Source organism: Vespula pensylvanica, chromosome 1 (genome assembly GCF_014466175.1).
Source record: "Vespula pensylvanica isolate Volc-1 chromosome 1, ASM1446617v1, whole genome shotgun sequence".
NCBI lineage: Eukaryota > Metazoa > Arthropoda > Insecta > Hymenoptera > Vespidae > Vespula > Vespula pensylvanica.
The window spans coordinates 11,803,846-11,864,863 of NC_057685.1; the positions used below are offsets into that span (position 1 = coordinate 11,803,846).

Consider the following 61,018-nt stretch of genomic DNA (forward strand, 5'->3'; position numbering starts at 1 on the left):
TTATACGACAAGTGTGTTTTCATAGCAACGCCTTTATATTTCTTCACTGTCCTCTTCGTTCGTAATCTCGACCAACAAGTGGGGGAAGCAGGATATAATTTATTCAAGGTGAAACGCGATTTCGCCATTAACATATTTTACGTAAAAACTAAAAGGACGCATAGCAACAACGATACACCAATAACTATAACAATACAAGCCCAATGAAAAAGAAATAACAAAGAGGATAAATATCAATAAATAATATCACAAAATTACGATATATTGTTTACACATAATTGCTTCGAATGAATTTTTTCGCGCTAAATGATCAACACGGCTAACTTTCATGTACACATAAAGAAGATTTTATTGACCTTGAATCTCTTTATTTGGACATTGATATTCATACGCGTGTATTACAGAACTTGCAATCGTGCAACGAGTAAAGAGGCATATTTGTAGTTATTTATTTATTCATTTTTTTTTTTTCTTTATTGTCGAGTTAAAGATCGCAACGAACATCATCGTGACTTGCTGCGATATAAACACGCAAATATCTCATTCGCTCTTTTTCTCTTTGTCTCTTTTCTTTCTTGGTTTCTTTCATTTGCTTTTCTACTCTCCTTCTCTCTCTCTCTCTCTCTCTCTCTCTCTCTCTCTCTCTCTCTTTCTCTGTCTACTCTCTCTCTCTCTCCGCATAGTTTTCCCGCTCCCTTTCGAACAGCTCGTTGGCCAACTCGCGCGAAAATTCAACCGGTGTCGGAAGTGCAGGATGACGTGTCGGCGATACTCTGATCGTTGTTGCTCTCCGTCGATGAACTGTCGTTGCTCTTAATTCGCCTTTTACGCAGCTTCGCGAACTGAAACTCCTCGACTGGAACTGTACACGAAGAATAATTGATATCAACTTAGCTTTTGTATCTTTTCTTTTCAGAATTTGGGTTCGTCGTGGAGAAAAGGGTTGGGAAGGGACAAAAGGGTAAGGGCTCGTGGTTAATTTCGTACGCTCGGAAAAACGGGAAATGAAACGAGAGTGTTTTTTAGCAAAGTTGACGATAAAGGCTCCTTATATATTTCCTTTTCTATTATCACGTTTTCTCCTAAATTGTACTGCATTATACAACATTAATAATAAGTATGTTACAGTGGAAGTACATCCTTTTCTTTTACTGGCTATTCTTCTTTACAAATTATTCACATTTAACATGTATGTATTTACTTCGACCGTAACATGTACATTCAATAACGCTCAACAAGATCGCTCGTCGTCGATACAAGGTACCATCGTTTTTTTTCATTAGCATTAAAAAATAGTATGGATCGATTTAATGAACTTTACATCGAACGAACTTTGCTCGTGAATTCGTGTTCTTGGTTTCTTTTTTTTACTGTTTTTTTCTTTTTCTTTTTTTTTTTTTTTTTACAATGAGATAAAATTTTAATTGAACGCAGTTTTAAAATCTGTATAGCACCGACAGTAACAATTCCTAATTTCTCTTTATGAGTCTGCTAATATACTTTTGATCAAAGACTTTATAATAAGAAGATACATGCTAATTACATTGAATGACAGAATACTTTAGTGTTTTATAAGAATACCTGTCTAAATATACTCTTATTGTTATACATAATCATCTAAAATTTTCAACTATTTTCAAAAAGAGATAAAATACTAAGTAGGCAAGAGATTAAAGATTGATTTTCTTAATATTTATAAGTTTTATATAACACTGTAAGATAGATCACTCTGCATTTTCTGTCATTCACATTATCTTTAAACATTATCCTTATTAGAATAGAAAACTATTGATCTTTTTTTAATAAATATGTAATATCATAAGAGAACGATGTTGAATAATATACATTTCTGTAATTTGTGATAAGATAAAAAACTTAAAATTTAGAATTTTATATTTATATAGCATTACTTTATGTAAGATTCGATATAGAGTGTCAATGAGCTTTCAAATGTAAATTGTCATCTCTCTATAGCACGATGTCAAGCTTCCTAATAGCGATTTATAAAACATATAATAGATACTGTAAGCAATAAATAATTAACTACATTTGTTACTATCTTTCATGGATGATAATACAATAAGAAAAATTTTTAAGTCAATACTTTAGCATTACAGCTTTTGTACGTATTATAGGAAGCATCGCTACAAGCATGTAAACTACACAGCAAATACTTTGTTGAAAACATCATTAACACCATGAATCAGAAACATTTAATAAAAATTCATTACCAAATATGTATATATTGATGAATCGAACAATCATTCGGAGATAATGTAAATTCACTGTATAACTGTATAATTATTTCAAGTACAATTATGGTTACCATCTGAATCTGGATCTCTCTCTGTATCATTGACCGTAGCACTTGGCAGAGGAACTATTTCTGGTTCCAATGGTTTTACCGAACAATCGATATCCTCAACAATTACTTCTTCCGCCAAACTGCTTCTAACGGCCTCTGTGACATTTATTAAATGCTGATATTTACATTATCATATTTTTTACATTTACCTTACCATTAAATGCCTGTGGATATTGTTGACTTAGTTTATTCTTTACTATACGTATTCTTTTAAAAATGTAATCCAAGTCTTTTTTCATTTCAATCAAAAGAGCAGTATGCTTTTTAAATTCAGCTCCTGCCGACTTAAGCCTATTTATTGATAACTGATTGCAGTTAGTTAACATTTCATTTGTTTTTTCAAATCTTTGTAACCTAAAATATAAAGATGTCCAAGTTATTATATGACAAAATAATTACAAAAATAAATATTATAAAACATATATAAATGTAATATTCACATTTGTTTCTGAGCTCGTATCATAGATTCTACATCTTGCTGATCCACGATTCCTGCTAGTCCTTGTATGAACACCTCCGGTGCTGTATAATTTTGAAAGCATTCAAAACTTCCAGTATCTGATTCTGGTGTTCCCTGTGTAGTTGTCATGATTCTAATATCTCTCAATAATCGTTGTAATTATCTTTTCACAAATTTTCTCATCAAAAAATACAAGACTTGTTATTAAATTTGGCATTGAAAGTTCTTAACTCTAACCGCAATAATTACAAGATTTACACCACAATTGATTTTATATATTTTAAACATATCTCAAAATGCAGAATCTTTTAAAGCATAGCGATAACGTCGTCAAATTATTTTATCGATCTTTGACAATTCGAACTGACACTTCATCATTTCCGCCATTATCGAGTTATCCTCAACTAAGTATAGAATTCACATACACGTCATTTCAAATACCTGTGATGAAACTTTTATTATCTTAATAATATTGTTGCTCAAGAAGTATAAATATTTGTAGTAAATTATCGTTACGAAGGCCAGTGATATATGTAAACTTTCGAATTAACATAAAATTCGAAAATCTTTTCAAATCGTGGCGCCATAATAAAAGACAAAAGACAGTAAAAAAAAACAGTGTGGAAAATTTCGCTTGGTGTTGTTAATATAATATTTATTGCATTTTACAGCTATGTGATATCGATCACGTTGAACACGTCGAAGATCAAAGAAGATAATTTTTTCAATCGAACGATCGTTTCATGTAGTTGAAAATCAAAAATTACGATTAGTTTGTCAAGATAAAATAGACGCAAGAAGTGACGCGTTTGCAAGTAGGAGGGGGAGCATCAACAGCTGTTCGTTGTTCGATGTTTTCAAGACGGATGATAGCACGTGAGGCATTCAAATTTTCACAGTGACTGTTGTCTCTTGAAGCGAAGCCTTGTCCGCGTAATCTCTGTAAAAGAAGAAACTTTTGTGAGAGCACATTCTACGAACTTGCATTCGGAATGGCCCAGAATATAAATCCGTTTTATTCTTCTCAAAACACGCCGAGTAAAGCTACAGAAGAAAAACAGAACAAGCCGAAAGATAATCATGCAGTTAGTAAACGGTACGTCTTTCAATAATCCATCGTATTCTTACCTCAGCCTTCGTTATAAATATTATTGTTTTATATCTGTTATTTAAACTTTATTTGAGCTTTTTCTTGCTTGATGTTTAAAAATGGTGCGTTTTTTTGGAAAAATTAATTCGCTTATAGGAATATGTTATTGAACGACATAACCTTAGATTCTAATCAAAATAATATCTTATCGTTGGTATTTGTGTACGTGTATGTGTGTGCGCGCACGCGTGCCTGCGCGCCTGTGTGTGTACAAAATACAACTTACTATATTTATTCAAGTACAGTTCTGTCAAGAAGATTATTGTTAACTTAGGAAAATTGAAAGTATTAATTTGATTATATAGTTCGTCGATAAATTTCTATCATGAACTTTTAAACATTTCCTAAATTTTTATTAAGAAGTAGTATCTTATAGGCTACAAAAAGAGCTTATGGTCTTGATGATGAGTACAGAGAAAGGAGTATCTGCTTTTCCAGAGAGTGAAAACTTATTCAAATGGATTGGAACTATTACAGGACCTAAAGATACAGTGAGTTGATTCGAGGAAGATTTTATTTAGTAATTTATAAATTAACTTGTAGGTATGATTACATATTTTTGCACATCTTTGAAACATTCCAACTTGTGTTATATAGGTTTACGCTGGCCTTACATATAAATTAACCTTGGAATTTCCACATAGTTACCCATACAGTGCACCAATAGTACGATTTGCCACTCCTTGTTTTCATCCAAATGTAGATTCGGTTGGCAATATTTGTTTGGATATATTGAAAGATAAGTGGAGTGCTTTGTACGATGTTCGTACTATATTGTTATCTATACAGTCTCTACTTAGTGGTAAGTAATATCGATTATATTCGTGTGACACACAGAGTTGGATTTTTATTCTTTTTACTCATTTATGTATATAATTCATTTTTGATACGATAGAACCCAACAACGATAGTCCACTTAATCCTTTGGCAGCAGAACTGTGGAGCGACCAGACAAAATATAAAAAGCATCTAACAGAGGAGTATCACAGGGCTCTCAAACATAATCAAGATTCATGATAAGCCCATAATTATGATCATTCTGAACCTTTCATTACTATTATTCCTATCAGTGTTTTGATTATAACTAAGTAAAATGTTGAGCATTGTCTGCCTCGAAGACTCATTTACATTGACATGGAATCTTTAGATTCATCTTTCATTAGTGTAAAGTGTAATATGGGATCAACATTACATGCTTCGCTTTATTGCATTTGCCCTTACATAAATTGTTTTTGTTCTTACCATGACTTTAATTTTATAGAATCTCTGATGTCAAGATCAGGTAAGAGCATTAAAGGCATTTGCAATTATATCAGATTTTTTATGAAAAGTATTTATTTATTTTACATTTAGTAATATATGTTGAATTTCAACATCATTACACTTCTCATATGTGACTAGTGCATTTGATATATCTCCATTTCATTTATAGTCATTGTACAATTCCAAAATAAATATTTTAAAATGATTGTACTAATTGAAAAAAATTATTTGCCGTCAGAAATTAATTTATTTCGATTACAATTTATAACGGCGTTGTATAATTTTTCAGTTATGATGTAACTGATACTTCGACGTATGAACATTGTAACTATATAATAGTTTGACTGAGTGTTTCACTGTGAACATTTAGTAGGAAAAATCAGTTCTTAAATGAATCCTGTCCATGTAGATAAAAGATTAAAGCATGCGATAATTTCTCATTTGGATTTTTAAAAATATTTTATTAATGCTAAAATAGTTAATACATACATACATACATACATACATACATATATATACACATTATATATATATATACACGTATATTATGTTTTTATATTTATATATATGTGTATGTGTATATATACATGTGTATACACACACACACACATACATATATATACACGTAACAATATAAGGATTCAATGCGTTGCACTAAAACTTAATTTTTAATTATGTAATAGTTATATTTATTTTTTAATTTTGTAACTTATTAGAATGGAGAATTTGAAACAAATTATAAATGAAGTCAAACGTTCTTTAAATGAAAGGAAATCTTCAAAGATAATATAATTTAATCAGTAGGATCTATATCCTTTAATTAGTTCGCTCAAATATCACAGCCATTTATTTCACGCGATATATGTAAGTTAGTTCATAAAAAAAGTCATTATTGATTATTTTATTCAATGTATTTTATGGATTTAATTTCAAATAAATGATCGTTGCTATTATAATACACATATCGTTACATAGTAATATATACACGTGTGTGTGTGTGTTATACATATTATATATATACACACACATATATATATATATATATATATATATGCGTGTAAACATGGCGGCATTACGAGCGAGACTCCTTACTGTTGTGAATACATTTTCTTCTTTTACTCAGAAACAATCATTGAATCTTAAGAACCATGTATCAATAGTGCACGCAACGATGGGAAGAACTTATTCAGCGAAAACAAGTGAAGATATCGAGGTAAAAGAAAATTTAATTTTATTAATGAAATAACTATCAACTGCCATTACACTTGTATACATAGTTTTTTTTCTTCGCAGGAAAGGAAGGTCAATGTCGATGGGTCTAATATTAACTATGTCAGAGTTGGCATTGGCAATCATCCTGTTCTTTTATTACCTGGTGCCCTAGGTAATTAGAAAATTACAAATTTTTATTTACATATTAAAATTATCTAATTTTAATATAAGTAAATGATTGTACAAAAATTGAATTGTTACATAATCATTTATCATGTTATTTCATTCTTCATGTATATCGTCAAAGTAAACTATTGCGTGATCAAGCTTAGCGTTTGTTGGTAAAGAAGGAAACATTAATAACAAATATACATATGTACAGTACCGGAAAAATAAATTCGGATAAAAAAAAGAATCGGTTAGTTCGACTTAAATTTATTCATAATTATTTTCATTGGTCAATGATTGGTATATTTTCATTGATGAAAACAAATTTCAATTTTCGGTTCTGATGGAATTCAGTGGGTACGGCGATAAAAAGGTAAATGATATGATGTTCGTTATCAAATCCTAATAATGAAACGGAAGTGGGAATATCATGGTTTGACGATACTTTTCTGGTCAAAGTATTGGACTTTTGCGGCAAATTAAAGTTATTACGAAGAAAGAAGAGTATATTGAAATATTAGAAACAGACATGATACCATATGCAAAATAAGTTATGATCAATAACAGATATTTCAATATGATAATGATCCGAAGCACTCATTTCGTACCAAATTTCATGCAAAATTGTTTGAATTAAAACACCGTATATACTCTTAAATGGCTTTTGCAAAATCCGCGTTTAAAGGCGCTCGAGCATTTTTGATAACATTTAAAATGGAGTATTAGTGACGAAAAAATTTGAAATATTGCAGAATTATTTGAAATACTCCATCAAAGTAGCAGAACATTTTTACTGTTATAATACAGAACTTTTAGAAATCTATTCCTAAAAGAATGCAGGCAATTCTAGATTCCAAAGGATTTTTTAGCAAATGTTAAGGTATTTTATTGTTTTGTGTCGATAAATAATATCAACATACGTTTATTTTTATAATTTCTTTAATATTATAAGTTTTGTCCGAATACCTTTTTTTTGTCAATTATATTTTTATATACTTTTTTTATACACAAAAATATATGTATTACGTTAAAATTCATGAAGTCCATTAATATAAATGATTTGTTGCTCTTCCATGTGTAAATCAATCAATTATTTTAATATTAATACATTGAATTATTCATAAAAATTAAAAAAAAAAATCATTTATTCGAATATCTTCGTCCGATACTGTACATATTACTCTTTAAAAAAAGTAATTTGGAGTATTTGTTTACTGATTATTACTAATAATTTGTTTTATTTTTTAGGAACTGCCTGGACTGACTTTAAACCTCAACTGGAAAATCTTGATAAAAATAAATTGACTATAGTAGCATGGGATCCACCTGGATATGGAAAATCGAGACCACCGAACAGAATATATTCAGATGACTTTTTTCAACGTGATGCCGATTATGCTTTTAATTTAATGAAAATTCTAGGCTATAAGGAATTCTCTTTGATTGGATGGAGCGATGGTGGTATCACGTCTCTTATACTTGCTGCCAAAAATCCTGATAGCATTCGTAAGATGATCGTATTCGGTACGAATGCTTACATTATTCCCGAAGAACTCGAAATTTATAAAAGTAGGTATTTATTTGAAACTTTTGTATTTTTATATCATTAACATTATTATTTCAAATGACAAAGACACACATATATCCATATACTTATTTTTTATTCGATTTCAAGGCATTAGAAACATCGACACTTGGTCGGAGAAAATGAAACAACCATTGCTCAATATTTATGGGGAAGAGTATTTTAGAAATACTTGGTCCGATTGGGTAGATACCATGGAAAGAATATATAAAAAAAACAAAGGTGATCTGTGTAAAAATGATTTGGCTAAAATAAAGTGTCCTACTTTAATCATACATGGAGCTAAAGACGTAATTGTAAAACCAGAACATCCAGTTTATTTAAAAGATCATATAAAAAATTCCGAGTATGTGCATATCTTTTGTATTTAAATATATAATTAGTATACAAGTTGTATTAATATAAATATATATTTAAACTTGTTTAACAGGGTGACAATATTTGAGAAAGGAGCTCATAATTTACACTTAAGATATCAAGAGGAATTTAATACATTGGCTATGAAGTTCTTGACAGAAGATTAAAATGTTTCTCAACCTCGTTATTTTCTTAATAACGGTAAATTTTACAATATTTATACATATTCAATTATTTATTTAATTTTATGTATATATATTTATACATACACACACACACACACACACACAATTGTCCGATTTATACGTATACATGCGATTATTTCCCTAAGTATTAAAAATCTAAAAGAATATTTTAAACGAATGTTGTATGAAATATTAATATGATGATAATTATTTGATTTTGCGATGACCTTGGAAAACTCTATAAAAGTCTTTTTATATTTTTTATATTTTTATTTTTAAAGGGAAACTATAATTTTCTTATTACATATTCTTACTACTGAGGTTGAAACGTTTTCAAAATACTACTTATTTGTATCTTTTACACAAATCACTATCGAAATATTAAATTTCAAAGTTAATATATCTTACGTTATATATAGTTTTAGCGTTATCCAATGTACACCGAGAGTAGATTACTCAGTCGGTCTTTGTACGTACATAGCGGCATACCGACTTTGAGATCTAATATCTCAATATTGATTTGTATGAGACACAAAGTAGTAGTGTTTTGAAAATGTTAGCTATTCGATGTCATTTAAAAATTTAAACCTGATCTTTATAAAACTCTTTAATATCATCGCAAAGTTAAATAATTATCATCATGGTGTCTCCACTTGACACTATATAATATTCATTTGAAATATTTTTTGCATTTTTAATATTTAGAAAATGCATTTAAGTCGAACATGTATATATTAAAACGAAAAAAAAACATACTTAAATATAATTAACAAGAAAATAATATTGTACATACACTGATGGTCAAAAAAAGAACATTCTTGATAAGAAAAACAGCGAAACGTGAACGTACGTTTCTAGAAATGCAGGGTTTTTCAAAATATCAATAAATAGGTCATATCTTGTTTACAATTTAACCGAGTAGCTCAATCCGGAAAATTGACAGCAAGTCATCACGTCATTTTAATTATTCTTATCTGAAACTTATTATTGTTTTTAATATTTTATGAATTACATATAATATATTTTATACGTTCATTTCTATTATTATAATAGAAACGTATGTCACAAAGATCTAGAATCACAATATACATATCAAATTAAAATCTCCATAATATGATAATTTTGATAATGATAATCAAGAATCGAATATATTTACTTTATGTTACAGGAGACACGAAATCTTCGTCCTACGTAAAGAGAGTCGTTCAAAAACATTTATCTCATTTAAGAACGTAAAATCATAACCGGATCGTTAAACGTCATCGAGTAAGAAAGGCATAGAACTCGAAATCGTTTTTGGTTGTGGCTCACCGAAAGAGGCTTAACGTTTCCTTTGCCCACGCTGTATCGCGATTCTCCTTTCTCTGCTTGCGTTCTCGTGCCGGTTATCCCACGTACGTCCTCCGTGCCAGGTCATACGATCGACGTGCCCGATCGTGGCGAACCCACCAGCTAGAGTGGTGCCTTTTAAAAAACATAAATCAAGTGTCACGTATTGAATTTTCTCTTCTTCTATGGCACCTCTTTTATGCTTCAAGACGTTCGAACGAATAAGAGTTTCTAGCTTACCATCGATCAATACTTCATAATTAAGAATCTCTCTTAGCCTGTCAGCATTTTCTTTTTTTTTTTGAAGCTCTTAGATATTGTCTATATTTCATAATTGTCTAGTTTTACCAGAAATTATAGTCGTCTAACGTGAAAAGTCAAAGGGCATGTTGATTAGATCGTTTAATCGATCGTCTTAAACTACTTTCCATTTCGATTGTGAGACTAACTAGATTATTATTACGGTAACAAGCTGTCGTAAGTATTGTCGGGAAGTGTCGTTTATATAATGCCAAGGCTATGTAGTCATTTGATGAAGGTGATTTTTATAAAGGCGTTTTTGCCTACGAGCTTCATGAAGCATCATTTAATTATAATATAAAAAAAAAATTATGATATAAAAGAATGGTTATATACGATATATTTTTATACATTTCACATATATTCTTTTGTATTTTTATTTTATAATGTCTTCGTAGTTTAAATGGAAGAAGAATCAATACGATATGAGCATTAGATGGTGGACACGTACGATCGTAGATCTGACATCCGTCCTCTACTTTGCCACTAGCATAACAAGCAACTTCTAATCTGCATATCAATCATGCACCATACTGTTGATTGCTTGATACGTCACAACGAGATTCTCAATCTATTGACATAAACGTATCATTGATATTATTTCGGATAACATTGATTTCTTCGTACAAGTGACCTTCTGTGTGAACATCGATATTTATTTTTTTTATATACGAACTTCTTTAATTGATTCGTTGTGCTTATGTAGATACATTTCCTTATTGTAATAGAAAAACAGTCGACTATGTCACTTGCGAGGTTGCAGTTGATGAGAGAGAGAAAGAGACAAAAAGAGAGTCCAACGAATTCAACGAGCTAATAACGAAGTTCCTCTCGGGGCAGTCATAGATCCACTAGTAGCTATTTTCGTCGCATGAATAACAGTAAGTTTAAAGCAATAGAATAATTTTAATGGATTTTATAGATTATGTACAATAATTTACAAAATATTATATACAATAATTTTATGGGTTTTATAGAATATTTTTTATAATATATACACATACGATATATATATATATATATAACATTTATTATATACATACCTGTTATATTATACTTATACAATACATGTTATATTTATAAGAGCGTTGCTTTTCTTTATATTCTATCATAATTAACGTTCACCGAGCTAGTTCGCATGCACTCATGCATTCCTGCATTATAAATGCATAATCTCTATATACACCTTCAATATTTTATCTTGTTACAAAGTAGTCTAATACCTTTACTTGGTATAATATAAAACTCACGATATTTCAATCGAAACAAGAGAATGATTTACGAACGTACGTGATTCGGAAGGCATATTTTTTCCTGATATTTTTTCAGCTTAAGAATTCTCTCCATCTTTGTGTTCTCAAATTATCGTTCGTACTTGTAAAAATATAAAGGGAGATAAGTTACGAGCTTTCAAAGATGACGAAGAAACGTCTTTCGAATTTTTACTACTTTCTTTTTATGTTGCTCTTTACATACGATCTGTCCTATAAAGTTCCTAATGAAGTTCAACTAGTATAACGCGCATAGCTTAATGAATTCCGTCTGCAGATTGAATAATTAATCTCTCCCTTCTTTGCTATACCAGTTATGCTCGGTTCTCTCATTAGTTTCGCTTTAAGCTTATAATATGTTTGACATAGATTCTCGTTAAATAATATTTAGTATATGCCATATTTAATCCCTCTGTAATATTATTTACTATGACCTATAGGTAAATACGATATTTTATTAATAACACGTTTGAGATTTTGTTTCAGGCATTTTTAATGAATGCCATCATTCCTGTTTTCGTTATATTTTCGTTCGATATAAATTCGATTAAAGCAAACGACGACTTTTAATTAAAAACTTTTCGGGCGCGTCGTTTTACGATTGATCGCGAGGCAAGTGGCCAAAACGTCCGCAATGCGCTTCTCCACGGACAAAAATCAATGGTCCTTCCACGAGCGAACTGTATATGTTATTAATCCTACGCCATCTTTGAATTATACGATATCATTTTATTGCACGAATGTTAATACATTGTCGATCGATCACGAATATATTCCTGTTCGTATTATATGTGTAGCAATTTATTCAATTATTATAGTTCAATATTTAGTTTATTGTATTGAACAGTGTTCATCTAATCGAGATATTACCTATTCTTTTATAGTATTTTAATTTTTGCAATACAAAATCTTTTTTATATGCAGTTTTTCAATAGTTTTCTAATATCAAATTTTATAAAACTATTTATATATTATTCACCGCGTTGTGTAAAGTTTATTTAATATTGATATTTCCCGTTGTTCTCTTTTATGCTTGGTATTTTCATTGCGACTTTACTAATTTTTTTTTTTTTTTTTTTTTTTTAAATTTAATTAAGCATGAAAATGTCTGTCAACAATTTATTAACATGACTATTTACGATAATTCGAATTTAGTCGAAATATTTTTGATGAAGAATCATTTCTTTTATCTAAAGATTTTAGAAGTACACTTTCTTGCATTGTAGGACGTGTTTAGGATGGTAACAAACATTTTTAGATAGAGTATACGAGCATGAATTCGCATTATCGGAATCTCGAAACCAGACGAACATCGGGATATCATCCGTTACTTTCGTAGAAAGTAGTTTCGTGCCACTTATTATACGGACACCTTTTGTGTATAACACGATGCAAGTCTTTTTCAATATAATTGCAAGTACACTTTCCTAACATGGTATAAAATGATACTCGAATTTAATTTATAAAAAACATTCGATCCTTTTAAAAGCAAATTATATCTCACGAAATAATTTTTTATTTTTACGTCTTTATAATTTTGTACACATTATTCTCATCACTTTTGGTTTTTTTTTCTTTTTTTCTTTTTTTTTTGGTAATAGTCGTTTATACGAAATGGCATGAAAAAGAGGCTATAATAGATCTAATAGCAGATAACTAGTTGCCCTCGTGACCCCAAGTAACCCTTAGGGAGCGTTTTGCATATAAAGGACAGGGCGTATGAACGAGAAAGTTCGACCATTAGTTGAATTAACTACGCCCATCTAGAACTTAATTCAAACTAGCTTCTTTCTAGGCTAATAGCTTCAGAGAATATCGTTATTTTGCTGGATGATAATGCTGGCAGATTAGAAAAGAAAAGATCTCATTTAAGTACCTATACTACAGTGAACTATATTCATCTTGATTGCATTTTAGCTTGCATTGATTTTAATTATCTATATTAACATTTTTATTCTCTTAAACTTCCTTTCTTATTTAATTACAACAAAAAGAAAAAATATTTTGCAGTAACATATTATCATGAGCTATATTTACCTTGCTTTTCTTTATATTAGAATAATGGTAAATTCTCACATTATTTTGAATCTTTAGCGTTTGTATTTTTTTATTTTTTTTTTTTTTTTATTTTAATAAATCCATGCTATTTTTGCTTGTACAATGTTTGATATTCACTGATAATATCATAAAATGAGAACTGTGACAACTTTGTTACATCACGAGAATCGTATAAACTGAGAGCAGTAGGTATAGGTGAGGACCGTAATAAGAAATAAAAAGAAGTAGGCTGGAGAGAATGCAGCGGGTGTAGCCAAATATGGACACATCGTTTCTCCCTTCGATTCCAGTACGTGTGTGTGTGTGTGTATCTTTTTTTCTTTCTTTCATTTCTGCATTTTTCTTTGACGTCTTATCCGTCGCCTCTAGTGTTTGCTCTTTTCTTCCAAAGTAGCTTTTTCCTTTCCATTTTTTCTTCCAACTTTTAAGAACTTTGCTGTAACACGTACTTCCATTTACACACCATCCCTTAGACTTGATACTTCTTTTTTTATTCTCTACTTCTTATCCATCGAGTGACATCTTTGTACTTTCAGTAATAGAACATGTTGGATCTGGTATACTGAACAGCTTGCAGAACTTAATTTCTTAAAATATCAAGAAGAAAATCTTATATACGAGCTGGCTTCGCCGTTCCACGCAAATTTGTTTATTTTGCTGGCGTTCCTCTTAGAAAAAGAGAAAAACGTATTAATCCTTTGATGCAAGATTTTTCTTTAGAGATTAAAAAATATATATATATATATATATTATACTAGCTATAAGTAAATATTAAAACCGAGCAATGGAAAAATTATATTATCATATTTTTTCAAGGAAATTTAATTAAAAACTAGACTATTATAAATGTGTTACATTGCATATGAAATTATATTAAAAGTTTATCGATATATTATAATTTATTTATAATCGATTTTAATTTAAATCAAATATTTTAAGGGTTAATCGAGCTCTTGCAAAATCCTTTTGCAAAATTCTATAATATTGACAATTTCAAACTTTTGAATTTACGTACATTTATTCATTTTATTCGAGAAATAGAAGCAATTCAAAATATAAACATGTTTTAAATGAAATTTTGCAATCAATTTCAGAATTTATTATATGAAATCGTTTGTTCGATGGCATTCATATACAATATGAATATATGTACGATAATTCGTAGAATATGAATCATGTTTTTTACTTTTTTGGATTCGCACGGTCTTTCGTAATAGTTACTTCGTTTAGTAAATTCTCAGTAAGGATATTCGAAGCCTGACTGTCTGCTATCGATTCAATTTTATTTTCCTCGCTAGTTACAACGAAAACAACGATAATATCATTTTATTTCGCCTGTATTTACTGTTTCTATGCGACAGTGCTAACAAACTTCATAATTCATTCTCCATTCATTTGACGTATAAGCAAATTGACATCATTGCAGTTATATTCCTTTACGAGGATGACTAATTCCTTACCTTGTCTCGCCTACGATTTCAAATCGAACTCGACATTCTCCATTTTGTTTTTTTTTTTTCATTCTACGAAACACCTCCTCATTTATTCTTTCACAACTAATATAGAATCAGCATTAATCGACAACAACAATATATTATATTTATATTTTTATTCATGATTTGATTCTTGGCTTACTTGTGACTGAACAGTAATATTGTTTTTTTTTTTTTATTTTCATTTGTATATATTGTAATTATTGTAAATATTTTAGTAAATATTTCAAATTAATAACTATCTATTTTTTTTTTTTATAATTTCGTTTGATCATCTTTTATATTCTAAAATAATAAGTACGTTGCAGTTCTTAATAAGATACGTCTACGTGACAAAAGAATTTTTCAGCATAACAGTACGAATTTATAAACAACAATAATATCTGATGGATCATGTTATATTAACATAATTTAATTACTCATACAATACCTACGTATAATTTAATTATTCGAATGAAACTAACGAATCATTTGATTATTAATCTTAATCTTGCTAAGAACATCGAATATCAGATACAAGAGATAATTGATCTCCTCGACAGAAGATTTCCATAAAGACTTGAGAGCTCATAAAATGTAGTGCGATGCAAGTGAACTTCACGAGACGATGTATAGTGCAAATGCAAGTCGATAACTCGTGTGCATGCTCACATAGCTATTCCATGAGCGTACACATATACGCTTTGCGAACGGATCAGCTTGTGTTTTAAAAAGGACGACCGTTTTCTCGACGTCGACCATTCCACTTGGACTCTGCTTGCTTGTTCGTTCGCTCGCTCGTTTCTTCTCTGCCAACGACGTCGTATAACTTCACGTATATACCGTTGCACTCACGCTCTCGACGTTATAAATTGCAATTTCTCCGGCCACCAAACGTGTAGGGCCGAGGAACCATGGAGAGTCTTCCTCCCACACTTGTGCTGGGTAAATTCACTTACGACGATGAGTTATAAAACTCTATATGATTACATTAAATGTTTGTAGAAAAATTGTAGATTTTATTCGATCGAATTTTAATATCTTTATTTTAGTTCCTGATTTAAAAGATTTAGAATTTTATTTTCAATCATTGAATGCTGTCTTTTTTTTTTTTTTTTTTTTTTAGGTAATATTAATTATTTTAGTATTAAATATTATGTAGTAATGTCATCAAGAAAAATTCTTTTGAAAATAAACCACTTTCATTGTAGCAGACATATTTGATATTTTATGTTAATTATTGTAGTATTAAATGTTTAATAATTACATTTTTATTTTAATTATTCCACAGAGTACGTGTATATTAAAAAAAAAAGCACAAATTTCTTTTTATCATTAAATTCTGAAAAACCGTTTCGTTAATTGAAAACCTCATAAAAATATCAAACGAACTGCATCGAGCACAAATAAGAGTAATTAAGAATGAAAAAGAAGGAGAGAGTGGAGAATAAATAAGAATGACAATCATCAAACGTCTCGAAGAATGAATCTCATTGGATCGAGAGGTCATGGAATTTTATCGAATTTATTCTTTTTACTTTCAAACATGTGCATTAATTTTTTATTAATCTTTCATCGATATTGCATAATTTATCATAATCATAAAATATATTGTCACTCGTTCACTTCGATTAACAACGATCAAAGTTCATTCTATAATTATAACGGATTGTGTAATATTTTTTTATTATTTGTAACTTTTTAAAGAAAAGAATATTTCAAAATTCATTATTACACACACACACACACATATAATAGTGAATTTTGAAATATTTTTTTCTTATTATCTATATAATATATATTATATATATTTATGTATATATATATATATACATACTTAAAATAAGATATCGAATCGAATTTTACTATAATCTAATATTATCTGTATAATATATATTATATATATATATTATATGTATAATTCATTATATAAATATATAAATATATATATATATATATATACACATACTTAAAATAAGATATCGAGTCGAATTCTACATAAGACCTTGTAGAAATTATCAAGCAACCCTTATTGGTTGAGAAAGTGATCGTGGAAAGACGACCTCGAGATGAAATTCAACGTGGAGAGTTTTCGGCGAAGGTAAAAAGGTCGATGAAGAGAATGGGAGGGAAAGCGGAGAGGACGTGACTCAGATTTCGAGAGCACCGTTATCGACTCGCTTGTCTCTCCTCCTCCTCCTTTTCCTCCTTCTTGTCCTCCTACTCCTCCTTTTTCTTCTTCATCTTCTTTCTTCGTTAGTGGCTTTTTCGAGAGAGATACATCTCGGTGTCTTCTGTAAGCGGACAGTCGACGCCATTTACGGCAGCTTGCGACCGTTGTCATCCGTTTTCAGGATCGTTCTCTGCGAGAAAGTGGCTCTGTGTGTCAAAATCGTGGCCTCGATAGACAGACACATACATATTTGTAAACGAGCTGGCTGCCCTTCGAATAATTAAAATGAAGTATGTTCGACGTTAATCGATCATTGGCCAATGCGAATTTTCTATAAGTTTCTTTTAAATCGATTTAAAAGCGTTTGATAAATCTTGCGACGCAGAACTTCAATCCATTTTCGGATTTACCATATCTGGTGAATTCATTTGTTGTTTATCGTAAATTTTCGCAAAAGAAAGAACAACAGATCATTTTTACGAACACGATCTATAGTAAATACGACAAAGTATTCATAGATTCATAGTTTTTTTTTTTTATGGAAAAACATAATATAAAAAACGAAATACATTTGATATACTGATAATAATAATAATAATCTTGTACACGTGTACAATCATAAGAAAATTTCTAAACGTCCGATGAATAAAACAGTTATAGTGACAACACTTTTGATCACTGTCTGGAACACATGCACACTTACAAGAAAATTTCTAAATACCCTATAACCAAACAGTTATAGAGAAAACACGTTTGACCACAGCTCGCGTGATTTATTATTCCTAACCAGACACAAAAAGTCTGAAAGAAAAGAGACGTATTGATAATAATATAAGATAAATTTATAAAAAATTATAGTGATCGTAGGAATACTTTGTACATTCGCTATAATTCAGCATTACAATATCTACCAGATACAATATACCGATCGACGACATAATACTCAATGTCTCATCGAAATAAAAATCTAGTTTTTACTCCATTCCATTGTCCTGACATATTGGACGATTTTCCAAGACATTAGATCTACCCCTATCCAATATTGTGAAGTTATCGAACTTCTGCCATCGAAAACATGACAGAGAATAGAAAGGAAGAAAAAGAAAAAGAATAATGCAAGGATAGAATTTTCATCAGCGATGGTTCTAGATAGTTAACAGGACGATTTCATGTCGTAGTCGTGGTGGTAGACGGATCAATATCACCGAGAGAGGCTAGGACGTTTCAAAGCAGCTCTCCACTCCTCTCTTCTCCTCTCTCTCTCTCTGTCCCTTTCTCTTTCTATCTGTTTCTCTGTTTATACGTATACCCTGCGCACGTATATGCCTGCGGAAGTATTTAGATGTATATCTGTCATCGAATATATTCTAAGAATCAATAAAACAGGCGGGGCAAGGTCTAACATGTGTTAAACGCTAGTTGACACCTTGTTCGATCGTGTTATTCTCTCTCTCTCCCTCTTTCTTTCATTCTCTACCTCATTTCTTTTTAACAAGTCCTCGATCGTGACATTAACCATGATCGTTTTTAATATATCACTAGTATAATGCAAAGAGACGATTCGCCATTGGCATTTGAACGTCCACGTCGCCGACATTCATCTACGACGTCAGACTAAACGTCGATCGATAGACGCTGACTCAATTCCCCTTGGCGTGTCTGACTCAGGAAAAGAACCTGAGTTTGGAGCTACCACAGGCATCATCTCTATCAGTAATTCTACCCCTAGTATCGGCAATACTCACTGATGACGTCTTCAAGTCGTAGATTTTGTCAACGATATCATCCGATACGTTTCATAACTGAAGTTTGTCTTAGTTAATCGTAGTTGATATTATTTTTTTCTTTTTCTTTTTATACTTCTGTTTCTTTCTCTTTCTCTCTATCAGTAATACTATCTCTGTCTAACAATGATGTCATCAATTTTATTAACAATATCATCCGACTCGTTTCATGATTTAAATCTACATACATAAATCGATCGCGTAATTGCTTCTATTTTTTTTCCTTTGATTTAGTTTTTATATTTTTCTTTCTATTAACAGTACTACCAATGTTTATCCAATAACGTAGTCTAGTCATCGAATATCGTCTGATTCGACTCATGGTTTAAACTTTACTTAAATCGATCGTAGTTGGTTTTTATTCTTTCCTGCTTTTTTTTTTTTCGCAAAAAAACAGACTAAGTTGTAGGATCTTTTAAAGAAGGGTGAACTCGGAATACTGTGCCTTTGAGGTCGATGTCCACGTTCTGAGTCATAGTCCAGTTGCACGCAACCCTCTCTCCCTTCATTTCTGGGCTCATTCGTTGAAGTGGAACGCTTCGATCGATTGCCAAGAAATTGATTGGAAATTTAAATGTCTTCTTAAACCTCTATGAGTTTATGTAAGTTTGAAAGTAAAATTGTAATTTGCAACTTTAAAGTCACAATCTTATAAATTTATATTTTTAAATTATATTTCATTTTTCCATCACAAAATCAATTACTACGTTCAAATTCTAAATATAAATTATTCCTTTTACTATAGTATCGTTACATTAATATAATTAAAAATAAATATATAAATATCTTTTATAAAAATTTGTTCAGGTACGAAAAGAATTGGATTATAAAGGGTTAATTAATGATAACGTTACAAAAGATAAGATGATTAATGATTAAGTTTCGAAAAGTCACTGTAGAAATATCAGATTTTTATTTGTTTTTTGTTTCTTTTATACAATTTACGATTTTTACATTTTGATTAAATGTTTTGATGATTCATTAGAGATTCGTACGTAAAAAATAAACAGGTAAATGATATTTTTTATCGATAATAGTGATATCAGTGGGAACAAGACAGTATGACAGACAAGGACAACGAAATATCGATTCTCTCACATTAACCTTTGCAAAAGAAATGTGTAAAACCGCCGAAGAAACTGTTATTTATTAATAAATGACTCACACTACAATCGTTTCGAAGTTTCCCAATCTTTGTCGCCTGTCGGCGAAGTAACAATCGAGAAACACGGAATCGATGTCTATATAAAGTTCACATCGTTAAGCATTGAAAATAAATACGAGTCTAATAAAACTTATCAAATTTTTTGCATGATTTAAATATATTTTTTTATAAAGTAAACTGTGAAAATCAATAACAATGATCCTTCCTTCTTGTTTCCAAGCACGAAACCTTTTAAATGTACAAGATAGGACAATTGTTCTTAGATGGATCGAATATTTTTAGATAATTTTAAAAATTAATAATTTTTTTTCGAGACTATTTACAAGCTTTTAGTTAGACTTGTAGTTTTAATAGTTGAGTTTATAATTTTATAATCTCAACAAAAATTAGCCTAAAATGCCTCGAGAAAGAGTAATATATTTTCAAAATTACCTAAAAATTTTTTCATTAAAAACCTAGGGACTTTTGATGTGCATAATTGATATTAATACAGGTATTCTATGAAATAAAAAGGAAGTTATATGATAAATGATGAACAAAATTTAACAGTTACATTTTCCGTTTTAATATATTACAAATCAGAAGTTTTCTTATTTATATAATATATCTTATATAATTTATATATTTATATAAATAAGTATGTAATTAAATCTAATCATCTCAAAATATATAGATTTAGATAGTTTAGATGAACAATTAAAACTATCAAGTTCGCTCGCAAGTACGAATTGTTATCACTTATTATCTAATAATCAAAATTTTTAGCTAATATGTACTATGCAATCTCTATCTCTATCTCTTTCTTTTTACCAATAGATAAGCATGATACATATCTATAATGTGTTAAGAGAATCGATCTTGGAGGATATGAAAGAATCGACAAAAATGCGGAAATACGTTGAGCATAGCATGTTCCGCTAGAAATAAATTCGATAGACTAGATAGGATTACAAGATCCATGCAATTTTCTCGGTTCGAGACGGTGAAATACGAAACGACGATGAAGCCCAGTCGGATCGGCACCCCTTTTAGTATCCTTTCCCTTCTAATGATTTTTTCTTTCTTTTCTTTTTTTTTTTATCCAGTATTACGAAGATAACACCGGGAGAATACATGTTTTAACGCGAATAAGAACAGTAACATCGTTTAAAAAAACGAGTTATCGAGTTCACTTCGAACTTTATCTTGCACGAATCGAATTTATCAATAAATTTATCTTTTAGAAAGAAAAAGATATCGAGAGAGTATCAAATCATTTTTTTCCTCTTTCTCTTTCTCTTTCCCTCTCTCTCTCTCTCTCTCTCTCTCTCTCTCTCTCTCTCTCTTTCAACTCGAGAAGGAAGGTCGTGTAACGTTTTAAAGTAGACGTGATGTCACCATCGACCACATACGACGAGCTCACTAGTTAGCTTAATACCAAAGTAAGAATGAAGGACAATGGACACGGAGCATTAAGCCCCAAGTGTATTCTTCTGGAGCATTATTGGTAACATTCTGTAAATTTGAATTACGTAATTTTCGCAAGGATGCAGGAAAAAGGAAGGAAGGTATTTCTGGGAATGATCTGATATAAAGATAGGTTGATAATTGTAAAGATTGAAAAGTGGAGAGAAGGATACAATTAATTTATGCACTCATTTTAATCTTCTGTTAAAATTAAAAAAGAAAAAAAGGACAGATAATGAATATAATAATAATATAAAATAAATTGAAAAATTATTGTTGTTATTATTATTATGAAACTTAATTTTCATAAACTTAAATAATTCTTAACGTTGCTTACAATATTATATTAATTTGTATTACGTGTAATATTGTAGATGAGATTTTTTTGCAAATAATTTCGAGTTATAAAATTGAAAAATTCAAACGATAAAATGAAATTCTTTCTCGAGATTCGAATAAACGATATTCAAATACAATCGTTCGTGTTATCGTTTTCCGTATAAGTGACTCAATGAAAATACTTAACTGTGGGATTCGAATTTAATCGGAATAGCAAATTCAATGGAGAACAATTCTCATTGAGGTTACCATACGACCCTGAGAAATCTGGATCACGAAGACAATAGGGGTAAAGAAATCTCCTCGGAAATAGCTCAGATTATTTCCATTGGAGACGTTTCACGTTGAAAGTTTCTTTTTGTCATTGTGCGAGATTGAGATCGTTTAAATAGCGTTGAAGTAGAGCTCATACGACGTGAAAAACATGTTCACTTTCTAATGAAATGATTTTAATTACAAAACGGTCGATTAAATATAACGACTAGATTGTAGGGAATACGTAATAATCAGAGTGATTTAAGTCGTAATGAATGTCTCGTTAAAGATATTAGAAACGTCCTTGAATAATGTTAATAATATCTATATACATTTAACACGAATCAACTTATTTTTGCATATATTTTACATAATGTATCCACTATAGTTAAGTGTACACTCGGAGTCGAAAATTTACAGTAACCTCGAGTTTTTTTTTTTGATATTACAGATTTTAGATATGTTAATAAAACTATGATATATATTACGGATGTAAATTTCGCTACTAAATATTCTACCAAAACACGATAAAATTTATGATATATTTTTCGTAAAATTAATTATGACTATAGAAATAATTCCAATTTCTTTAAACAGCACGATCTTTTTGTAAATTACATTACAACAACCTACTTTTATGGTAACATATCATAAAATTTTCTATTCCCAAACGTAATTAAATTCGTAGGATAATATTTTTCACGCGTTAATTAAGACTCCGAAAATAATTTGTTTGTTTCAAATGGAAAACTTTTAACAAAATTTTCATATGAGGTAACACATTGATTAAGAAAAGCTTGAATGAAAATCTAGGAGATTTAAAAACTTATTCGATACACGTTGTAAACGTTGGAAAGGAGAAACGTATAGGTTCTCTCGACGCGTGCGTGTAGATCGCTCGCGATCTTTTTTTCTTCTCGCCGCGCAACGGAGAGTGAGTGATCCATACATGGTAACGTAGCGGAGAGACCGGCTTATACACGTCGCAATGCCGTAACCAAGCCTACACCCCTCTATACCCTCATCTTTGGCATTCGCAAGGATGTACATACATAACGTGGCTATGTCAACGTGATCGGTTTCTGCGTAAGCGAGAACCACGACGGAGGTTTGTGACAAATGTCTAGCGATCTTCAAATCGGGGTTACGTCGATGCTAAACATAGATAAAATTCTTGAAAATTACCTTCGACGATCAATTCTAGATTTAATCCTTAAAAATTTTTATCCAAAAAATAATGGATAATGAAATTGTATTTCTATATTTTTTCTTTTATCTTAGAGATCAATTAACAGTTTTTGTTAATATTGTTAATATTAGATGGGAATGGTGGAAATTAATTTTTATAATAATTTTGAATGATATTTAGTATAATTTATATAATTTAATAAATTTCACCGAGGTGGCCTTTAAAGGCTATTTTAATTATATATCTAATATGTCCAGTATATACAAGACAATTATATATATATATGTATATATGTTGTATTGTGTATAAAAGTTTTTAAATAAGATCATATATCTGATTTGAATACATACCTATATATAATTTAAATATATAGGTATGTATGTAAAATAAATAAAATGTTCTATATACTTAAGTAATAAGATTATCTAATGATAAGATGATCTATGTCTTTAAAAATATTTGTCATCTTGATTGATCAAAACGAGTGATTCCTACAAATATTCCTTTATATTTATATCCATTTTAGTTATTTCGTAAAACTTAATAATCGATTTAAAAACATGTTAGGTTTGAATTAACTATCAAATAAAACAAAATAAAAATGAGTATATTGCGATAAAGAAATAATGAAATGCATAAAACACTTGTTTTCAACTAAAAAATAATAAATATGAATTTATTTGCTTATCAGTAACAAGTAATAATTGTATTAATTCATTAGAATTGATAAATTGTGAAAAAAGTTCATTTCAAAATTTGTTATATCGAAATAAAAATATAGAACAAAAGAGATAATTAATTCAGACGTTCAAAGCGTTGTTAATATTCGAATCTAATTATCGTACGCAGGAGTGCGAGAAAATGTTCGTCGAGACATTGATCGAACCTTCGACGTTTCGAAGGGCGTGTACGTTCGTGAGTCACGTATCGACTTTCTTCCGGTGCAGGTTAAGGTAGTCAGGGGTGGGTCTAAGACCGAATTGCGGCTAGGGGTGGTACGAATTGCGGCGGGATACCGTTGCGGCTTCGTTGCTACGGATTTCGACGAGTCGATAAATGAAATTCGGTCCAATGGAAATATGCAATATAATTTTAACGAAAAATAAATGGTTCGTTTATTACTATCGACATAAATTTTAAGTCAAAGAGTAAAACTAATTTTTTTAATTAAATCAATTTTAATAATTTCTATTTGAATTAATTTTAATAATTTTTATTTCTATTAATCTTGTAATTTAGAGAGAGTTTCTTCTAGTTTTTCATTTTAAAATAAATGTTAAGCTTTGATCAATAAGGAAAAAAAAAAAAAGAAAGAGGTCGAATGAGATGCAAATTCTTCAGAAGGGTGGAGCTCGTAATATAATTTTACGTCCGGTCTCATAAGCGCCGTTTGGCTATTCTTGGTCGTGGTCGGTGATGCGATACGTATACATATGTATTGTCTCCGCGTGACAGTCGAATATACTCGATGACGAAAGAACGTCGTTATCGTGGTACAATGGCTTTCCTTCCTTCTCGGACTAAATTACATTAAATTCTATCACTTTATACAGAACTCTTATTTTAGATATTTGCAAAAAATTAAGCATGAATTTACGTCACCTCTATTAAATCGTAAATTTTAAATAATTCAACGAATTAAAAATTCATTAAATTGTTCGTAATTAAATATAAAAATCAGAAAGCTCGTCTTACGATTTAAAATTAGAAATGAATTTATTTTATTCTCTAGTAAGATTTCCCAATTAAAATTTTCCTTTTAACATTTTATTCTTTTCTTGTTTTATTCAACAAATTCAAATAGAATTTTTTAATTATTGATTAAAATTGGTTTTCTCATTTGTTTTCAACATTTGCAGGGATTCGAAAGAGCGGAAATATGTCAGAACCAAGAAAGGAGAATCGTAGCGTTAAAGAGTACCTACTTAATTAATAATTTTCATGCGCTAGCTAGAAGTTCGTAATCACTGGCAGCAATTAACGCTCGGTTTTGCGTTTCTCTTTGATGGAAAAAGCAACGACGATGAGGACGTATGTACGTTTTAAAAGTTGTCGAAGGGTTTGACTTATAAAATGCGACCGTCTGAGTCATTACTCTCCGCGAACTATTCAACAGCAGTACATATATAGTATCAGAGTTCTTAAACGACTCGCTACGAGATTACTCTGCTCGTTCTACACCGGTAAGTTTATTGTTTCTGAAAAAACGAGTCTAAGCATATTTCACCAAAGTTAAATCAACTATGATTTTAACGATAAATCGATTCTACTCGTTAAATTTATGGCCTATAATTAAGAATGTTAATGAATAGAAAGAAAAGGAACAATTTTATATCTAGTTTTCGAAATAAATTCCATAATGACAAGGTTTATTTTCCTGCGTATATCTATCTATTTACTTACATACTTATTTATATTAATATATAATTGGTTCTCTGATTAATTTTGCACAAATCAATATATTCATCTCTAATAACATTTATAACCTTTTATAAAGATAAAGAACAATTCATAATAGTAATTTCCATATTAGATTCTATTTTATCTTAGGAAATAAACAAAGAAGAAATCTTAAAAACGTTTTAAAATTTGTAAAATTAAGTTAGTAAATGATATTTAACGTATTAAATTTGTATTTATTTTACGTATAAGTCTAGATATATAATAATAATTATATATATATATAAAATAATACGAATCAATAAATATATTAAGTCTAACATTTATTATATTCAAAAATCTTTTGAATCACAATATATATTATCGTTCGATCACATGTACAGAGCACATAAGTGCATACATATCATTATTCAATCACATATACAAATCACTAATACATAATCGTTTTACATAGACTAAACTTGATAAAAATAAAAATTAAACAGAAAAAATTAAATCTAATCTAAGAAGATAAACGTACTACAAAAAAAAAAAAAATGCAAAATAAGTAACCCGAATCTTCTTAACTGAATAAAAAGAAGATTTATTAGATTTTAAATACCTTCCACACTTCTTTGTCATCAATGAACGAATCTACCCTCCATGCAAGAAAGATTTTACGTAATCATTCGAGTATGTAGGTACGAACAAACAAACAGGGAGATTTCTTAAGAGGATTCGCGCTTACGAACACGTTACTTTTGACTCGAGATAGCCACGAAGATACGGGGACCGTTCGTAAAAGGTAAACAGCTATTATATAAGTTTTAAAGAGACTGTTTATGTTATACGTATACACTCACTATACGATCATTTATTTTATATCGCTAATTCGAACGATGAGACATCTTTTTTTGTGATTCATTTACAATGAGATTTCTCTCTCTCTTTCTTTTTTGTAGAAAGTCGAGTATCATAAAAAATGAAAATTTTCTTTTCTTTTATATAACGACGATTCGGAGTGTTTAGATTAGAGACATACGTTGAGAAATATGTTGATAATTCATTGCGAGGAGATAGTAGTTACTCGATAAATGGATGAATGAAATTCAAAGATGTTGTGTGTATTGTAGAACTAACATTGAGAGTATCAACTTTCTTGACTAAAAAGAATACAGCATATTGAAATTCGATCGCCGCATCTCCGATCGCATCGAAAACGAAGCGTGGAATATATGTATGTATGTGCATATATATGTATGTATCTATGTATATTACATGAGACGTGTAGAATCAGATGCAAATCGGACGATCTCGACGCGTACGAACTCGAGATATAAAGGACATGGTACGAGATTAATTCGTTCGAGATAGATATTTCTTAACTGTGATAACTCGTATTTCAAAAGAAAAAAAAAAAAAAAACAAAACAAGAGAAAAAATATTCTCGCTAGGAGAATATTGTTGTATGAATGTTCATTTTGGTACATATGTTGATACATTAGGTATGTATATCCTGCTTGCATTTATACGAATGTCTTAAAAAAGCAACATCATTCGTTACGAACGTTTCTTGCACTCGAAATAGTACAAATCTTGGCATACCATTCGCTTTTAATATACATATCTCTACATAGACTCTCAAATTTGTATTTTTAATTCGATAAATAGATTGCCTTGGAAATTTGATTGAAACAATATCTAGACTCTCTTAAATAGGATGAAAGGCTTTCATATTCACTCGATAAAAATTTATTCGATGGTCCAGCAAGTTATTCTCGAAGGAACATCCCATACCATCAGAATGCATCTCAAGAGCCACTTAAAATACTTGCCGAAGTAATCGCATCTATAGGAAGTGGGAGAGTAACGCGGCCAGATACACGTTCGACGAATCCACGAATGGACGACCTACACACGTTTCCTCTTGCACCATGTATTACATACGTATACGGAGAGAGAGAAAGAGAGAGAAAGAGAGAGAGAGAGAGAGAGAGAGAGAGAGAGAGAGAATTTACGTATATGAATATAAGTACATACATATATATATATATATATATATATATATCCACAATTTACGATACATAGTACAAAGTATAAACTAAAGTTGTTACTTAGAAAAAGAGTACTGAAATCGTTGTTCCCGTCGCATCGACGGAATCGCTTCCGCATCGAATCAAGCCAGCCCTCTTCCGGCCGTTCCTAACTTCAGAAAGACGGTGAGGAAGACGATCGACGTCGATGCGCCAAGCGAGCACGCAGGATCGCCTGGGCTCTTGGCGAATCAACGACGGCCAAGGCACGAGTAAAAGAGAGAGAGAGAAAGAAAAAGAGAGAGAAACGTGCAATGAAAAAGAAAAGAGAGAGGGAGAGAAAGAGTGAGAGAGAGAGGGAGAGAGAGAAAGAGAGAGAGAGATAGACGCGTCGCAGAGGCGAGAAGCCGTCGACGACGACGAAGAGGAAGAAAAAGTGGCAACGTCGCGCGTCGCCGCCGCGTCGCGTTCTGATCGCGTAATAGTGGGGAGAACGCTTCGGCAAATGGTCGTCAACCAATAGGAAGCAAGCTCGCGTGCGTCTCTCCTCTCCCCACCATTTACTTTACGGAGGCTTGAAAATCTCTAACGGACGCCGCTACCAGCGCATTATTCGTTTCTGGGCTCTCGTGACGCGTCACACAGATCGTGCATCACTCTTCGCCGCAGTACGTTGCCGTCGTTATCGATAACGCCACACGTAATATTACATATATATCGAATTCAAGCGGACGTCCGTAAGGTACATCACCGCCGCAGCAAACATGAGGGAAATCGTACATATTCAGGCTGGCCAGTGCGGAAACCAAATTGGCGCAAAGGTATGTAGAAGGTGGAGAATAAGACGAACATTTTTTTATCTATCTGTCTCTCTCTCTCTCTTTCCCCCCTCTCTCCCTTTCTCTCTTTCTTTCTCTCTCTCTCTCTCTCTCTTTCTCTTTCTCTTTCGTTTGTATATAGATACTTGCATTTATTCTAAATCGATATTCGTTTCGTTTAATTGAGAAAAAAAAAATAGGAAGTCATATGTCGTAAGAAAAGTGATTCACAAGTTAAATTCAAAGTAGTTACGACCATGTGTAAGAAAGAAAGAAAAAGAGAGAGAGAGAGAGAGAATGAAAAAGAGAAAGAGAAAAAAAAGACTACGAATTGGCGCGGTCGCCATGTTCGTATTAAGAATGCGTGGAACATGTAATTTCTGTACGTATCGATTTAACACTTTTGAAAAGTTCATTCCTATTGTTTCTTACTTGTCATATCATATTGAAAATTTTGAAACGCGTTCGAAGATGATTGAAACAAGAAAGGACGCGTTCAAAGAAATCGAGTCTTTATCAAAGGCGGCACTTCGGGTCTACAACGGTCGAAGACCTGTCATGGCGACGACGAATAGGAACACCGCTTGCTTGCCAAGCTGTAGCTGGGTTGCTCGCTTGCCGGCCGGCCGGCCGGCATAAGTCTAACGGTTTTTTTTTCTTTTCACCCCACCTCTCATCCCGTACTTTTCGAGCGGCGTCCACGCGTCAGTGACGCCATTTTTTGGCGTTGATCAACGTACCAACTTGATCTTTGTATGGATATTTAAGAAAAAGAATACATCATCGTTTTTTCAGAGATTTTCGAAGAGAGGAGAAAATAAGGAGAGAACAAAAATTAATAAAAAGAAAACAAAATCGAGAACATCGGGAGTCTGGGTGTGGCTCGTCCTCGCTCATAGGAATTCGTTCTCTCCGAACTCGCCGAACAGCGCCGGCATCGAACGGTTGCGCGCGCATCATCGTCCTCTCTCTCTCTCTCTCTCTCTCTCTCTCTCTCTCTCTCTCGCTCCCACGCCCGTACTACTTCTTTTTCTTTTTTCTCCTCAGAGGAGAGTTGAAGATTTTCTTTCAATTTCTTTTTCTCGACGAATATCTCCCTTTGTTCTCTTTTCAAGAATCTCTCTCTCTCTCTCCCTCTCCCTCTCCCCTTCTCCCTTTCTTTCTTCTTTTTTATTCATTACTTACGTTCGTTAAGCAATAATGTTGAATCTGACGTTTTCTTATTTGAGTTTCTTTTTTTTTTCTTCTTTTTTCCTTTCAACGAGACAGTTTTGTTTCAGCTTCATTATTTCGTTTAGTTTTCCAGTAGAAAGAAATATTTGTGGTCTCACGTTTTCATCGTTTGTTTCTCGCTGGCAATAATCGAACGCTATAATTTTTTTTCGATCGACATTCTATCGATCGATACAATTATGGGCATGGTTTGGAAAGGTTGCTATAAATTCTAGTCATTTACATTATCGATCCGTTATATTAAACTCTTTGTTAAATAAAATTTCGTTTCGGAGTCGACAATTTTATCGATCCTAGAGAGGAAATAAAAGAAAGAGAGAGAAAGAGAAAGTTGATTTTTGTCGACGAGATATTGAAAGGAAAAACAAAAACAGACAGCTGAAACTTTATCGCAATTTTTTCGAATCCTTTTATATTTAAGTTTCTTTATTCTATTTCTTTTCTTTTTTTTTTAAGGCAGCTGCGAGTTCGTCGAGGTTACGGTCGTTCTCTCTTTTCTCGCTTTCTCGCTCCCTCAAAAATTATTCTTAGGCGTGGTGGGTGTCTACCAAAATGTAGTAAAGAGAAAGAGAGAGAGAGAGAGAGAAATATAGAGAACTATTCGTCCACTTCCTGGAATTCAGTAATTTCCATAAAAAAAATTCTTCGCCTAGTTTTCTATTCTATTTCTATCTTTTCTTTCCAATCCTAAAGAAAATAACGTAACACGAATTCATCTTGAATTACACTGGGATATTACCGAGTGTCTTTCCTTTGTATTATAGAATGACACGCGACTTGTCGATGAAGTAATGCGATATCTATGTAATTAAGTAAGCCTTGTTCTTATAAGTATTTGTCACGATCTTGTGTCGTAGGGTAATATAATTTGTTTAATATTATGTTTATATATATATAAAAAAAAAGAGAGACAAAAAAGAACAAATCCATGCTCTGTTAATGGAATAGAAAAAAAGAAAGGTAAAATGTCAATGTTATGAGATTGAAACTGACGATATATCGTCGAAATCGATTAGAAGATTAGGATCTTGTTTAGTAGAAAAAAAAAACATCAAACTCATCGACTGGGACGAATTGGTCGATCATCGTCTCGCTCCCATAGCTTTCAAGGCCGCCTTATCGAGTCAACGTCCTCGAGTTCGCGGCTATTATCGATTTTTCATCGTACCTGGAAAGAATATTTGCGAAAGTTAAGTACAACGTGAGAATAAATGGAAAAAGTTGTGAAAAAAAAAGAAAGAAAATAGAACGAGAGAATCTTGTGCAATCAGCATTGGCTTGTACAGTCATTGACTATAAATCTTTTCACTCGCCAAGGACATCGAGTCTCAGCCAAATAAAGCGAAGAGACTCGTCCTCTCTCGCCATGTTCTCTTCCCCTCTCACTCTTTCTCTCCCCTCTTTCCTTTGGAACGACAGCCTCGCCCCGTTTCAAGCTGCCCCGCGTTGCCAACGACCCTCCTGGTTACGGCCAGGTGTATCGATCGTGAACGTACTCTCCTGAGCTTTTCGTCAACGAGATTTACTTTTTTAAATTCCAGGAATCCATCAGAAAATACTTGGTCTAAAACAACATTTTTCAGAGATTATCGGGATAAATTTTTCTTGAAATTTTTAATAACATTTCGATCGATTATTTTTATTCACGTGAAATCGATTTAAAAATAATTTACAATATGAATGAAGATAACTATATTTTCATTAAATTGATATTTCTCAAATAATTATGAAATAGCATAATTATAAACAAATTTGTTTTTATTAATTATGTTTTATAATTAAAGTTTTTATTGTGAGAGGAACGAAAATTGGAAAAGGAATATTTATAATTAAAGAGGAAAGATAATCTAAAGAATTCAGGAAAGAAAAGGGAGTGATTGGTAATAGAATATTTTAATGAAGGTATTGTATTGGAATTTTCTTTCTTCCTCGTAGAAGATGAATTTCGGTGAAGGACATTATTCAAGGGTGTGGAATTCGAGCAAGCGCAAGAGAATGTAACTCTGTAACTTAGAGAAGCACGCAACACGCTATCATCCCGTTTCGATCGATCCAAGTCGTCCCTTTCTTTATATCTTTCTATCTTTGAACGTTGACCCTACCATAAAGAAAGATCATAATTTTTCATAGTATCTTGAAAGTATAATGATGGAACAGTTATCAGCGTTTTCGTTTAATAAATTCATTTGGTTTATTTATCGAGGTTTTAAACTTTGTCGATTGCATAGTTTCAACGAGTTTTGACGATAAGTTACAAACGATATCTTAAACGAGAAAATTAATGCTCATATTGTTTGAGAGCTTGCATTAATTTCCAATGAAATTGTGTGGTTATCGAAACTTCATTGAACTTTCAACGTTAGACCCGTTGATATCTCCGATTTTTTCGTTTTCCTTTTCTTCTTCTTTTTTTTTTTTTCTTTTTACGAGCGCCCTAGTTTTTATGAAGAACCCTCGTAATATTTCTTTTTATCGCGTAGAAACGTTTTTGAAACGTTCTCAAAACGTTCTCGGAATGTTCGCTTGCTGGCCGATCGATAAACTCGAGCTTAGTTTTCGGTATAGCTGTTAACGAAGAAGAGGTCATTAAGGACGATAATTTACTAAGTCTTCTTTCGTCATCGTTTACGATAAAATATAATTTAATAATTTTTCATTTGATCTTGACGACGTTTCTTTCGATTTAATTTTTTACTACATTTTTGTGTGTTAAATTTAATTATATATATATATATATATATATATATATATATATATCTGTATTCTGTAGTAAAAAATATTTGTTTTATTATATTGTTATAATATAATATAATAATATATATATTTATTTATTAAAAATATGATTGTGTATAGAGATTAGGTCGTTTGTAACTTCAACAATGAAACATTATTTTATTTTTCTCAAATGGTAGTTTTTTTTTCTTTTATATATATATATATAAAATATATATATATAATATATATATATATATATAAATATAAATGTAGAACAATTCGATCAATCTTAAAAATAATTATGAAAAAAGAAATAATGATACCATAAAAAAATTGAAATCATAATTATCAGGTATCTATTGAAATGTTTATAATAAAATCACGAAATAAATGAGATGGAAAAAAATGAATATATATTTCTTATTTATTTATTTATTTATTTATTTAATTTTTCTAATTTATGTAAGGAGAAGAGGTGTTGGTAATATATATGTAAAATTCTTTGTAATATTTTCCAGTACTAGCTTTTTCCTTTGTGTCTCGAACGGATCGATCTTTATGAGTAGAATTTATGGACAGGGAACAGCTGTTCATAAAAGTTTCGAAGGGTCCCTCTCCATAATACCATTATACCCCATAATAATCCTTACTCGTCGTAATCCCTTACTTGTATTTAAACTATTCTTTACTTAGCCCTTCTTAGTTTTCTTTTCTTCATTGACTAAACTAATAATTGCACCAATTCCATTATAACAAAACAATCGTAAAGATTTATTTTTTTTTTTTTAAATTATAAAATAGAAACTTATACCTTAGATCCTTTTTATCCATTTCTGATTTATGACGAGAACTATACTACCAAAAACTAGTGTAGTAATTACCACATTCCAATAATCAGTTTGTTCATATTTATATACAATTTTATGTGATAGCATTTATAAATACATATATGTCGAAACTGTATATAAATAGCGATCAAACTCCAATTTATAAGTTTTTAACACAAACTTAATAAATTCGTATCTGTATATTATACTTTTGAGTTTGTATCTATATATTACACTCTGAATTTCAAATATTTTTGAAATATTTATTTGAGGATATTACAAATTTACCGTTACATAATTATCCGCAGCAGATATAATTATTAATTAGATGCTTGACCTATATAAATTAATTTAATAATCTCGATATTAAATAACCATTACTTTCAGTCTCATTTATTTCGTAATTTCTTTATAATATAAATCTCAACAGACATTTAATATTATCGATATCAATTTTATTGTTTTATTCTATTTTGTATAAATATTTTTCACGTATATATATTGTTGAATTTTGAACGTCACACGCAACACACACACGTTAGTAAGTAAAGAAAATCTTTAAATAACATGCTACGTTATCGAAGTCATGAATATCACAAGAAAACTTGTTAGAGAATAAGTCAATAATTTAAACCGGTTTCGATGCAATATTGCTGACGTTGAATCCGTTCGAATATAAGGAAGTTTTACAGAAGAATAACAATGTGCGTTATTGTTTGCTTCGGTTAGAATTAAAGTGTATAGTCGTAAAAGGAAAAAGACGAATAAACGCGTTAGATTTATTTCTATTTATAGACACGACCGCAGCTTTTATAGAACTCCTTGACGGCTTGCATAACATTTCATAAATGTCAAACCACACGTCGTAGTGGTAGAGATAGAAATTGTCGATGAAACTCATTTCGTGTTTGATATGAAAAGGCCGGATTTGAAAGCACTGCTGGAAAAAGTTGAAATTGCTATTTCACACAACTACCAAGATTCTGTCCTCATTCACGAGTTTCCTGGGTCAAGAATCCATCTCGCTTCCCATCTGGCAACGTTCCTAAATGATGTCTGTCATTTGACGAGTAACAGCGACTTTCTAAGCGGAAGCACGAAAAGATTTTTCTAAGCTCTTTTACGACGCCTCTACTTTAAATCGGAAAGGCCATTGGAATCGTGTATTACGTGTATTAAACACACGTCGAGGTAAATTTATCGAACGTTCCATTACTAAGTGATTCTTGGAGATCTCGATAAGAAGAAGTGTCTTTGATTACGTCGTTATTTTCTTCAAATTCATTCACAAATACATTTTTCATTAAATGAAAGTAAACGAAGGAATAAGAATTAAAAGTCTATTACTCATCGTCGAGATAAATAAAACTTTTATATCGAACGAATGATCGATCCTTTGATAATTTCTTTTTTTTTTTTTTTGTTCTATTTCACTTTTCAAGTAAAATAAAAAATGAAGATTGTCGCGTGAACGCTAAAAAAAAAAGATAGAGACAAAAAAAAAAGAAAAAAGAATTTTTCATTCGTGCCCATAAACCGCAAGAGTCCGACACAACAACGAGTGGTTCTGCTCGACGGAGTGACACATATTTCTAGGGAGATAGCGATTGAAGCGAATCGAGGCAATGAGTTACGAAAAGCTTTCGGAAACGACCATGCATTGATCTATACGTGCATACGTGCAATATACAAGTATAATATACGTACGTACATTTATCTATGTATGTACGTAATGCATAAAATGCTTTTCGATCATGGCTTATGGTAATTGTTCACCCATGTCGGTTTTACGGTCATCATTTCTATATATAGCGGTGACATTGGTGACTCATCTCTCTCTCTCTCTTTCTTTCTCTTTCTCTTTCTCTCTCCTTTCTATCAACGATATTTGCTACTAACCGAGCTTACGTGTATGTATATATCTCGGCCAACAATTCTCTTGGGTGGGAGTAAACAGAAAGAGAGAGAGAGAGAGAGAAGGTAGGCTTGACTGATCTTAGCTTCCCACCAACGTTGTTCTTATATGGTCACCGCTTAATACACCCGTGTTTCCATGTAGGACGTCTTCGAAGGCAAACGGGGCTCGTTTTCTATCTCTCTCTTTCTCTCTTTCTCTATTTCTCTTTTTCTCTTTCTCTCTCTCTGTCTGTCCGTCTATATGCAATCTCTATCGCCTACTCTCCGAGTCGGTTAAGGGCACCTGGTAGCTGCCGTCTTAGGGTCGCTTACGTAAGACCTGGCTCCATTCCTTTCATGCAATTCTGCTCTTTACGAGTTATCCTTTCAACGGTGTTTCATCGATACACAAGCCACTTTGCGGTGTAACGTTGATCAGATGTTATTCGAACGCGGAATAGAATGTCGAATTGCGTGTTTGGTTGATAGTCATCGAGTATAAATATATATATATGTGTGTATATTACAGTATATTGATATATATCATATATATATATATATATATTACATGTCTGTAATTTCGATATGAAGGTAAAAATAATAGGTTTAAAAGTATATGGTAGATAGGACAATGCTTTGTGATAGTCTTCGTGATAGTATTGCTAGAATTTTATATCTGTATTCAATGAAAGAGATAAGATATAAGGATTATAGAAATGGTCAAAGAGTTACCATTTTTGAATCTTTTAGGAAACTAAAATGTTAAAGAAAATAGAGTAAATCAATCTGATATTTTTTTTTATAAGCCATTATCATGATTATCAAATTCATATATAGATGTATGAAATATGTTGCGTCAAAGTTATAAATGATCGTATAAAATTTGACGAATTATAAATTCGGATCATCGATAATATAGTAGAATCAATATTTTGTATCGTACATATTGTTTCTATATGTAAATTTATAGAAATCAAATGAACGAATAAAATATTAATTCTTATCTCTCGCTACTACAAATTAATCTTTGCTCTCGATAAGTCTACCTTAGTTCACAATATTAAAATTCAAAAAAAGGTTCGACCAGACCTATGATAACACATTTCTTGGTGGCTATGCTCTTGTTATTAAAACAGACAAACGATAACGCACACTCGTATCTCTCTCTAACATTGCTCTAAGAGAATCGCGACGTTCACGTTCCTCTCGTGCGTCGCGTTCCACGCACGTCGATTTCCAGAAATATACCGTCGAGGTCTTTGAACCGACGACAAAGTGGGGAGGAATAGAGAAGAGTTGCCTGGCTGGCTAGCTAGCTAGCTAGCTAGCTAGCTAGCTGTGTGCCTAGTGGATCCCTTGCCAACAATGTCTAATCATTTTTGTGATATTATAACAAATATTTTCATTGCTTCGTTTCGTTGACATTCAAATGACACGTTCACATCGATTCGAACAACTCATTACAAACTTATCATCACGTTCAAAATAAATACGTGAATGTAGGATAATCTTATATTAATTAATTAATGTAAATAATATTCAAAAGATCTTCAAAGAAAGATATTCAAGCAGAGTAATTGATGTAAATTAATGAGACCGAGTGTATAAACAAATTTTACTTTTTAATACCTCGTACGTAATTTGTCGTTATCAGAGATATTCTATTTTTGAATTTTACGATTAAGAAATGGCCTAGTTAAAAAGTTAACGGTTTGAAAGAAACGCAAATAAAGAAGGAAAAGATCGAAAAGGCAGAAGCCGTGTTCCATTGAGTTAGCACACATACTACCTTCTTTCCATTTTTCCGATACAAGAAAGAACGTACGAGTGGGTCTTCTTCCTTCGGTGGTAACATGAACGGGAGAGACATCAAGCGTATCGGTAGTTGCCGACGAGGTTTCGAGCTTCTTTGATGTTCGTTAGCTCCAATTCGAGGATATTGTGTTTGATTCGGGAGAGAAGCGATGATGGATTTTAACGAATAACGATCTCGTGGAACGCGTCTATCACGGCTAATTACGTGCTAGCTATTCGCTTAGAAACAAGAGAGAAAGAATAGTAGAGAAAGGTGGGGAAGGGGAGCGTTGAACTTCCTTCGTCCGTGGTCGCTCGATATTACGGAAGACTGAAAACGGATGCCGAGATAATTGCTAGGAGGAGAAAGCTGTAGCTAGCGCGAAACTTCCTCTCCTCGTTTCTATGCAGGTTTAAAAGGATGATCACGTGATGAACTTGGCAAGATTTTACCTTATCCTATATTATTTCTCATTAAACGATGAAAGATAGAATTCGTATTGATTTGTTGATTGCTTCGTTAGGTTGACATTGAAATGACACGTTCACGTTGATTTGAACCCAACTCGTTATACAAAATTATCATCATATTTTCAATTCAAAATAAATAGGTGAACGTAGGATAATCTCATATTAATTAATTAATATAAATGATATTCAAAAGATCTTGGAATTATTGATTCAGGTCCGTTATCTTTTTCTTTCTTTCTTTCTTTTTAGTTTTGGGAAATCATCAGCGACGAGCATGGCATTGACCCGACCGGCACCTACCATGGTGACTCTGATCTTCAATTAGAGAGAATCAACGTTTATTACAATGAGGCATCGGGTGGTAAATACGTACCCAGGGCCATCCTCGTCGATCTTGAGCCAGGCACTATGGATTCCGTACGATCCGGACCTTTCGGACAAATCTTCAGACCTGACAACTTCGTTTTCGGTCAGTCCGGTGCTGGAAACAACTGGGCGAAGGGTCATTACACCGAGGGTGCGGAACTCGTCGATTCCGTTTTGGACGTAGTCAGAAAGGAGGCTGAAAGCTGCGATTGCCTTCAAGGATTTCAGCTTACCCATTCGCTCGGTGGTGGCACGGGATCTGGTATGGGCACTCTGCTCATTTCCAAGATCCGTGAAGAATATCCAGACAGAATTATGAACACATATTCGGTCGTACCATCGCCTAAGGTATCGGACACCGTCGTTGAACCCTACAATGCCACTCTTTCGGTTCATCAACTGGTTGAGAATACCGACGAGACTTACTGTATCGATAACGAAGCCCTTTATGACATTTGCTTCCGTACCTTGAAACTCTCGACACCTACCTACGGCGACTTGAACCATCTCGTCTCCCTCACGATGTCTGGTGTCACCACCTGCCTTAGGTTCCCAGGTCAACTGAATGCTGATCTGAGGAAATTGGCTGTGAACATGGTACCCTTCCCACGTCTACATTTCTTCATGCCAGGTTTCGCACCTTTAACGTCCAGAGGAAGCCAACAGTACAGAGCTCTCTCTGTACCTGAACTCACCCAACAGATGTTCGACGCAAAGAACATGATGGCCGCTTGCGATCCGCGACACGGAAGGTATCTCACCGTCGCCGCCATCTTCCGTGGTAGGATGTCGATGAAGGAAGTCGACGAACAAATGCTCAACATCCAGAACAAGAACAGCTCGTACTTCGTCGAATGGATTCCAAACAACGTAAAGACCGCCGTTTGCGACATCCCACCTCGTGGTCTCAAGATGTCTGCCACCTTCATCGGCAACTCTACTGCCATTCAGGAATTGTTCAAGCGTATCTCCGAACAGTTCACAGCTATGTTCAGGAGAAAGGCTTTCCTTCACTGGTACACTGGCGAAGGTATGGACGAGATGGAATTCACCGAAGCCGAGTCGAATATGAACGATCTTGTTTCGGAATATCAACAATACCAAGAAGCCACCGCCGACGAAGATGCAGAATTCGACGAAGAGCAGGAAGCTGAAGTCGACGAGAATTAGATACGAGAGACCTAATTGTCATCGTACACTCCCCACTCTTATTCTCTTTCTCCAATCTATTACCTCATCTTCCTCATCCTCATCCTGTTCCCTGTACAACAAGAACACACCGCCCTTTTTGCTTCTTAACTCCTTGCGTTTACCTTTATTTTGTATTTCTTTTATACGAGCAATTACTTCGTTTCTACGATTGGGACTCGGTAATTAAAAGATAGATGCGCCTTTTCTTTCTATGCCTGCGCAGTTTTTGGTATATTCAATTCAATTTTGAACAAAATGCGAACGAGATCAAAATCTTGTTATCATCCTTTTTTCGACTAATAATTATATCTACGCGTCTTGTATCCAGTGTATAACCGCTGTAGCGGCAAGCCACCATCTTTTGAATAAATTATTATCATATAAGTATGTACTTTTGTATCTGCCTCTTTCATTTCACACAGCATCTTCGATTGAATTTTTCAAAAGATATGTTGCATGTTGTCCGATCGAATTTAAAGAAATAAGATTTAACTGGAGTACATTGTGATACGTATTACATTGATATTCAGCGATTAAATAATTTAGATCTATTCGTTTGTGTGCTCGGTAATGTCGATAAAAAGCAATTCCTACTACTTGTTAGAGTTTCGATCATTGACGAACTTCTTCGTAGACACGTTTTAAATCATTGATGAATTTTTCTACAGCCACAGCGATTCGTTGACAAATTTCTTAGTAGATTCACTATAAATCATTGATAAATTTTTTGTAGTACTATATTTCATTGATAAATTACTACCGTAGACACGTTGTATGCCATTGAAGAATTTTTATACAGACACATGGTAGTTTTGTATTCTACTTTTAACCGTACATAGCATTGATTCGCCCTCTATCGATTATTTAAAGAACATTATTGAGAAAGGTCGATAAAATCTTACGTCGTTGGTTATCAAAGAATCGTTTATAAATAGAAATGAAGAATCTAAATATCGACTTAGATAAGGTTTACAGATATATCCTTTAAATTAATCTTAAAATTGGAAAAACAAATTTATGCGATATTGGATCGTTTTTACCGACCGAACGTTATTATCAACACAGTTCTTACTTTCCAAAGGAGTAAGTAATCCGCGGGAAATTTGAACGACGATAACTACCATATTTATAGAAAAAGAGTCTTTTTTTCTTTTTTATGATCCGATAGGCTGCAACGTCTGCGGTTTAACCGAACGTTCGCATAATGTGGCATCGTTTCGAAGGAATGTTGACTACGAGTTGGAGAGTAACGGATCAAAGATATACAGTTAGTCAAAGAAATCAGATCACTGTCAGCCTCCCTAAGTAAAATTTTTTAAGAATCATTTGAAAGTATCAGATCGTAACGTCATCGATTTTTCTAAACAAAGAGTCGAGAAGGATTTCTTGAACTGATGAACGTCAATCGATGATGCACGAATTTAAAATAAGATTTATTTAATTAACGGCGAAGTTTTTAATCAAGACATTTCTCTTGCGAATTGGAGGAACGAGCTTGAATACGTGTAGCTTTTTCCAGAAAGGCTGGTGGGTGGTGAGGAATTTCGAGTACGTACATTTAAAATAACGTTAAAGACGGGCGAGCTCTTTAGATTGCTACCGTTTGGACCGCCTCCAGTCTCTTTCCTTTCATTGAGATCATTGAGTTATCTCTCACCCTTAATTCAATGTAGTTAGGATATTCCAACATTTTTAATTTGCTCTTTGTCTTCTTTTCTCTTTGTTTATATTCTTATTCTTTTTTAAATATATATATATATATATATATATATATATATATATATAACTAAAATAATAGAAAGTGAATTTTTAAAAATGAATAGTATATATCTAAATTACGAGATTTTGTATCAAAATTGTCCCATAAGATTTTATAACATTTTTATATCACGTTCGTCAAATTTTGTAGGATTTTACTTTCATAATTTATTTAAGAAAAAAAAGAAAAAAGTAATTATACAATATTATAAAACATTATACAATTTTTGTATCGTATAATATCAAAAGCAGGTTCTAAAAGTATCAGTTAATAGTACACTTGCCTTTTATAATATATTTTATTTATTTTCTTCTTTCTTTCATAATTTCTTTAGAGATTCATTCGATGAAATAAAACGTATACTTTTATGATCTTCTTTGTATAAAAAGAACAAAGTGCTCAGCATGTAAGTGGTTTTCACGAGATTACATTATTGCAAAGCTTCCTTGCTAAATCCATGAGGGGGTAATTAAATAAGGATTAAAAGGAAGCAAAAGCGAGAAAGTAATTTAATATGCACGAAATGTCTACGAGGCTTCTACTATAGCTAGCCGGTCTTCTTTGACAAAGCGCGGCAGAGACGTCGACCCCGTATAGAGGAGTAAGCGTGACTCATCATCCGGCTACATGTAAGTTCGTTTCGCTTTGCGAATTCGATTCTAGCCAAGACGCCATTCGTTAATTACAAAAAAAAACAATTTGCGAATTAAATCAAATCTTTTATACAACGAATATAATTATTTATTATACGAAATCATCGAATTCACTTTGCAATTTAATCGATCGACCATATTTCATTTGCCTCTTTTTCTTCATTTAAGACAAAAAAGCTAGCAATGATTTGTATGCTTCGACAATCATAATGTCTGATCTAGTTTCAGGAAACGAGAAAAGAAAAATATTCTGACTGTTAAATAAATATTAAAACAGAAATAATTTATCACAATGATATATACATATTTTTTATTGTGTATTAAACGACATTAACATAAATTAATATAATTATTAATTAATATACTTATTAATAATATAAGTAATTTGGCAGTTTAATGAACAGTTGCGATGTTCGTGGTTAAGAGATATGAATTTATTTCTTTTTTATTTCTTATTTTTTGTTAGCTTGCTAAAGGAGAAAATTTAAAAGGTTTTTCAAGGATCGTAGATATTGAAAGTATTTGTTCACAAAGATAAAATATACTACCAAAAATAAATAATTGTAATCGTATTTCGATGTTTTACATCTAACAAGACATAAATATTTGTTACTCAAGATAGAAACTCTCTAGAAGAGTTACAGTTTTAAAGATAACGGAGGGCAAAGATGAGAATGCAATAATAATAGAAAGGTTTCGGAGCAGCGGGAGAGCACCACAGCTGGAGACAGAAGGATCGTCGACTTCGTCTTCATCCTCCGTCTTCGATTATTATCGTTCTTAAAGAAACTAAGAGAGCAACTTAAGTTGTTTTCGAACTGACTCACAAGATAAAACGCCTTCGTAACACTTCGTACTCTCGATTCTTCTCTTTTTTTTCTTTTTAATCTTTTTTCCGTGCCGATAGCTCGTTTTTCTTTAACAATTTGAACGTTTTATGAAGTCTCAACTTGTATGTTCAAGAGTGATTCATAAGCGAAGATAACGATTATAATCCAGTCTCGCCCTTTAAAACTAACTTCAGATCAAAATTGTTTAGTTCAATGTACTTGATACAGTTTCATAGGAACGATCAGGAGAATTCAGATAAATAAATAATAGAAAATATCAGGTGTAATCGTATGATATCTGTTTATTAAAAATAATATCGTTTAGTTTTAATCATGATAAAAGTCACATAAGACATTTATTAAATTGAAAAATATCATTATATTATTCGAATTAAATAATGATTAAATTGAGGTATAAGAGAACATTTAAAGGTGTCCTAAAAATTTCAAGGATTATATTAATCATTAATAAAAATATATATTGTAAAAGTTACAAATGTATTCATTATCGAAAGAATCTAATCGTAGTTAAACTTCTTCGATAAGACAAAAAATTAATTTTACACATTTATATTATTTTAAACTTTCTATAATGAATATAACTTATATAATTTTTTTCATTATACATAATATATAATACATAATATATAATACACGTTATATTGATTATACGTAATATATAATATAAGGTAGATTATATTTATTATAGAAATAAATGGAAGATATATACGTGTTTTTTTTCTTTTTTTTTTTTTTTTAAGTATTCTCGAATAACAATGATTCGTTCAATTTACGAGTGTCACGAACGAGAAGTAATTTTTTTTGGACATATCAATCAAAATGGATGGCTGAACCAAGGGGAAATACGTATTCAAAACCACTCTCTTTGTTATTACGGCTCGAAGTTGAGTAAAGAGAGGGAAAAAAAGATAGAGAAAGAGAAAGAGAGGGAGGGAGGTAGCTTCTGGAAAAAATTCAGGCTCACGTTACGCTTCCTGTCGACGCATTGCGAAGCCCTCGAATAAAACTTCCGGGTGGTGCGGTCAACTTCACTTTATTTTTTTTTTTTTACTTTCCCAAATGAATAACAAAGTCAAGAAAAGCCTAGTGCACTTATCTAATGTAAATATACTATTTGTTTTACGAACGGAAATAAGATGCAATACCGACGGTAGACATATACAGGGACAATTTCGTTTCTTCAACGTCGTTATGAAAAATCGAGTACAAGTAATAGTTTTTTTTTCTTTTTTTTTTTTTTCTATGTAAACTCATTATCGTAAAATGACGTTCATTAATTCACGAAGCCGACATAAAATGTTTGAACTCATCTTTAAACTTTTATATATCGTTCCTTCTATTTCTCTTTTTCTTTCTCTCTTTTTTTTTTTTTTTTTGGCATTTAAGATTATTAACGCATCGATGCTACGTTTATCATATTTTACATATATGTATATCAGTAGGTATCTACAACTTCATGGAAAGAGATTGAATCACATAAATCATTGCAGGTATATCATCTTCGATAAGATGTTTCATTTCTGATAAGAAGAGTTTACATCGATAGCGAGTCGTCATTTAGATAGTATATCATTGATTATAATAATATATGAAAATTGATTTTAATGAATCACTTTTAAATGAATCATTCATTATAATAATATATAAAAGATAATATATTAGTATGTTCTAAATTGATACATGATATATGTATTTTATATTATTGATATTTGGATATATTTTATATTGTTGATTCATTGATATATTTTAACAAATATTAAGAATAGTTTGTTCGTATATTTTATATGTGATCTTTTATTTTGAAGAAATTTTGCAACATTTTCTTTAAATAATAAAATATTCTGGATATTGATTATTCGATCAAGTAAGACGAAGATTATCAAAAAGAAAAAAAGTAAAAAAGAGAGAAAAGAAGAAAAGAGAATGTACATAGAAACGTACATAGGAAGTTTCTTTGAAGAACCTTTTCGGCCGAATGATCAAATCGATAAAGAAGAAAGGATTTTAAGAACGAACGTACGAAAGAAATCTCGGTTGCTGGTTCTGGAAATGAGATCTAGTAAGAATAAAAGAAGCTAAGAGTCGAGGAAGCAAAGAATCACCCAACATCTCTCTGACGTTTCAAGAGGAAGTAGCAAGAAAAGATTGAGTCAAGCCAGGCTTTATTCCTTTTCGCTTCCAATTTTACTAATAACGACTACTCTGTTATACGATTACATATCTATCTTCTTTATTTTATTTTATCATACAATAACATATTCTTTTTTATTTATTGATTAATTTGACAAGAAATATTTCATTTTCACGTTACTTTTCGTACTTAACAAATTTAAGATAATAATCTTTAAATATTTATAATTTCATGATACTGACATTATTAATTAAAATTCGAAAATTTATATATTTATGTTTTCATTTTATATCAATATAGTTGTCAGTTTTCTATTACTCTTCTCTTTGATGATGATATTACTACTTAATAATTTCACTCGCAATTCTATTATTTATTTTACTGATATTTCACTGTCATTTCTTCCTTTAATTTACTCTTTCGTTATTTTCAAATGAAAAATATCATTTTCTCTTTTTTCCTTCTCTCTCTCTCTCTCTCTCTCTCTCTCTCTCTCTCTCTCTCTCTCTCTCTCTTCTGTTTCTCGCTTTCCACCATCATTATCATCGTCCTGGTAGTTTCATCCAACCCTCCCAGTAGTTTCCTCTTTTCCCTCCTGAGGTGTCCCTCGTCGTTGAATCCAAGACAGCCAAGCACGACATCGTCTCTTCCCCTTCCTTCCCTTTTCTCTTTTTTTCTCTGTCTCTGTCTCTCTCTCTCTCTCTCTCTCTCTCTGTTTCTCTCTGTCTCTCTTCAATAACGAAGCGACTCCATTCGTGCTCCCGTCGCGACGCACGGCTGCACTCGGCTTCGCCTCCTCTTCCAGGCCTCTCAACGCGCACTCGCTTTCGACACGTCGAGCAGACGAGAGTGCTGCAGAGCCCGAAGGATCAAGCTGACTTTACTTACAAACGTGTACGAAACGGAAGAAGAAGAGTAAGAAGACAAATAAAAAGAAAAAAGAGAAAGAGAAAGAAAGAGAAAGAAAGAAAGAGCGAGAGACACGATCAGCTGTTTCCGTGGAGCTTTTTTCTACTTGCTGTCAAAGAAAAGAAGAACTGCGACAATGAGGGAGATCGTACATCTGCAAGCAGGACAATGTGGCAACCAGATCGGTGCTAAGGTAAGGATAGTACTATTATTGAATAATTCTAAAATAGAAAATTGAAAAAATATTTCATTCGATTTGGTATATTCGATAGTAATTGATTGAGTACATACTGTTTGTTTCCAAGATGATTGGAAAATTGTAGGAGAATTTTTATTGATCGTACTCAATGAGTTAGGGTATTTTTATAGAGTACGGTTAAAATATAAAAGGAGGGAATATCAAGTTTGAAAGAAACCGATCGAACATTTCGTTTTGAGATCTGTAGAAAATTTTGATGAAATTCTTGCTAATCATGATTGATGTGTCAGACTTTCCTAAAGGATAGTTAAAAAATAGAAAGAGAGAGAGAGAGAGAGAGAGATCAGCGAGTTTAAAAGATGTTCATCAAATATTTCTAAAGTTATCAGAGATGTTTTAGACAATTGTGAGAAAATTATTATATTAATCATAAACTACGTTACTTTTTCGAGTAAGACAATTACATAGGACAGTTAAAAACAGAGAGAGAGAGAGAGAGAGAGAGAGAGAGAGAGAGAGAGAGAGAGAGAGAGAGAGAGAGAAAGAAGAGAGACAGACAGACAGATAAAAAATATTTCGTTTAATGCATAACAAGTTCGAGGAAAATTCGATCAAATATTTTCGAATTTCTGAACTTATCGAAAAAATTGAGAAAATTGTAGGAAAATTCATAGTAATTGTAGGCGGTAGGAGTTGGTGGTTTCGAGTCGATCGATAGACGGGTTACGCGTGAAGCGAGCAACTCGATGCAATCCCGAGAAAGCAGTGATGAGTCCAGCGGTTAAATACCGGCTGTTAGATATTTATAGTTGATAAGAGTTATAAAAAAAAACAGAATAAAAGATATGATATATATATATGTGTGTGTGTGTAAATAGGAAGAAGAAGAGAGATCGAACGTTTACGTTTCCCGTTGATTTTGTCGTGAGAATTATGATGTGAAAACAGAAATAAAATAAAAGTTTAAATGAAGTATTGACATGGTCGTTACGATGTACTTACAGTATTCAATGTTTATATTCGATGTTGACAGATTTAAATTTGCACGTATATATATATTATATATATATATGTGTATGTATATATGTATGTATATATATCTCAGACCGTTTCATTGTCGTACGAGTTTAGTATAATTGTAAGCTTTCGTACTTTGTAAGAGTTCGCGTTATACACGAATGAGCAACGCGGTCGTCGAGTAACGTTACGTTCAACAAAAAGAGTGATTATTCCTAATTATTACCTGCTCCTTAATCTTACGCTCTTACAAAGTAGAATTTTAACTAACACAATAATGTACATAGCAGCTATATGTTGTATTTTTTAAGATCGTTCGTTCACTTAGGAACAAGGTCGAACGTGTAATAACATAAGATTTATCGTTGATCGAAGTAAAATGAAAAAGAGAGAGAAAGAGAGAGGGAAAGAAAAAAAAAGATCGATTAAAAATAAATGACGATACTTTCCTTCATTACACGAAGATCTTTTGTATGAGTTCACGGTGGTATCAGATCGAGCTTAATTAAGGAATTAAGAAATTAAGAACGAGGCTGCAAATCGATTACTTGCCGTACTACATTTTTCTCTCTTCCTTTTTCATCCATTCTTTAATACTCGGATAATTAATGTTAATAAGAAAAAAAAAAAAAACAAAGAAAAGATCGAAAAGAAATATGAGAAAAGTATACATTTGTTTTTTCATCCTGTTATCTTGTTCACTATCAAACAGATTTACACGTAGACATGCACGTGTATAATAAGTAGAAGAGAATTTAGTCAGAGGCGCTTTAATCGAATTAAAGATAAAAACGGCGAGCAATAAGATCGAATTTAAAGAGACTCTCGAGTTGATTCTCTCTCTCTCTCTCTCTCTTTCTCTCTCTCTATTTCTTTTTTTCTTTCTTTCTCTCTCTCGCCACGCCTCGTTCGACACTCGTTGAAGGGTCTTCGACTTTGTGCGGTCGAAGCGTGTAAAGCGATCCATGTTTTAATCGTGAACGAACGGAAGAGAAAGAGAAAAAGAAAGACCGAAGGATAAAAGTAGAAAGAAACGAAGATCACGAGACACTTAAGATTCTACGTTAATCGTCGTCTACTGTCCAATGGCGTACTAGCAAGGGGACCGAAATAAACTCATTCCCTGTACTCTTTCACTGAACATTTTCTTCGTTCAATTTGAAAAACAACGTACCTAATGTCACGTATGTACTTGTATGTACTTTGTTGTACCTGTTCTACCTGTTCGAGCTCATTGTAACGTGACTTCGTCTATAACGATCCTATCCTACATATAAAGTATCTAATTCTTGTTTTCTATTTAAGAGGATTCTAAAATAATTTTTGCATGTTATCGTTGTCAATATTATTTGAAACAGCGATGAAAAGTTTTTCCGTCAAAAAACGTTGATTAGCTTAGCTGAAGCTAAAGTTCTGCTTTGGCGTATAACGTCGATAGAATACAAGTATAATAATTAAAGTATCGTACAATTTTGTAAGAGAATACACGAGGAGGAGTCGTTCTTTTACAACAATATTCTCATACTCCGAGGTAGGATCATAATACCTTGTAAATTATACCTTACAGGATCGCAAAAGACTATCTCTTTTGTGTTGTGAAAAGAAGTTTTAATGAATTTTAACATTCTTTAAAGGATGTCTTTTATAATCTGTAATTTCGTTATAAGAATAAAATTATTATATAACGGGATATTATTGACGAACGTTAAAAATTGTAGAAAGAATTGCATTTATAAATAATATTATGTTTGATTTGTTTTTTTTTTGTTCGATAATGATAAAGAAACAAAATGAAATCAGGGAATAAAAATATAAATGCGATGATACTGAAGGAAAGAATTACGATTAAGTTGGTTCTTATCATCAAATTTCCATGGCAATCTCACTTCATCGTAATTTACTTGGAATTTCTTTCTTCTTTTATGACGTATTCTATGTTTTGAATAAATATCGGGTCTACACGTCTTCTGGTGAGTCACGGTTAATACATTCCCGACCAAGCTATTCTTAATAGATAAAGAAACATTGTTTTTGAAAATTTTTATCGAAAATAGAAGAGATAGAGGGAGAGAGATAAAAGCAAGGATAGATAAATCATTGAAGATTGCAAATAAAATTTAGTAAATCAATTAACAATATCCGTGCAATCTTAATAGAACTAAATCGAATTGTTTGAATAAATTATAATAAAATGTTGAAATAACGAACGATCTTAATAATAACGATTTTATTGCAATTCATTTAATTTTTCTTCTTTTATTAATCATTCGTATCAATATATACAATTTAACGATATATTCTTTTTTTTTTTTTTTAATTTGAAAATAGTCGTAGATAAATGAAAATTACGATTTACGAAAAATGTTTCATTTGCAAAATTCTTTTACCAATGATCAAAACGACAAATTTTAGTCTTAGAAAGTACTATTTATAAGACCGAGTTTTAAGCGTGCAAACATCGGCGGAAAGGTCGTAAATGAGTCGACGAGTAAAAAAAGGATGTAAAAGCCATGGAACGCGACGAATCCAGGCAACGAGATTAGAACGTTCAACGTACTTACTGGAAAGGAGAGAAAGAGAAAGAGAAAGAGAAAGAGAAAGAGAAAGAGAAAAAGAAAGAGAAAGAGGAAGAGAGAGAGAGAGAAAGAGAAGGAAACACTCGAGAGTCGAGTGTATAGCACGCAATATTTGTCCTTCCTCAAATAGCAAATTTCCTTCTATGTGTCAACAACCTCGCTATTTCCTTTTCATTGATTGCGTCAGTCGAATTAGATTATTCGCTAATACTATTTCTAATCTTCTAATCGCATTTTGATAGTCGTCTACGTATATTGACGGGAAAGGAATGGACGAACATATCGATCGTTGTTTCTCTGTAGGAACATGACGAGCAGAGAAAAGTTGAGTCACGCTCTCGCGACGTTGCTGTGCGAGAAAGGACAAAAGAGAGAGAGAGAGAGAGAGAGAGAGAGAGAGAGAGAGAGAGAGAGAGATGTAAAGGGAGGTAAAAAGACAATGAATCCACGAGAAAATAGTGCTAACGGGTTCCATTTCTTCTGACATGCACGATGCGAGGTACCACGTACCGAGCAGGTATTAAAAAAAAAAAAAGAAAAAGAACAAAAAAGAAGTAGAAACAAAAAAAATAAATCGTCTTTTTTTATCTTCCTATTTCTTCTTTTGTAGTCCTCTTTTTTCTCTTTTTCACTCTTTCTCTTTTTCTTTCTCTCTGTCTCATTATTATTGTCTCCACTCGGAAACAATCATGTCTGAGAGGAAAATGAGATGGACTCTTGTATTTTTTGTTTGTTTTTTTTTTTGGGCGTGTAGAATAATTAGCCTAAAATTAAAGGGACATGACGGTTTACCCTTGTCACGAGGACACCCTTTAATTTAATATACATAAATGTATATGATTTGTATACTTATTCTGTATACATAAGAATATTTTTAAATGTATATTTTTGAAATGAACGAAGAGTAATTCGAGGTCAGAGATTATCCGCGTTCCTGGTATATAAATTCGAGTTTGCGGACAAGCAGATGGTTGCTGCCTTTATGCGGAATAGAAATGCCTTGCTCGTAGTTGCTTTGGGAAAGATGAAAGGTAGATATAGCTTCAGCTCACTATACTATGACATATGGCTCGCATCAGGGGAGTCCTTTCCATCTTTTCTTTCTACTTGATATTGAGAATGATTCTGAAATATTCTGCAAAGGAGAGATAAGATTTCTTCTTAAAATAATATTTTTCTTAAAATGTAGTCTACTTATATATAACATTTTTTTATATAATTAATTATGTCGTTTATAATAATAATAATAATAATAATAATTATTATTATCATCATTATAATAATTATTATTATTTAATTTAATTTGAAATGAATCAATTTATTTAATTATATCAACACAAAAATAGACATTTCGACGTGACTCAGAATGAAAGCTCGCCGATCGCTCGTTCTTCTTTCTTTTGAGAGAGGCCATGTACGCGCGCGCATTCAACCTAACGAATAAAATGAATTATACGCTCGAGTTAGTAATTAGTTTCGTAGAGAAGGGATCATTATGAACGAGTAAATTCCTTTTCTCGAATTAATTAAAATGAGTCATATCTCTGTCGGATTCGATCGAATCGATTGTTACACAGCAAATTGAATTTCTATGGAACAATCGAAAGACATTAACAATAAGCACGTTTATTTGTCCAAAGGCTCTAATTTTAATCGATAGGAAAGACTTTGTAATTCCGAAAAAGAGAGAGAAAAAGAGACAAAGCTTTGGCTCGCTTGGACGATAGTAAGGGAGAAATGAAAGTTTTATTAGCTCTGGCTATTCTTTCTCTCTCTTTCTCTCTCTCTCTTTTATGTACGGTTCTCTTCGTCGTCGTGGAAATAACACGCGGTCGATCGGCCACCATTGTTTTCCGCATGGAAGAATTTAACGATCTCATCTACCAAGAAGAAAAGCCACAGTGTGCTCGACCGATCGAACTCGTATAATACGAGCTATAATCTCTCTCGTGCTCTCTCTCTCTCTCTCTCTCTCTCTCTCTCTCTTTCTCTATCTCTGTCTTTCGAGCTAATAACTCGTGCAATCTCGATGTCGGTCTCGGATAAACGAAATATCGCTCTAGAAATCACTCGACCGCAGGCGTCTAAGGAGATAGACGAAACGTTGTGGTAGACCGAGGAAAAAGAAAAGAAAAAAAAAAATTCGAAATTAAAACGAGATATGTACGGGGAAGTATGAGATAAATTACAGGCCACGACCGGTTACGGTATTCGAAATAGAAATATTGCTGTGTACTAAGCGTTAACGACTTTACTTCGACCCTTTATGCGTTTTCTACGACCTCAAATCTTGCATATTAAATGTTTTTTATTCTCTCTTTCTCTCTCTCTCTCTCTCTTTCTCTTTTTCTCTTTCTCTCTCTTTCTACGACCAATTATAGTTTCCGTGACACTAGAAAATTGTGGCAAATTTTACGAGCGTGACGAGTCGAAGTAGCGCTTCGGTCTCTTGACGAAGAAACCTCCTTTCATGTAATTATGTTTGTCTTTTCTATTAGCTTTACGGTTTGGTTATTTTATGTTTCAAGTATGTACTTTCGTGGCTTTTTAAGTTTAATTTTTAAAATAACGGTACCATTAGTTGACTTTATCAAGAAAGAATGCTGATATTTTTCAAAAAAAGAAGAAAAGGAAATAATAAATAAGAGATATTAGGTAGAGAAGATGTTTTATTTATAGTTTTTATAATTATGTCTATTATTTATATCGATATGCATTAATAGTAAAAAGAAGTATTTGTTTCAATAAATTTTTAGTTTTATAATATAAAAAATTAAATAGTTGATTGGTCATATATTTTATTTTTATATTTATGGTGACGTTATTTTTGTGTATTTATTAATTTTTATTTGAATTTTTTGAAACGAAATGTAAAATCTCGGTAAGATAAAAGGCTTTGGATATAATTCATGGCACGATATTCATAAAATATTCATAAGGAATCGCGTTACATGTATATCTGCCGAGATTGGAAGTGAAAGTCACAGTACACAAGTAGAATTTTCGTAGGTTCATCGGCTCAAGGAGGATGTCGCAGACGTTGCGACCAGCTATTAATAGAAGGGTGAAAATAGTTAAGACGCCGGACAAATGGAGAAGAGAAAATGTTTAAGGGAGGGTGAACACGAGCCAGGGGGCATGGCCCGCGTTAATTTCGTGCTTTTCTATTTTTAGATGAGAGTTCTGTTATCCTTGTCCCCGAACAGAGAAAGAGAATCTAATTTATACTTAGCTTATTAATATATAATTTTCTACAAAAAAAAAAAAAAAAAAAAAACGAATGTACATCGTTACTTGATCGATATTGAAAGAGAATATTTTCATGTATTTATCATGTTTTAATATAAATCAATTTGCAAAAAATAATATGATCGTTTATATAAAATAAAAGATCGTTTATTAAAAAAAGATGATTTTAATTGCAGTTTTGGGAAGTGATCTCCGAGGAGCATGGTATCGACCAATCCGGCATTTATCATGGAGATAGCGATCTACAGCTGGAGCGAATCTCCGTTTATTACAACGAGGCTACCGGTAAACGAAACTTTCTTATCTTCTCCATTTTTTCCTCTCTGCGTTAATCTAGATCATTAAATCCCCATCATATTACGTTATTTCTTATATAAAAAATAATCATTAATTATTATAATCACAAGCTAAAGACAAAAGCATTTTTGAAAAATTCACGTACAAAAGATATCATCCAGGATTATCACATTCCATTTAAAGTAAACGCTTTAAAGTAAAACAAAGAGATAAATATAAGATTGATGAGATATATTATTATTCAGGATACTCGTTGGTGTTTTATATCATTCGATGCGTAGTTCAAAGTAATGAATTGAAAGAGCCCCTTCTTTCATCGAAGTGGATCCCTATTTCTTTTTTTCCTTGACTTAGTAATTCGTTAAAATAGAAACTACCAGAAAGTCAGAAAGAAAGTATTTGTGTAGTTTTCCTATAAACACACATATACGTACACATTATATATACTTATATTCGTACGTGGAATGGAAGAAGAGAACGAACGGGAGGAACGCTCTCGCCAGTATTTAACGACCGAAATAGACGCTTTGTACATTTTCACCCCTTGGCAGTCTCGACGAGGACGACGACGCCTGCCGACGCCCATCCTCGACTCTCTCCTTCTGTCTCTTTCTATTTGCCCTTCTTGTTTCAAGACGCTCGCAAAACGAGTTACATTTATTCGCTTTCCTTGTTTTCTTTCTCTATAACTCAGTACGTCTTTCTATAATATATTTTTTTTGTAAATCGAATTATCTTTACGTATTTGCTATTATTGTCTTATCACTGTGTTTTATTCGTTGATAACTCGAGTTGATTTACTTTGTACTCTTATTGTTAATTAAATTAATAATTATTACGAATTTTCTTTAATCTTGTACAAATTGAATTCTGAAGATTTGAAGTTTTGATTGCACGGATTAATATTGATGTTACAGGCCAATTAAATTCCTTAAGCATAACTATGAGTAGGCAAGGAAGTATGTGGAAAATCATGGTAAATATTTGAGACATTTGTAGGACGGTCATGTACATGCACAGACTCGTCTTCTCATGGGTATTCCGTTCGTAACAGCTTACAGGATGTCCAATCTAACTGCTCATTGGATATTTAAAATAACAGTATAAATACATATGTTCATTTCTTGTGATAAAATTTATCGAGACTCCTGTAGTTTTCTAATTATCATCAGGAATGTCTTTATCAAATTGATGCTTGATTTAATCTTATCTTAATTAAAAGAAATTAAATGTATTAGGAGTGACAAGATTCAAGAAATCTCGCGTTAACGGTGTGTATTTTTTAATTAAAGGACGGATTTTAATTAAATTTTCTTCTTTTCTTCCGGGCGCTAACGAGTTAATTAAATATCGATTGATATCTGTTTCTCTAAATCATTATGAATTAATTTAATTAGAGTTTAATATCGGAGGTAAAGCAAAAGAAAAAAAAAAAAAAAAAGGTTTGAAATCTATTTAAAGACAACACGTTCGATTCGTCGACCAAAAATGGTGTAACCTCTCTGAATATTCAGAGTTCATTCGCCGAATTTGATACCTGTTCACTATGGACGTCAATCGATCGAACGTTCATCATGCTTATTCATAAAGTCTTTATTTGTTATATACAAAACGAGTCCTTGCATTTTGAAGAGAGACGAAACTTCCTCTCGGCAATTATTTTTCAAACTCATATGTTACATTTTATTAAAAATCAATAATATTTTGTTGAATATTTTCGATTTGTAAAAAATCGATAACGTTCATAGTATCGTTAATACTTAGGTCTATCTTATTTTTTATCAAAAATAGACTAGGATTTGTTAACGATAGATAATATTCAAAGTATCGTTAATAGACCCGTTTCGACATAATCCTCGCAAAAGTTCGATGAGACGTTACTCAGTAAGTTTTAATTATAATCTTATACACCGTAACCAACAGAATTTAATTAGTAAATATTTCACATTATCAAAGGAAAAACGAAGAAGCCATGGAAGCATATGAAACTCGATTTACTATTAATACGTATACGTACTGAATCAAAATCTTCATCTAAATTTATTTTAAATAATTATATCAGACGAGGAACTCTGCAGTATTTTCAGATATCTTCGAACGATAATTCTCGTTCATGTAAAGTTTTACGTTTTAGTGCGTCCATTATATTAAGTGTAATATCCTTTAATTACGTATTCCATGATAATGTTGCGTAGCGAATTAACGAAAAACTTGTTGCGTTTCATTCTGTGAAATTAATGTCTAAAACAGGTTCTATGTAGTATCTTGCTAATTATTACATCGCGAAATAATTTTATAAATCGATCGATGAATCTTTCAATTTAATATATCTATTAAACAGTTTTGTTTACGAGAAACATATACGTTTAAATGTCACAAATAATTTGTTTTATTGTTATTTATTTTCATTCTATCTTATCGTCCCAAGTATAGATCCGAGTAAATGCCTACTTGTAACTTTTTTTTTTAAGGGATTCGACGTTCGTGTCGCCTGCAGGCACGTCACGTAACGCGTACATGCAGGTTTAATCAGTCGATGGAAGAGTTTCCCACTCGATAAATCGCACGTGTACGTTCTCAGAAGTGCATGCACCTGGAGCAAACTTAGGGGAAGTTGTTCGGTGCAAATATATGATTTATAATTCAAGATATATATAGACATGTGTTCGTGTGTCATTCTAAGAATACTCCATTTTTAATAAAATGTTATCTCTTTCTTTCTCCTCCCACTCCTTTCCTCCCTCTTTCTCTTTTTTTTTTCTTTGGCTGTCTGTTTTCGTCAATTATATCTCGTTGCAATTTTATGCACAAAACGAAAAAAAAAAGAGTCACCCCGTATATCTTGCACGCGATCGACCAGTGACTCATTTGCAAACGATGCAGGCACGCGGGTCCAACCGTATACGCATTTCCGTCGACCGTTAAAGTTTCTGATAGGAGTTTTCGGTAGAATAATAATAGAGGTTTGTGAATTAATATGTAGAACCTATCATCCTGTAATTACGATGACTCATTTTTAGGACTCATTTAATAAATAAAGGTCACGAATTAGATTAAGAAATTAATCAATAGATTACTTTGATTGGACATCAAACTAATAGATAGAATCGTCAATAATTCATTCTCATATCTAAAAAAAAAAAAAAAAAAAAAAGAATTATATAAAACTAATATAATTACAACTTAGGAAATAATAATCTTCGAGTATGAACGAACAATTAATTTATGTCAAATGAAATAAGATGTATGAACCTGTGATCGTTCAAAGTTTGATTTTAGACTTTTAACGAAAAGTTGATTAGATTCATTCTTTTTACAGTGGCCACATCGACGAACGGTGGGAAATATGTTCCTCGAGCGATTCTTCTTGACTTGGAACCAGGTACGATGGATGCAGTACGATCCGGAGCATACGGGAAGTTGTTCAGACCGGATAATTTCGTCTTCGGGCAGTCCGGTGCCGGTAATAACTGGGCCAAGGGTCATTACACCGAGGGAGCCGAATTGGTGGACTCGGTTCTCGACGTAGTGAGGAAGGAATGCGAGAATTGCGATTGTCTCCAAGGTTTTCAGCTAACCCATTCGCTTGGAGGAGGTACCGGATCCGGTATGGGAACTCTTCTGATATCTAAGATTCGCGAAGAGTATCCTGATAGGATTATGAATACTTATTCGGTTATGCCATCGCCAAAAGTCTCTGATACTGTGGTAGAACCATATAATGCCACTCTATCCGTTCATCAATTGGTTGAAAACACCGATGAGACTTACTGTATCGATAACGAAGCTCTTTATGATATCTGTTTCCGTACTTTGAAGGTCTCCAATCCTAGCTATGGCGACCTAAATCACCTGGTCTCGCTAACTATGTCTGGTGTAACAACCTGCTTAAGGTTTCCTGGTCAACTTAATGCAGATTTAAGGAAACTCGCTGTCAACATGGTACCCTTCCCTCGGCTTCACTTCTTCATGCCTGGTTTCGCACCTTTGACATCTAGATCTATGCAACAATACTCAGCTCTTTCGGTACCCGAGCTGACGCAGCAAATGTTCGATGCTAAGAACATGATGGCTGCTTGTGATCCCAGACATGGAAGATATCTAACCGTTGCTGCTGTATTCCGTGGTAGAATGTCCATGAAAGAAGTCGACGAGCAGATGCTCAGCGTACAGAATAAGAATAGCTCGTATTTCGTCGAATGGATTCCGAATAACGTGAAGACCGCTGTCTGTGACATACCACCTAAAGGTTTGAAGATGTCATCGACCTTCATTGGAAATACCACGGCTATTCAAGAATTGTTCAAGAGAATTTCCGAACAGTTTACTGCCATGTTCAGGAGAAAAGCCTTCTTGCATTGGTACACGGGAGAAGGTATGGACGAGATGGAATTTACCGAAGCTGAGTCGAACATGAACGATTTGGTCTCCGAGTACCAACAATATCAAGAAGCTACAGCCGAAGAGGATTTTGAAGCTGAAGAATGCGCTGACGACTTCGAGGCTTGCGAACAGGAATAAAATGCGAGTGTTCCGATATTTCTACATCTTTATCTTCATCCTCTCCCTCTCCTATTTTTTCTCTTTCTTCTTCATACTCCTTTTCTTCCGAATGAAAATGTAATAATATCAAAGGGATTGTCCTTTGATACTTTCAAACGTTCGTCACGACACCTTTTTGATACTTTTATACGATTACGTACGTTTTTAATAATCAACGACCGAAACAATCCTAAAAGACGTACATTTCATTCGCGATAATGTCGGAGTCGTCGAAGATAATGTTTAGAAAGAATTTCAAAAGATTTAATAGAATGCTATGGTATACTTAAGATTTTATATGTATTTTCTGTGTTCGAATTTATCGATCGATCGAACAATACTGATTCGTGAGCATTGATTAATTCATTTAATATTTATTCCCAAAGAAACATCGAATTCGTGCGATGGATTTTAAATAAAATTTATATAAGGCACCGATGTGATCGTACTTCGTTCACCGATTGAACGCCAAAGCGATCTTACCAAAAAGAAAAAAAAGAAAAAATGACAAAAATATGCTTCTTTCTCTTTCTATCTGACTTTCTCTCTTTCTATTTCTTTCTTGTTTTTAAAATATATGTTCGCAAGCATCGTTTAATTGCGATGAATGCTTAGGACGTACTACGGTTTTTTTTTTATTAAAAAAGAAAAGAAAAGGACAAAAAAAAAAGAAATATACAATTTTTTTAAGGACGTCGTTTTTCGTAAAACGACAATGCTTATCTTTATCTTTTCCTGCCTGGTAGTTTGTATTTTACGAATCATTTGTTAATTTTTACGAGCGAAACTTCAACTCTTTTTTTTTAAGGAATATAGGTTTGTTAGGGTGGTACGTAGGTGCATATTATATAATCTTTATCACTTTGCGATATAAGTATATATAAAATCACCGAGAAAAGAAATTCGTAATCGTTCGAGCTGCTGTTAGTTTCATTATTATTATTGTAAAAGGAAGACGATCAAAATATAATACTTATAAAAAAATCAATGATGAGATCACTTTATCCCTCTGTTTCTACTGAAAGTATAAACAATATCGATTCAGAAATAAAAATAATAGAGTTGATATTATTTATTTTAACTCTTTTACAGTTATGCGATCGTTAATTTAATTTAATTTTATTCCTAATGAATTCTCAATCTACTGTTTCTTGATCTCCTTCACGATAAATTATTTCTTCCTCTTCGAAGCTCGTTTCAGTAGGAGTTTCTTGATATTGCTGATACTCTGAAACGATATCATTAACGTTGTTCTTTGCTTCTGAAAACTGATTCAATTCCATTCCCTCGTTAGTGTACCAATGAAGATAAGCCCTTTTTTCAAACATTCCGCTGAAAATATCTAGCATTTTTTTAAAACATTCTTGAATAGCTGTGGTGTTCATCACCATTGTGGCACTCATGCTAAGTCCACGTGGTGGAATATCACAGATCGCTGTCTTTATATTATTCGGTATCCATTCGACGAAATAAGAACTGTTTTTATTTTGAATGTTCATCATTTGCTGTTCCACATGCTGAAATTATAACAAGATAGAAATTAGTATCGGATTTTATCAGACAAAAAATTGAAAGAATTAATACTCACCCTGGTTGACATTCTACCTCTAAAAATTGCAGCGATTGTTAAAAATCTACCATTCTTTGGATTACAACGAGCAAACATTGTTTTTTCATCAAACATTTGTTTAGTCAATTCAGGTACCGAGAGTATTTTGTAAGGAGCCAGTCTTTTTGACATGAGAGGCACATAACCTGGCACAAAAAAGTGTAATCTTGGATAAGGTACCATGTTTACTAGAAGTTTTCTTAAATCGGTATTCAGTTGTCCAGGAAATCTGAAACAAGTTGTGATGCCAGCCATACAATTGGATATCAAAAAATTTAGATCACTGTAAGTAGGAGAGGCGAGTTTCAAGGTCTCGGTACAAATGTAATGTAGGGCCTCGTTGTCCATGCAAAAGGTTTCGTCATTATGATCTATGAGATGGTAAAGAGATAAAACGGCATTGTAGGATTCCACAACAATGTTAGACATTTTTGGAGTTGGTAATATGATGTAAGATTTTAATATTCTATCTACGTATTCTTCTTTTAATTTTTGTAATAAAAGAGAACCCATGCCACCACCGGTGCCACCGCCAAGAGAATGAACTAATTGAATTCCTGATAATTGTAAACATTTTTGAAATATTTTCTTTGTTAATTTTTTCCTTTTTTTTTTCCATATTAGACGAAATTTATTGAATGTTTGATACCTTGCATCAGATCGCAAGATTCAGCCTCTTTTCGAACAAGATCTAAGGCTGTATCAGTTAACTCAGCACCTTCGGTGTAATAACCTTTAGCCCAATTATTACTAGTTCCAGCTTCACCCGCTACAAAATTATCCGGATTAAATAGTCTACCGTATTGACTGGATGATGTGGCACTTATAGTACCTGGATCGAGATCGACTAAAATGGCTCTGGGTATAAATTTGTAATCTAGAAATACAAAATACAAAGCTTACTTTTTGACAAATTTTATTCAACACTAGATTTACGGAATCTGTTAATTTGAAGGACTTTAAATTTTACTAATAAAATTACAGAATTCATCAATATTATTTTTTAACAATTTACATTAATTGTGATTGATGCAATGACATAAACTAATGTTATCACGGAAAAACATTTAATATATTTTTTATATTAATATGATGAGTTTCAGTAAATATAAGTATACAATTGATCTTCGTAAATCTAGTGTTAATGATATTGGTAATGTTAAATTTTTATTTGTCGAATTATCAATACCACGTCCTTCGGTAAAGTACACATTTATACGTTGTAGTTGAAGGTCTGATTCTCCTTGAAAAATTCCATCACGTGTCAGTCCGTGTTCGTCCGAAACAACTTCCCAAAACTAGGAAGATGATCTGAGCGTTAATAAAAAGAAAAAAAAAAAAAATAGAAATTTTCTTAATATATAAAAATGTAAGGGTAAAAATTAACGTAACCTTACTTTTGTACCAATATTATTTCCACATTGTCCTAATTGAATGTGTACAATTTCTCTCATCGTGATTTTTAATAAAATTTTCAAAGATTATAATGATCTATTCTAAATGTGACTTATAATTTTTAAGCCGAACTATAACATTTTTTTTTTTAATTTTGTTTAATTTTGATAAAGGTTAGATGTATGTTTCAAAACGATTCCATCCCTCTCATTGCATGATTCAGGCAACATTGTGTTACTCGTCGATAACTTTCGCAGTAACACTATTCAATTTCAAAAATATCTGTTTTAAAAATTTTGTAAAATTATATCAACGTAAAATGAATTTTTCGATCATTAAATAATTCTTTAAACAAAATTCTATGTTTAGATTTAAAAAATTTTCTCAGTAATTATATTGACAGATTTATTGATCCTAAATCAAAGACCCGCAATAATTGAACGAAGTGATTCAACTGTACTTTCTTTTTCTACGTAGACGTACAACGAACTACGATCTCTATGATACGCAATAATAAAGTGTTTGTCCTCGGGGCTCCGACGAGATAATATGTGATTACCAATTTTTGTCAAGGCCTTGGCT

General features: G+C 32.2%; 6 protein-coding genes across 7 annotated transcripts in view; 4 read left to right on the forward strand and 2 right to left on the reverse strand.

Annotated features, from left to right (window-relative positions):
* Positions 1 to 3,238, reverse strand: part of LOC122631244 (kxDL motif-containing protein CG10681) — a 3,590-nt gene extending 352 nt beyond the window's left edge. Inside the window, exons 1-4 of the mRNA XM_043816680.1 lie at positions 2,806 to 3,238; positions 2,520 to 2,719; positions 2,327 to 2,461; positions 1 to 862 (exon numbers count right to left, since the gene is read on the reverse strand). The exon at positions 1 to 862 is cut by the window's left edge and continues 352 nt beyond it. Of these exons, the coding sequence (XP_043672615.1) occupies positions 732 to 862; positions 2,327 to 2,461; positions 2,520 to 2,719; positions 2,806 to 2,954 (615 nt within the window). The 5' untranslated portion in view covers positions 2,955 to 3,238 and the 3' untranslated portion in view covers positions 1 to 731. The remainder of the gene's footprint in view (positions 863 to 2,326; positions 2,462 to 2,519; positions 2,720 to 2,805) is intronic.
* Positions 3,239 to 3,670: 432 nt separating this feature from the next.
* Positions 3,671 to 5,678, forward strand: LOC122631249 (ubiquitin-conjugating enzyme E2 C). The gene is made up of 4 exons (XM_043816693.1): positions 3,671 to 3,921; positions 4,352 to 4,466; positions 4,573 to 4,777; positions 4,871 to 5,678. The coding sequence occupies exons 1-4, from the start codon at positions 3,818 to 3,820 to the stop codon at positions 4,990 to 4,992; spliced, it is 546 nt and encodes a 181-aa protein (XP_043672628.1). The 5' UTR covers positions 3,671 to 3,817; the 3' UTR covers positions 4,993 to 5,678.
* Positions 5,679 to 6,277: 599 nt separating this feature from the next.
* Positions 6,278 to 11,390, forward strand: LOC122631232 (valacyclovir hydrolase). 2 transcript variants are annotated; one of them, XM_043816667.1, is made up of 6 exons: positions 6,278 to 6,451; positions 6,532 to 6,622; positions 7,867 to 8,187; positions 8,294 to 8,549; positions 8,634 to 8,761; positions 11,103 to 11,390. In XM_043816667.1, exons 1-5 carry the CDS (start codon positions 6,290 to 6,292, stop codon positions 8,725 to 8,727), a joined length of 924 nt encoding a protein of 307 aa, XP_043672602.1. In that variant the 5' UTR covers positions 6,278 to 6,289; the 3' UTR covers positions 8,728 to 8,761; positions 11,103 to 11,390. The 2 variants fall into 2 exon arrangements, with proteins under 2 accessions (XP_043672602.1, XP_043672593.1); XM_043816658.1 differs by lacking the exon at positions 11,103 to 11,390 and adding an exon at positions 9,914 to 10,011.
* A 17,141-nt stretch (positions 11,391 to 28,531) lies between these two features.
* Positions 28,532 to 39,327, forward strand: LOC122631228 (tubulin beta-1 chain). Its single transcript, XM_043816645.1, has 2 exons — positions 28,532 to 28,759; positions 37,942 to 39,327. The coding sequence occupies exons 1-2, from the start codon at positions 28,703 to 28,705 to the stop codon at positions 39,226 to 39,228; spliced, it is 1,344 nt and encodes a 447-aa protein (XP_043672580.1). The 5' UTR covers positions 28,532 to 28,702; the 3' UTR covers positions 39,229 to 39,327.
* Positions 39,328 to 45,393: 6,066 nt separating this feature from the next.
* LOC122635080 (tubulin beta chain-like) lies at positions 45,394 to 58,102 on the forward strand. Its single transcript, XM_043824867.1, has 3 exons — positions 45,394 to 45,745; positions 52,770 to 52,878; positions 56,210 to 58,102. The coding sequence occupies exons 1-3, from the start codon at positions 45,689 to 45,691 to the stop codon at positions 57,409 to 57,411; spliced, it is 1,368 nt and encodes a 455-aa protein (XP_043680802.1). The 5' UTR covers positions 45,394 to 45,688; the 3' UTR covers positions 57,412 to 58,102.
* Positions 58,103 to 58,226: 124 nt separating this feature from the next.
* On the reverse strand, positions 58,227 to 60,495 carry LOC122635084 (tubulin beta chain-like). The gene is made up of 5 exons (XM_043824882.1): positions 60,439 to 60,495; positions 60,231 to 60,339; positions 59,691 to 59,918; positions 59,021 to 59,598; positions 58,227 to 58,949 (listed from the first exon to the last, which is right to left on the reverse strand). Exons 1-5 carry the CDS (start codon positions 60,493 to 60,495, stop codon positions 58,569 to 58,571), a joined length of 1,353 nt encoding a protein of 450 aa, XP_043680817.1. The 3' UTR covers positions 58,227 to 58,568.
* Positions 60,496 to 61,018: the final 523 nt, after the last annotated feature.

Coding starts and splice junctions, on each gene's coding strand:
- LOC122631232 (XM_043816667.1), top strand. CDS start 6,290: ATGCGTGTAAACATGGCGGCATTACGAGCGAGACTCCTTACTGTTGTG. Junction 6,452..6,531: donor AAACAAGTGAAGATATCGAG/GTAAAAGAAAAT, acceptor TTTTCTTCGCAG/GAAAGGAAGGTCAATGTCGA. Junction 6,623..7,866: donor TTTATTACCTGGTGCCCTAG/GTAATTAGAAAA, acceptor TTTATTTTTTAG/GAACTGCCTGGACTGACTTT.
- LOC122635080 (XM_043824867.1), top strand. CDS start 45,689: ATGAGGGAGATCGTACATCTGCAAGCAGGACAATGTGGCAACCAGATC. Junction 45,746..52,769: donor GCAACCAGATCGGTGCTAAG/GTAAGGATAGTA, acceptor TTTTAATTGCAG/TTTTGGGAAGTGATCTCCGA. Junction 52,879..56,209: donor TTATTACAACGAGGCTACCG/GTAAACGAAACT, acceptor TTCTTTTTACAG/TGGCCACATCGACGAACGGT.
- LOC122635084 (XM_043824882.1), bottom strand. CDS start 60,495: ATGAGAGAAATTGTACACATTCAATTAGGACAATGTGGAAATAATATT. Junction 59,919..60,230: donor GTACTTTACCGAAGGACGTG/GTATTGATAATT, acceptor TTGTATTTCTAG/ATTACAAATTTATACCCAGA. Junction 58,950..59,020: donor GAGGTAGAATGTCAACCAGG/GTGAGTATTAAT, acceptor TTATAATTTCAG/CATGTGGAACAGCAAATGAT.
- LOC122631228 (XM_043816645.1), top strand. CDS start 28,703: ATGAGGGAAATCGTACATATTCAGGCTGGCCAGTGCGGAAACCAAATT. Junction 28,760..37,941: donor GAAACCAAATTGGCGCAAAG/GTATGTAGAAGG, acceptor CTTTCTTTTTAG/TTTTGGGAAATCATCAGCGA.
- LOC122631249 (XM_043816693.1), top strand. CDS start 3,818: ATGGCCCAGAATATAAATCCGTTTTATTCTTCTCAAAACACGCCGAGT. Junction 3,922..4,351: donor AATCATGCAGTTAGTAAACG/GTACGTCTTTCA, acceptor AGTATCTTATAG/GCTACAAAAAGAGCTTATGG. Junction 4,778..4,870: donor TATACAGTCTCTACTTAGTG/GTAAGTAATATC, acceptor TTGATACGATAG/AACCCAACAACGATAGTCCA.